Raw genomic sequence first — 69,089 nt, 5'->3', positions numbered from 1 at the left:
TCTTTTTTGGGTGTTAATTCTAAAAGGTCTTGTAGGTCTTCATAGAACTGTTCAACTTCAGCTTCTTCAGCATTACTGGTTGGGGCATAGACTTGGATTACTGTGATATTGAATGGTTTGCCTTGGAAACGAACAGAGATCATTCTGTCGTTTTTGAGATTGCATCCAAGTACTGCATTTCAGACTCTTTTGTTGACCATGATGGCTACTCCATTTCTTCTGAGGGATTCCTGCCTGCAGTAGTAGATATAATGGTCATCTGAGTTAAATGAGTCTATTTTCATCAGCAATATTGGCCTGTAGTTTTCTCTTTTTGTGGCATCTTTGTCTGGTTTTGGCATTAGGATGATGATGGCCTTATAGAATGAGTTTGGAAGTTTACCTTCCTCTGCAATTTTTTGGAAGCGTTTAAGTAGGATAGGTGTTAGCTCTTCTCTCATTTTTTGGTAGAATTCACTCTGAAGCCATCTGGTCCTGGGCTTTTGTTTGCTGGAAGATTTTTGATTACACTTTCAATTTCTGTGCTTGTGAAGGGTCTGTTAAGATTTTCTATTTCTTCCTGGTTCAGTTTTGGAAGGTTATACTTTTCTAAGAATTAATCCATTTCTTCCAAGTTGTCCATTTTATTGGCATATAGTTGCTGATAGTAGTCTCTTATGATCCTTTGTACTTCTGTGTTGTCTGTTGTGATTTCTCCATTTTCATTTCTAATGTTGTTGATTTGATTCTTCTCCCTTTTTTTCTTGGTAAGTCTGGCTAATGGTTTGTCTATTTTATATCCTCTCAAAGAACCAGCTTTTAGTTTTGTTGATTTTTGCTATAGCCTCCTTTGTTTCTTTTTCATTTATTTCTGCCCTAATTTTTAAGATTTCTTTCCTTCTACTAACCCTGGGGTTCTTCATTTCTTCTTTTTCTAGTAAAGTTAGGGTATTTATTTGATTTTTCTCTTGTTTCTTGAGGTAAGCTTGTAATGCTATGAACCTTCACCTTAGCACAGCTTTTATTGAATCCCATAGGTTTTGGGTTACCATGTTTTCATTTGTTCCTATGCATATTTTTATTTCTTTTTTGATTTCTTCCATGATTTGTTGGTTATTCAGAAGTGTGTTATTTAGCCTCCATATGTTTGTATTTTTAATAGTTTTTTTTCCTGTAGTTGACATCTAATCTTACTGCATTGTGATCAGAAAAGATGCTTGAAGTTATTTCGATTTTTTAAAATTTACTAAGGCTAGATTTATGACCCAGGATGTGATCTATTCTGAAGAATGTTCTGTATGCACTTGAGAAAAAGGTGAAATTTATTGTTTTGGAGTGAAATATCCTATAGATATAAATTAGGTCTAAATGGTCCATTGTATCATTTAAAGTTTGTGTTTCCTTGCTAATTTTCTGTTTGGTTGATCTATCCATAGGTGTGAGTGGGATATTAAAGTTTCCCACTATTATTGTGTTACTGTTAATTTCCCCTTTCATACTTGCTGGCATTTGTCTTACATATTGAGGTGCTCCTATGTTTGGTGCATATATATTTATAATTATTTTATCTTCTTCTTGGATTGATCCTTTGATCATTATATAGTGTCCTTCTTCGTCTCTTTTTATGGCCTTTATTTCAAAGTCTATTTTATCTGATATGAGTATTACTACTCCTGCTTTCTTTTGGTCTCCATTTGCATGAAATATCTTTTTCCAGCCCTTTACTTTCAGTCTGTTTGTGTCCCTTGGTTTGAGGTGGGTCTCCTGTAGACAGCATATATAGGGGTATTGTTTTTGTATCCATTCAGCCAGTCTTTGTCTTTTGGTTGGTGCATTCAACTCATTTACATTTAAGGTAATTATTGATAAATATGATCCCATTGCCATTTACTTTGTCATTTTGGGTTCGAGTTTATAAACCTTTTCTGTGTTTCCTGTCTAGAGAATATCCTTTAGCATTTGTTGAGGAGCTGGTTGGTGGTTCTGCATTCTCTAGCTTTTGCTTGCCTGTAAAGCTTTTGATTTCTCTTTCATATTTGGGTGAGATCTTTGCTAGGTATACTTTTCTGGGTTGTAGGTTTTTCTCTTTCATCACTTTAAGTATGTCCTGCCATTCCCTTCTGGCCTGAAGAGTTTCTATTGAAAGATCAGCTGTTATCTTTATGGGAATCCCCTTGTGTGTTATTTGTTGCTTTTCCCTTGCTGCTTTTAACATTTGCTCTTTGTGTTTGATCTTTGTTAGTTTGATTAATATGTGTCTTGGGCTGTTTCGCCTTCGGTTTATCCTGCTTGGGACTAAGCAGGAGTCAGACACGACTGACTTCACTTTCACTTTTCACCTTCATGCATTGGAGAAGGAAATGGCAACCCACTCCAGTGTTCTTGCCTGGAGAATCCCAGGGACAGGGGAGCCTGGTGGGCTGCTGTCTATGGGGTTGCACAGAGTCAGACATGACTGAAGCGACTTAGCAGCAGCAGCAGCCTCAAGACTTCTCCATCCATAAAGCATTGATGATAAAACATGTAAGTTAATGGTGAAACAATTCTCCACAGCAAGGGAGACCCAGAGAGGTTCACAGAGTTACATAGAGAAGAGGGAGGAGGGAGATAGAGGTGACCAGGAGAAGAATAAGGAGAGTCAAAATGGGAGAGAACAATCTAGCCAGTAATCAATTCTGTATGTGCTCCCCACAGTCTGGAACACCCAGAGAGATTCACAGAGTTACACAGAGAAGAGAAGAGGGAGGAGGGACCAGAAGGAGAAGAGGAAGGAGTCAAAAGGGGAGAGACAATCTAGCCAGTAATCAGTTCCCTAAGTATTCTTCACAGCCTGGAACACCCAGAGAAATTCACAGGGTTAAGCAGAGAAGAGAAGAGGGAGGGAGGAAATAGAAGTGACCTGGGAAAGAAGAGGGAGAGTCAAAAGGGGAGAGAGCAATCAAGCCAGTAATGACACCCCTAAGTGAAAATGGATACTGAAGATTGGATTCTTAAAGGTACAAAATTGATAACAAATACCAAAGAGCAAAGATTAAAAATCTAGAGTAAAGGTTAGACTCTCAAAAATACAATATTAAAAATACAAAACAAAATCAATCACAAAAATTATAAAAATATATATATATGAAATTTGCTTTAAAATAGGGTCTTTTTTTGCAAAGCAATAGTAGGTTATAAAAATGAAAATTAAAGGAGTAATAAAGAAATTAAATTTTTTAAAAAATTAAAATGTGATAATAGTAAAAATATATCTAAGAATTTCTCTAGAGCTGTTGTGAGCAGTGTGGGGTCAGTTCAGTTTCATATAGTTCCTTGTTCCAGCTTGTACTTGTTCTCAAGGTCTATAGGCCCCCTCCAATGCTTAATCAGTGTTAACAACAGGGTTTTAATCTGTTGCACCTGTCACTTCTGGAGCAGTTCCCTCTTCTTTGTTTATGTTGGTTTCCTGTTTGCAAGTCTCTTTGGTGTCTAATTTCCACCCCAACACAAGGGGGCCAAGGTGGTCACTTATTTAGGCTGACTTGTTCAGTTGTGGTGTGGGGAGGGAAGAACACCGCAAACAAATATTGCTGGTGTGTGTGGGAAGTGCTCGCAGTGTATGGACCACACTGGATTTGCCCTAGCTCACAGCAGCATGTGCTTTCTGGGTCTACACTGCTCAGGCTGCAGGGTGTTTTGCAGGGCACTGTCCAAAGCAGGCCCTGGGTTTTTTGCACTTCCCAGGTCTAAGCTGCTTGGGTCAGGTTCTCGGGTATGCCGCAAGGGCACAGATTCGGTTGAGCGTGTGTTTTGTGCCCTTCCCTGGTCCAAGCAGCTCAGGTGACCAGGTGCTTGGCAAGCGCACTGTCCAAGGGGGACGTACATCTTAATCACGTCCCTGGTCCTGGGCGCTCAGCTTCCTGGGTGTGCTGTGAGACTGTCTCAGGTGTGCTGTGTGTCTCCTCTGGGGAGCTGATCTCAGGCTGCGACCCTCCTGGCAGATGTCAACCATCCAGGAAGACATGGTTAGCAACTGGAAGCCTGTCCACAGTTTGGTGGAGGATGCTGGTCTTTGGGGCCGAGATTGGAGCAGCCCCTTGCCTTCTGGCTCTGGTTGTTGCACATCTGCCTCTCTGCCTCTGGTGGGGGTGGGGAGGGGTCTGTATGCAGCCAGCTAGCTCTCCTTTGGTATTTGCTCAATCCTTAGTTCTGTGAGTGGGCCAGGCTGCTAGTTGGAGCCTTTTGCAGGAAAGTTCTCTCTCTCTTTTTTTTCCCTCTCTGACAATCCCACAGTTTGAGTTGCTATCTCACTTTAGCTCCTTCAGAGCATTCAGGCCCAGACCTTACCCTAAGGACCGCTGATGGCACCCGTGCCTCCCTGTCCAGCGCCAGCTCACTGGTGGCAGATGCAAATGTCTGGGCTACTTCTCTGCTGGCAGAGTTAGGCGCCTATTCTGTGGGTGTTGTTTTTTTTTTCCTCCCAGTCATGTTGCCCTTTGAGATTGCAAAACTCCCCACAGACTCGCCTGTGAGAGGGTTTCCTACTGTTTGGAAATGTCTCCTCCTTCACTACTCCCTCCCAAGGACAGGTCTCCCTCCCTAACTCTTTTGTCTCTCTTTTTGCCTTTTATATTTTGTCTCACCTCCTTTTGAAGAGAATGCCTTTCTCGGTGCCTGGTGACCTCTGCCAGCATTCAGAAGTTGTTTTGTAGAAGTTGCTCAGCATTCAAATGATCTTTTGATGAATTTGTAGGGGAGAAAGTGGTCTCCCTGCCCTATTCCTCTGCCATCTTGGGACTGCCACCCCGAGTTGTGTTCTTGATGTCTCTTAATTTCTGTTCTCTACTTTCATCTCTTTATCTTGCTATGTTGCATTCTGGGTAATCCTCTTGGATCTATGTTAAGTTCTCTAACTCTTCCTTCAGATGTATTTAACGATCGTTTAAGTCATCCACTAATTTTTCAACTTTATTTCATTTGTTTTTCGTTTGTACTAGTTCCCTTTGATTCTATTGCAAATCTGCTGATTCCTTTTCCTTAATCTCGTATTGCTTTCATTATATTTTTCCCTTTCTTTAAGCACTTTAGTTATTTTTAAAATACTCATTTTATAGTTTCTTTCACATTGTTATACTATTTGCAACTCTTGGGGACGCCAATTCTTCTGTTCAACTAATCTATTTTCCATCATGGTTATTTATTTCTTTGATAGTTTATAATTTATTACATTTTGCAAATTTATTTCAGTGGGGAGACAGGGATATTTGTTATGTGCCCTGGATTGAGAATATTTCCCATCAGAGAAATTCTGCCTTTATTTCTGGCTGAGTTCCAGGGTCTTAATAGTAAAGACCATGTTCTCTTTACAATTATTGTTTTCCATTATGAATTCGATTTCGTAAATAGATACAGGTCTAGTCAGTCTTCTGATTTTTTTCTTATTGTGGTAATGTATGCTTTTCAAGGACATTTTCCATTTTATCTATATTTTCAAATATAGTGGTATAGATTCATTTATAGTATTCCCTTATTTTTTTTTCAACCTCTGTAAGATCTATAAGTGACATGTTCACTTTTACTACTGATATTATTAATTTGTAGTTTTTTCTTTTTAATTATTTTGCTAGAGGTTCTTTAATATTATTTATTATTAATTTCAAAGAAGTATATTTACTTTGCTCATTTTCTCCATTGTTTACTTGTTTTTAAAATGTTATTGAATTCTGCTTTTCAGTACTTTTTTTTCTTTCATTTTAATGTGGGTTTAATTGGTTCTTTCTTGTTAAGGTAGAAACGTAGAAAATTAATTTTAAACCTTTGCTTACTTCATGGGTACTTAAAACTATATGTGTGTGTGCTAAGTCACTTCAGTTGTGTCTGACTCTATGCAATCCTATGGGCCATACCCTGCCAGGCTCCTCTGCCTTCAGGATTCTCCAGGCAAGAACACTGGAGTGGGTTGCCGTGCCCTTCTCCAGGGGATCTTCCCGACCTAGGGATTGAATGTCTCTTACGTCTCCTGCATTGGCAGGCAGGTTCTTGGGGACCTGGGACACCAGCGACACCTGGGAAACACCCTGTTTTTGCTACATTCCACAATGTTATATATATTTTAATTTTTTTATTCAGTTCAAAATATTCATTTCCTTTTCATTTCTTCTTTGCTCCATGAGTCATTTAAAAGTGTAATTGCTCATTTTCCAGAAATTTGGGAAATTTTCTTATTTTATTGTTATGAACTTCTAGTTTAATTCTATTATAATCAGAGGATATGATATCTCATACTCCAATCGTTTGAAATGTACTGAAACTTTTTATATGAACTAGTATATGGTCTATCTTGGTGGCTGGTATATGTGCATAGAAAAAATATATATCATGAAGTTTGGGGATGTAATATTCTATAAATGTCAATTAGGTCTTGTTGATAATGTTGTTTGGGACTTCTCTAATAGATCCCTTTTGTCTAAATTTTTTATTAATAGTTAGAAAAGAGTGTTAAAATTTTTGACTATGGTCATAGATTTGTCTCTTTCTCTTTCATCTTTGTTTCATGAATTTTGATTCTGATAATTTTGATTCATCATATTTAATCCTGATGAAGGACAAATTGCCCTTTTATCATGTGTTAAGTCTCTTATCATGCATTTTGTCTTTAAGTCCACTTTGTCTCATATTCATGTCATCTTTCTGATGCTAACCCTTTCTGTGGTATATATTTTTCTATATCAGTATTCAATTAATCTCTCAGCTTAGAGTTTCTGTATAATATAAGTAGTATGAAACTGGATATTTGTATCTCACACATTCAGGTGCAGGCTTGGAGCTTACAAATCTCATAGGTAAAATCTTCTCCAAATGCTAAAAAACTAGAATTCCTCTTACCATTTCCCTGGACAAGTAGTAGACTTTTTCTAGAATTATTTTATAGAAGTGGGCAGAGCCTTACTTTCTTGCTCCAGCTACCTGTTCTTGTATAGAAACTAGAACCTCAGATCCTACATCCTATTCTCTAGGCACTAAATTTGTGACTGAAAACAGCTTGGGTTTTCTGTGTCAGCTCATAATTACCATCATATCTACTATTTTGATTCATCTGTTTGTTCCTGGAACCAGGAATTTTTTTTTCTTGTTTTCTTTTGAGATTTATTGTTTTTTTTTTTAAAAAAAGATCATTATATCTTTCTCACATTACCAAGTGTTTGCATAGAATTAGGGAAAGACATGTAGTTCACATGCATCTGTCTTTTTTTCTGGATGTCTCTCCTTACACTCTCTGTATTTTCTCCTTCTTTGAAGAAGGGAAAAAATTGAAATAATCTTCTATCTTGGAATGGAAATGAGGGAAAGAGTGGACATTGTTGAATTAAAACTTACAAAGGCTGGCTTAGAACTCCATTTCCCTTTGATTCGGGCCCCGCTGTCTTCCCAGGCCCCATCACCCTGCACCCACCCCTCCTGACTCCTCTTCCAAGCACTTTCCCATGGACTGAGAATGGGCTCTCACAACTGCTCCTTCCACCGCAGATTACTCTCGTGGCTTTGGTGGCCGTTATGGGATAGAGGCGGATAAACGGGACAAGGCAGCTCTCGGATATGACTACAAGGGAGAGACAGAGAAACATGAATCCCAGAGAGGTGAGTTGGGGCTGGAGAGGAGGGAGGCCATAGCGTACGTGGAGCCCTCCTTCTGCTCTTCCTGAAAGTTGACACAGAGGACCCAGAATACGAGTCATGCAGGAAGTGGTAGGGTGAAGAGTATGCATTACCTGTATGGGGGTAGGTGGGGGGAGACCCACAGGGATGGAGAGGAGAGCAGCAAGCTTAGGAGCAGGACACAGGAAGGTGACCAAAGAGAAGGGGTCATTGAGGAATGGGTGAAGACGGGCGGGCTGGCTGATGGCAAGAGTGTGATTTGGCTGTGAGTCTTAGGGGCCCCTCTGCTTCACAGAGAGAGGCCTTCTTCCCTGGGACACAGAGAGGATGGCTGGGGGGCTCACTTTAATTTTTTTTATATTTTTTAAAATTTAAATTAAAAAAATTTTTACAATATTATGTTGGTTTCTGCCATACAACAATGTAAATCAGCCATAATTATCCATACGTCCCCTTCCTCCCCTCCCCTCATCCCATCCCTCCAGGTTATCACAGAGTGCCTGGGCTCCCTATGCTATACAGCAACTTCTCGCTTTAATTTTTCCTGTTTCTTCCTTTTATATTTTGCCCTTTTCTGCCACTTCTCTCTCTTTTGTTTCTCTCTTCCCATGTCTCATATCTCCATTCTCTCCCAGGTATTTTTTTTTCCCATCCTTTTTCATCTTTTCCCACCCATTCCTCTGTCTATTCCTGACTAACATACTTCCTCATCGGTCTCTCTGTTTTCCTCATTCCTGTCTTCTGGTCCTCCTTCCCACTGCTCCTACTCCCTCTTCCCATACATTTCTAGCACTTAACTCCTCTTGTGACTCTCAGATATTTCCATCCTGCAGATTATGCCAAGGGTTTTGGCGGGCAGTATGGCATCCAGAAGGACCGAGTGGATAAGGTAAAGCACCAGAACACCTATGTCTTGGGAAAAGTTCCCTGACATACATGGAGAAGAGTGAGAGGCAAAGTGGGTACAAGGATGAGCACAGCTAGGTGCCCTGCACTGTCCTCCTGCTCTTCCCATTGACTGCCCTCAGCATCTAATGGGTGTGTCTTCTGAGGCCTGAGCTTTATCAAGGAGAGTGAGGAGGTGGAGAGAGACAGGGAGGCAGACAAACTCCAGCGAAAAGTGTTTAAAACTTCATTGATTGCTTGGTATTGATTAACTCAGTCAGTAACCTAGCCCCACTCCATTCAGTCTTTCCCTACACCTCTTCATGTACTGCATGTACTTCATGTACTCCTGCATTCCAGGCAACTGGACTTAAAAGATGTGAGATTCCAGGAACACTGAGCTTTTTTTAAAGGGAGAGCCAGTCCTACAAGCCTAGAACTTCTTTACCCATCTCTCTGAAGCAAAACAACAATATCTGAATACCCTAACTACTACTGAGCATCAAAAGTTTAGGGAGACCTCCTATAGAGGCCCCAATCCCTGCTACTGCCTTCTGGGTCACTATCGCCCCCTTCCCTCTCCCCACCACTGCACATACTATTCCTCTACCTGCAGAGTGCTGTTGGCTTCAATGAAATGGAGGCCCCAACCACAGCTTACAAGAAGACAACACCCATAGAGGCTGGTGAGTTTTAATTCCCTCTCTCTGTTCTCCTCAATCTCCTCTGCCTTCTCATTCTTTTTTTCTTCCTAGACTACCTACTCCAAGCATTTAACTACCTAGGTTAGCTGAGGTAGACTTGACCCCTACCCTCATCTTCCCAGATTCTTTCTCCTAAAAAAAAATTAGGTTAGGTGGATATCTGAGTGACACTGGGGAAAAAACTGTATGTAGAGAACACAGGGATGGGGGGAGCCATCTGGGAAGAACACAAAGGGAAAGGAACTTTGGATGGGGGACAGTGGGTAGATGGTGGCCTGAGGGTATATAGATTTAAGAAATGTGGACAAGGAAGGATGCAGGTTAGGGGACCAAGCTTTAGAAGGAGTAAGAGCCTGAGATCACATGGTCTGGCTATGTGAAAATCTAGGCTCCAGGGCTACCTTATCCTTCTCTAAGCCCCTTGTTCCTTCATTAATACCTCTTTACCTCCATTTCCATGAGTCCTGTCTTGATTTTCTCTTCTTCTGGATGTTTAACTGACTCTTCTTCTTTCCAGTGCTACTCTTCTACTTCTGACCCAAGACAACCCTAATTTTTTTGACTGTGTCTGTAGCTTCTAGTGGTGCCCGTGGGCTGAAGGCAAAATTTGAGTCCATGGCAGAGGAAAAGAGGAAGCGGGAGGAAGAGGAGAAGGCACAACAGATGGCCAGGCAGCAACAAGAGAGAAAGGCCTTGGTAAAGATGAGCCATGAGGCTCAGCAACCAGTGGCCACTAGGGAAGAGCCGGCGGCGCCAGCCCCATTGCCTAAGAAAATCTCCTCAGAGGTAAGTGCTCAGCCCTCCGGGATCCACATCCAGCATTCTTTGCCCAGACAAGAGCCTAAGGGGATCTGTATCCTTAGTAAAAAGTAAGACCCAGAACTCCCCTGTGTTAGCAAAATCTACAATTGTTATCCTTGTCTTCAGAAGATCTCAATCTAATTGTGTAATTAAGCTTCATATATACATATGAGAATGCTCAGTGGAAAAAACCCCAAGATTTACATGGTTCAACAAAAGATAGGTCACCAGGCAGTGTAGTCAGTTACTGCTGCAAGAACAAGAGGAAGGAGCTGTCATTTCAGGTTGGAGCCCATCTTGAGGAATGATAGATGTGAATTGGCAGAGACAGGAAGGGGTGTTCCAGTACAGGAGAGAAGATAAAGTTTCTTGCTCACTGGAGAGATGCTTCATCCTTCACAGGCCTGGCCTCCAGCAGCGAGTTGTCCGTCATCAGAGCCTGGGCCTGTGAGAACCAAGAGGGAACAACCAGTACCTGCCCTGCCCTCAAGGCAGGATCCCCCAGAGGTAAGCAGACCGCCCCCCAAAGGTCCACACCTTTCCCATCTCCTCATGTCCTGCAGGCTGATCAACCACCCTGGTTTGCCTGGGGCTATCCTGACCTTAGCACTGGAAGTCTTATATTCTGGGAAACCACCCAGTCCTGGGCAGACTAGGACAGTTAGTCATCCTAGCTGTCATCTTTTCCCCTTTTAGATTTTGCTTCACTGTTTTCCTGGTCTTCCAAGGAATCTGACTTGTGTTCCATTTCCTTCTCCTCATACCTTTTACATTCCCCTTCGATTAACATCGTCTGTTGGTAGGTGTTTTGAGTGGATGGATGTGGGAAGAGGTTGAAGAAGGAAGAGGGGTGAGAGACTGTTCCCTAGGAGAGGCTGTTAGCAGGAGCCAGGAATGGACATGGAAGTGAAGGCATGTGGATGATAGGGCCCAGCAGTCCTCCACTGGGACGTTTTGGAGAGGCAGCTCCTGGTACACAGAAGTCACCTTGCTTCAAGTATACTCTTTTCTCAGGACAATGAGGAGGCCCCAGCTCTGCCCCCCAGGACTCCAGAAGTCTTCCAGCTGCAGGAAGAGCCAGTGTATGAAGCAGTGCCTGAGCCTGAGCCTGAGCCCGAACCCGAGCCTGAACCCGAGCCTGAGAATGACTATGAGGATGTTGAGGAGATAGACAGACATGAGCAGGATGAGGAAGCAGAGGCAGACTATGAGGATGTGCTCGAGCCTGAGGATCCCTCTTTTTCTTCCACTCTGGCTGGTGAGTGGTGGGGCAGAAGAATTCCCCCATTACATGGAAGGACCTGTCTGTTTTCCTTCTCCATGTTGGTAAGACCATGTTCATATTTCTCACTGTGCAGGATCATCAGGCCACCCAGCTGGGGCTGGAGCTGGGATCTCAGCTGTAGCCCTGTATGATTACCAAGGAGGTAGGTTGGGAGTGGTCTGAGGGGTCTGGTGCCTGGAGCCCCTTGATACATGAGAGGCGGGTGGATTCTGGGGGTCAGAATAGGGCCCCAGACTTGGCATCAAGGACAGGCCTCTTTCCCTTCCTGAGGTTTAAAGGGGGCACGGGGTGGAGGGATTTTTGCCTGACCATCCTAATAGTCTGTCAATTTTCTCCCCAGAGGGAAGTGATGAGATTTCCTTTGACCCAGATGATGTCATCACTGACATTGAGATGGTGGACGAGGGCTGGTGGCGGGGACGTTGCCACGGCCACTTTGGACTCTTCCCTGCAAATTATGTCAAGCTCCTCCAGTAACTGTTTCTGTCTTCTTGCTGCACTGTGACTTTGCATATCCCCAGTGGCTCTGCCTCCAGCTGCTCTCCATTTCTGCTGCAAGTGTCTGACAGGATGTCATGAGTTGCCTGAAGTTCTAGGCAGACTTCCCTCTCCCTCTCCATCAGGGTTTGGACAGAGACGGCATGAAGAAGGGGGGTCTCCTTCCGCTCGGTGTCTTCTCTATCCTGCGTACCCAGGATGATCTCAGGGATGCTTATCTTGTGGCCCCGCCTCCTTCCCTGTGAGTGCCCCCTCTTACCCACACCCCTAACTCTGCTTCCCTTTGTGAGTGCTCTGCTTCCTGGCTGTTTGCATGGCAAGGTATGTCTTCCTAGTTTTCCTACGTGTGTTGTTTTCTCACTTTCCTTCTTTGCAGAGATATCTCTGACTCTTCTCTCTGATGGGTACTAAATTGGAAATAAAGTGGGACCATGGCTCACCTCTATTCTGAGGTAAATAGTACTTTTACGTGGCCCTCAATGACCCTAACTCTCATTACAGGTAGAAGTAATTTTCCTTCCCTCTTTCGCATATTCAGAAAAGTCCTTCCAACCATTGCCCATCACTCTGAACCCTGGTGTCAAGGGCTGTGCCTTTTCCTTAGACTATACTGATATCCAGTCCAAAAACAGATGGGCCTGGAGAATGGCAGTTAGGTTGGGAAACAGGGGCCAGGAAGGGTCTACATTAAGCAGTTCAACTTCTACTGGCTTCAGCAGTTGTGAGAGGCCAGCCACCTTCCACCTGGGAGTAAAGACATTTCTTTAGTGCATGATGTTGCCTGAGGCAGAAGCACAAATTAGGGGAAAAGAAGAGGAAAAGATTTGGCCAACAACAAAAGATTAAAACTGAAAGGGAACAATTGGACTTCCCTGGTAGCTCAGCTGGTAAATAAACTACCTGCAATGCAGGAGATCCCAGTTTGATTCCTGGGTTGGGAAGATCCCCTGGAGAAGGGATATGCTACCCACTCCAATATTCTTGGACTTCCCTGGTGGGTCAGATGGTAAAGAATCTGCCTGCACTGCAGAGGCCTGGGTTCGATCCTTGGGCTGGGAAGATCCCTTGGAGGAGGGCATGGCAACCCATTCCAGTATTCTTGCCTGGAGAATCCCCATAGACAGAAGAGCCTGGCAGGCTACAGTCCATGGGGTTGCAAAGAGTCAGACATGACTGAGCTACTAAGCACAAAAGTGAACAATGAGATGATAAAGGGATTTGGAGTCAAAGATAGTGGCCTCTACTAAAGAAAGTCTAGGCTTCCCTGTAGCTGGATGAATGAAATCAATGGCCATGTAAGAAGGCAGATTGAGTTTCTCTGTGGTACATGAAGTTTCTCTGTGGTATAGGGCTGAGGCTGGTAGAAGAGGTGAGGACCTTTGGACAGCCAGTGATAGGCAAAAAACAAGTCATCAAGCAAAGTATGGGGATGAGATCAGGACGCAGTGAGTTTATCTAACCCAAAGCCATTGGGATTGGCAAGGTCCAGAGTAGGAGACCCTAGGCAAAGCAAAATCAAATCAAAATGAAAGTCAGGATTTGGTATAGGGTTGGTAGAAGATGGGGGCTTTCCTGGTGCCTCAGATGGTAAAAAATCTGAAGTCCGTGCTATAACCAGTATCTAAACTTGGGTTCAGCTTTCAAAGATGGAGAAGACAGTGGGATCAAGGAAGAGCTAGGATTGGTGACTGAGACCCATAGTTGTGGCAAGACTTCATGAAAATCCTTAGAGTTCATTGGTGAGCTGCCCATGTGCTTAGGCACTGCAGCCCTCAGGCTTATTCCTTGGCTTTTCTTTAAGACACACACTCCTTTGTTGCCACAGTGACCTCTGCGCCAGTGAGACACATCTGTCTCTATACCTCACTTGCAAGATTCACCCAGTTAGACTTTGAAAGTACAAAACAGCCTTTATTTTTGCCTGTAGAGATATTGGGGTTTCCAGGGTATAGAGATAAGTCACACTAGATATATACAATCTCATTCTTTGCTTCAGTTTGATTAGACATCACACATAGATCATACTTTGGCAGTGATTTTCTTCTTACATCAAAATTCCACCTTGATTTTCACTTTTTCCTTCATTATAAGACAAAAGCTTCTTTTCCAGGTCCTTAAGGCAATAATCCTTTCTGCCTGGGTTCCACAGACCTTACCCTCCACATACAGCTGATCCCTACTTTGGACTGGATTTCTTGGTGTGATACTCTTCAAGGGCTCTGCCCACAGATATCTCCCCCATCCAGGTTCTTATTCTTGGGTCCATAGTCCCCTTTCACTCTCCTTAGCTGATTCTTAAGCTGAAACCATTTCTAGCTACCTTGCTTTTGTCAGATAATGCTTGCTGTTCCTGCTGCTCACTGTAGCTTCATCCCATTAATCAGATCCCTGTCTCTCCAAAAGGCTTTCCTTTTTCTCCAATTGTCCTGTCACCATAAAATGTGCTTTTTTGTATAGGCTAGTGGATACCTGTAGTACTCTGATTTCCTGCTACATATATAATTTAATGCCTTATAAAATGTGTTTGATGGTGTTGATCCGCTCAGTGTTGCACTTTAGATAGAAACTGGGAAAGTAGAGTGTACCTGGAATGGTGGGGCCCACAGAGAGGTGCAGTCACTCTCCCGCCTGCCCTCCTGAACCCTGGGCTGCCCAGACTGTCAAGGAAGAGCCCTCTGCTCTCTTTCTTTCTCTATACTTCTCATCTGGCTCACAGTAGCCCCAGATTTTCATCTCCCTTAGTCTACAGCTCCCCTTGCTTTCTTTTTCTAATAAAACAAAACCCCAGAATGGATTTTCAGAGCTTGCTTTCTTTGTATAGGAAGGACTAGATTCCAAAAACTTGGACCTGATCCCTGGAGAACTCTTCCTGTTTTCCTCCACTTTACTGTTTAGTTGTTGCAATTACTCATTTTCACTGAATAAAACCTTAGCTCGCACTCTAGTTATATTTTTTAGAAAATGGCACGCCATATACAAATGTGAAGTATAAGCCAAACAATAAGGATTAGGAAAAGTAGAGTTACATTACTGACTAGTATCAAGCGGCACATTAAAATGAAAGATGAGGGTACTTCTACTCTGGCACTTGTTCTCATGCCTTCATATTGACTAGACTCTTTTACTGTTGTTGGTTAAATTCTTTGTTCTCTGCATCTCCACAGTACCCATCCTCCTTTTCCCTCTGTCTTGCTTGCTGACAATTGCTAGGAAAATGGCATCAATTAACATGAGAGGGATATAAACATGGGGTAAGCAGTTCAACCATCCTGGCTTCAGCTATGCCTGGAGACCTGATAGGATATATTTTTTGCACATGACCCAAGGACATGAAGCCACATCAAACAAACTTAGCTTCATTTGGTTCCCAACTTAAAATCATCATGTGTCTAAAATCTATTTGGTAAATAAAGAGCTGCATGAAATCATGACTACTGTAGATGGTTATTGGAGAAGGCAATGGCACCCCACTCCAGTACTCTTGCCTGGAAAATCCCATGGATGGAGGAGCCTGGTAAGCTGCAGTACATGGGGTCGCAAAGAGTTGGACACAACTGAGCGACTTCACTTTCACTTTTCACTTTCATGCATTGGAGAAGGAAATGGCAACCCACTCCAGTGTTCTTACCTGGAGAATCCCAGGGATGGGGGAGCCTGGTGGGCTGCTGTCTATGGGGTCGCACAGAGTCGGACACGACTGAAGCAACTTAGCAGCAGCATAGATGGTTATGTGAGGTAAGAATTTGCTATACTAAAAAGCTTACCTGACTTACTGCCATTGGCGTGTCGTTCGTTAGGGCAGTGGTTCTCAACCAGGAGTGATTTTGCTACTCGAAGATATTTCCAGGGACATTTTCGGTTGTTAAAGCAGTAGGGGAGCTACTGGTATTATTGAATAGAGGCCAAGGATGTCATTAAACATCCTCTAACACACAGGACAGTCCCTTATGACAAAGAATTATCCAGTCTAAAATGTCAGTACTTCCATGAAACCCTGCTTTGGGGGATGCCAGTTTCTCTTGTGTATTTTTATTTTACTTTTGTTCTCATAAGTTTTGACTATTTTTTTACCAAAATCAGAAGTGTCACCCATTTTTCACAGAATGAAGTCATGCCCAGCAAGAGGTAAGAGCAATTACAGGGAATCACTATGTTTGGATGTCTTCCTTCTCAAGATTCCCCATGGTATACTCAAGTGGTGTCTAGGACCTACTGACTGGTAGCACAGGACCTACGGTGGGCCTGACTTTTCCATATGCGTGGTCTCCTTGGGCTACCGTGCGCCTTCTGGCATGACACTGAAGTTGGGGTTAGTGTCTTGTGATCATTTCACATAGCCCAGGGTGGTGCTGGCCCATACCTGGGCTCTCCCTAATCCAGACCGAGAATACAATTTTCAGAGGAAAAGAAGCTTGAATCTTAAGTCACTATTAAAATGTTCAAAAGCAGTCTGTGATTTTTGTCCTAATTTTCTTCATACATATAGCATCTCCTTTGGATTCGTCTCATTTTTCAAGACTGTCCTTCCATATGTTGCCAAGATTCTACACAACCATGTCCTCTGTGACCTCATTTCTGCCTCTTACTGTTCGACCTTCAGTGTCCCTGAGGCTGCTGTGCTTAGCCTAGGCCCCTATTCTGTACTCTGGGTGCCCTGGGAGGCATCTCAGTCCCTCTTCCTGTACTGCCTCTGCCCCATATCATTGAAAGCGCTCATAAACTGAAAAGTTCTCCACAAAAGCACAGGCCTATGCTGGTTATGGAATTTCACTGCTCTCTCAACTCCTAAGGTCGTGGGCTCATCTTCTAAATGGCCTCCAGTTACCTATTTACTCCGCAGATGGATTTATTTTAGAAAAAAAAAGTAGGGGGAGGGAGGCTATTAGTTATCAGTATGGCGATATAGCAATTATACAAGCCATGGCTTAGGAAATTCTTCCACCTTATGCAGCTACTCAGGCTTTGAAGGGCATTGCATGTTCGAAAACACCTAGATGAGAACATTTGCAATTTACAGAAGAAAGTCCTCAAAATCACACTCTGTCCAACTTCAGTAACTCTGAATATGAATCCAAGAACAGTGGCTTCTGAGTCTTTAGTGCAGGATGTGTCTTCCTCGTGGTCTGGCTTTAAAGGTGGTGACTAAGGTCTCTCGGGCCTGTTCATGGGACTGACGCATGCTGGTCAAAAGAATCGGGTCAGTCTTGTGTTCTACAACATTGAAGGGACAGGATTTCAGGTGCTCAGACATGGAGGCAACTTCGTTAAACTCCCAGCTCTTGATTTTGGAGAAGAGGCTGCTGAATTGCCAAATCTGAGGAGAGATAGATGCATGAAAGTAAACCCTGAGTGTGATACCCTCAGATCGGCTTTATTTAAATAGTTTGAAGAAATGCCTTTCTGTTCTTCCTGGTCTCAGATTCCAGAGAGTGTTTAGTGACTGCAGCATACATGTGTTAGTCCCTTCTCCAGCATCCAATTCCTAGACCCCCTTCCAACTGATAACCTTCCCACTCAGCCACATGTTGTGTGAAAATGACTAATACCAACTAATACCAATTGCTTATTGCTATACACCCTCACCCCACCCCACCTCCGAGTAAAATGGTTAGTTCTAGAATAGACATATGATTCAAATCAAGACAACCAGTGCTAGTGAGAGTCTACTCCAGAACTTTCGTCTGAGATATCAGGAAGTACCTTCTTTTTTCCCCTATGTGCTTAAATTTGGAAGCTATTGTCACTCAGAGCTGCCAACAGCCCTCATGGACCATGAAGGGAGAACTGTTGTCTTAGAGTGGAGTCACTAGTGAGGAAGTAGAGATAAGAATTGATAGTAAAAAGGTCATTTGGGGGGCATTTTTGAGTAGTCAGATCAAACCATACCTGAAGCTATTTGGGCCAATAAATTCCCTTTATAGTTTATTATAAACTTTATTATAAACTTATGTGTAAAGTTTCTTATGTATAAAGAATACATTTATACATATAAAGAATACCTGTATAAAGAATATTCTTATTTATAAAGAATACATTCAAGTAGTCTTGCCTGGAAAATCCCATGGATGAAGGAACCTGGCAGGCTATGGTCCATGGGGTCGCAAAAAGTTGGACACGACTAAGTGACTTCACTTTCTTTTCTTTCTATATTTATGTATTTTAATTTGGTTTTATATTGCTTAAAAATTAAAGTATGCTAATTAATAAGAGTCTCACTAGAACAGAATCCTTAGGAGAAATCTAAAAGGCTAGTACTCAAACCCCTGCTGGCCTTTGGCACTTAGGATGGTGTCAAAGTACCGAGTTTTAAAATCTGGCTATGAAGATAGGCATAACCTGATATTCTTCAACTTTATCACTTCATCATCAGTTTCTTGTCATTGTTCTTATGTAAAAAAATGTGCCCTAGGATCTTAGAACTATTTCCCTTTTTACTTTAAAAAGCCATTTTAATATGAGTATCCTGTAGCTCCAACTAAACTGTCTTTCTTCCTTTCTACAAGAAAATCAATTTGTCCTGAATGATATTTAAGAGTTGTCAGCAGTGACTGAATTGGGAAAATTGTTAGTCAAAAAATAACAAAATCCCTAGTATGTAAATTAAATTATTTGCATTTGATTTTACAGAGGAAGATATTAGGTAGTTCCAGACTATACAGTTCCCGAAGGCAGGGTCATAGTCTCATTCATGTTTATTCCTAACACATGGTCAGTTGGCAGTCAGTTATTTAACACATTCCCAGATTCATAAGGGAGAGTGTGATAATTATTTTTTGAAGAAGACTGCTCAGGGAATAAATAATAGAAAATATGCAAGATGTTTTACACATAATCAATAAAAATAGATGTAAACATCTCCTAACTCCCCAATGCCAGTTTGCATACATCCACATACTGAGAAGAAAGTCAACAGTGAGATTTTGGAATTAATGACCTAAATGGACATCATACATTTGTGATTCACATTACTAACACATGTACCATAAGAAAGGGTGCTAAGGGCACCTTGGATATGACAAATTGGGGGTTTCACTTCTATTTGGTACAAGCTAATAGAACTTATAATACAGTTAAGCAAGCCTAGCTTTATCGGGAAAAGGGACTAAAGCTTTTCCAAGGGGAAAGATGCTTTGATTTATACAATATTTTAAAAATTAAATAAGCATTTGAACCAGGGGAAATCAGTGGATTATTTTAGAACTTCAAAATGAATTTAACAACAGCAAAAATTAGTTGACATGCAGCTGAGGAGAATCTGCTGGCATATTGTATCAATTAGAGTCTAGGCAGAAAACAGATGGCACACTCAGACTGGGTAATCTGAAGAGAATTTTTAAAAGGAATGACACATAAATGTGTGAGCAGTGTATAGGAAAACCAGAAGATTTAGGGCAGTACCTAGGCTAGTGACAATCTTGAGTGTTACTACTCTAGGCCTGAATGGGAAGGAGGAGTTTATTAGAATCCAGAAAGGGTAACTGTGTGGAGAAAACCATCGGATACAGCTATCTTCAGCAGAGAGACAAGGCCAGTGCAAAGTGTCGAGAAGGGGAAAATGCATGCAGAGAGGAAGCCAGAAGAACACCTGCGGCAGCCTCTCCCACCTGCCCATCTCCCATAGACACACTCCCATTAGACTAGCCCACCTGGAAGCTGGAGAGCAAGGGAGCAAGTTAAGGTAGTCTGCAGAGATCAGCCTCCTGGGGGACAGATCACGATGGAGAATGGATCATGGAAGCAAACAGCAGATATTCTGAACACATACACAGAGATAACATAGACACTTCCATCTGTACTACTATTCTTATGTTTATGGGTCTGTCTCCTGTACTAGGCTGGCTTCCTTGGGCTCACAGACTGTGTCTCATTCCTAGTAACCTAGTACAATTCCAGTGCCTAGTACACTGCTGGTGCATAGAAGGCTCTTAGTAAATAATTGCTGAATGAATGAAGTGAATAACTAAGTGAATTACTTGCCTTTCTGTGAACTCTCCAGGAGGTCCCTCCATGGGAATACCTCTTCTTCTTCCACTGCAGGAGGACCATCCCTCTCTCTTGTAACAAAGTGGCACAGATACTCCTCATCAGCACGGACACCTGGGAGAGCTGGGACAGGCTGATGCTGTCTAGGAACCCAGCAATGTACTGCAGGACCTCCAGGGGCAGGCTGGTTAGAGAATTCTGGTTTTTTCCTTCACGACCTGAGAAATGGTTGTTCTTCCTTCCCTCACTCAGCTCTGAAGCAACCTCCGGCTTGATGGCAAAGGTCTTGAGCTCCTGACTGTAGATCACTTTTGCCTTTTGCCCTGGGGGACGGAAATGGTTTTGAATAAAGGTACATCCCAAGTAGGCCAGGGGGCATCGGTGTTGGAACCAGCCGTTGAGACATGACTGAATGTCTGTGTGAACATTCTTGAAATGTAGGGGAAATTCATCCCTCCTGAAGAATTTGTTGCAGGTGAAAGTAAAGGCAGAGCTGCTCTTGTTGTGTCTCCTGGTCACACACTCACTGTGGAGCTCCACGTGGAGCCCATTCGCATTGCTGTTCGGGTTGGCAGTGGTTAGGAGGTCGGCCAGCACCGTCCCAGAAGAAAACTGTTCTGGCTCAAAACTGTATGTCTGTGTAGCGAAATCCATGAACAGCCCGTCAATGCTCCTGGACTCGGAGATGACATGACCTTTGAGTTCTCTTTCCAAAGCACACAGGAGGGTGGTCTTGATGAGATCTGACTTGGGCAGGTCCTCCACAGTGATCCCTAAATCTGAAGTATCCACGGCTTTGTGCTCACTTGGCCTACAACTCATGGCATCACCTAGGCGAGCCCGCTTCCCACAGTAGCTCACCGGAACTTTGAAGGTGTAAACAGTCTTCACTTCCTGAGCTTCCAGGTTGCCGTAAACAAAGTCTCTCTCTTTGGGTGTACAAGCAGGCATCTGACCAAAGTGAATAAGCATCCTCCCATTGTGCACCAGGTACATATTATAGTCCTTTGCATCCACAGCTGTTTTCAGTCTTTCCAGAACACCATCCTGCCAAGGGGCAAGTCCTGTCTTTTCTATGGCTGCATGAAAGTCCTGCTGCTTCTGGTCTTCCTGTGGTTCTTTTCCTTTGGCAGCTCCCTCCTCTACCATTCTATTGCTGTTGGAAATCTGTTCTTTCTCTGGGCCATTCCTGCTCTTGCTGTCACTGCTGGCTGATGAGCTTGTTAAAGCTGAGGCCGCATGCTCTTTGCTGAACATATTTTCCCACTTGTCAAACTTGGCCAGGTCCATCCCTTCTTTGGTTTTGGCTAACGCCTCTCGTTCTTCTTGACTTAGCTCTACCACCTCCCCATTCATGGCTGACAGAGAGCAGCCTGTTACCAAACCAGCATCCTCCCCACCCACCGCTCCATCCATTTCCTCCCAGCTGGCTTCACCATTCATAGGAGGTTCCTCTTCCATGGGTTCTCTAGTTTCTGGGAAAAGTTCTACCATTTTCAGAGACCTAAAAAGGACCTTCTGGTCCTGAAGGGCCAGGGCTGTGTCCAAGCATTCCTCATCGGGGGTCTCTTTCATGATGTTCTCATGAAGCGTTGTTTCAGAGTCCACGTTTGGCCAGCGGTTCCACTCCATGGAGCAGCAGACCACGCTGGCAGGACACACTTGCAGATGCTTGGCCAGCTTGTGGCGGGACATGAAGAGGGGGCAGCCGTATTCGGAGTTGAGGCATGGAACCTGCTCTAAAGGGCAGAGTAGCTCGTGCTCAGCCTCTTTGCACATGTGGAAGGTAGCACCGCAGGACAGGTGGCAGTTTATCACCGGGCAAGAGACACTGGGCTCCACAGGCATGTGGCAGTGACGGTTGAAGCATCTCTCACAGTGTCTGTGCTGCCCTGGTGGAGGCCTGCGTGTCCTACCCTAGAGACACCAAAGGCAGGGGAAAGAGAAAACAAGTGACTGCTGGAAGACAAGTGTCTGTGAGTGTTTAAGTTTTAATTGACTTATTTCCTGTTTATACACGCTGATTGTAGGAACCTTGGAAAATACAGAAAGTCATAGAGAAGAAAGCTGGAGAAGAAAACGGCAACCCACTCCAATATTGTTGTCTGGAAAATCCCATGGATAGAGGAGCCTGGTGGGCTACAGTCCAAGGGGTCACTAAGAGTTGGACACGACTGAATGAGCAGGCACAGAGAAGAAAGCAAAAACTTCATAATACCACAACCAGAAATAACAACTATCAATACTCTTGATATGAAAAAAATACAATTATTTTCCAGTAGTTTATTTTATCTATGTACTAGATGTGTTGAAAATAGGGGGGAAAACACATACACACAGGAAAGTGGGCTACAGAATTGACAATTGCTATTTTTGAGTTGTGGATTATTGAGGATTTATGCACATTTAATTGTCTGAATACAATTTTTCTGCTTTAACTTGCTATTACGTTATGTCTAGGCTGTTTTATAAATTTTCCTTTGGAAACTTTTTTCACAGCGGCCATGTAACATTCCAGAGCACGTGTTCTGTCATTCACATGATCAACCACCAGGGGGCAGGGCTGGGAGGACCCAAGGTGGGTCTGGTTTTGTTCACATCTGCGTCCTCAGCACCTGTCACAGGGCCTGGATCATTGTAAGCACTCAATAATATTTGCTGAATAAAGGAAGTGTTAGCCATTTAGATTACAACTGGATTTTTTCTTTTTCATATATAAAGTTTTACTAAAAATCTTTGCTCATCAGTCTTTCTCAGGTCTCTGCTTTCCCCTAACTGTGTCGGTTTATTCTAGGTTCTGCTCTAGTACCTCTGGTTCAGCAAAAAGCCAATATATATCATTAGACCAAAAGGACAAACCTGCCAGCAGCTTGGGCTACAGGCTAAATGAGGCCACATCTGGACCTCTGAAAGGTGAAGTTCCAGTGAGCACGTGGTACTTACCATAGCTTCCAAATTCCTTCTGGCTTTGTATAATAACTCTAGGGGAAAATATAAAAGCACAAACATGAATGATCCATGAAAAAGTTATTTTATATACTTTATCAGGGGCCAAAATGACTTCAAGTACTCTTCCATCACCCTGGAGGTAAGTATCACAGCCCCCCATTTTACAGCAAATATGCTCTTCTTAGGTTCACTTTTACTTTCTCTTCCTTTCAATACACACACATTTTTTTGCCAAGCCACTTGAAGATAAGTTGCTGATATTATTACACTTTATCTTACTGGCATATATACGCTTACTTATCTCTAAGGACTTCAGCATGTATTTCCTAAGAATAAGACATTTTCTTTTGTGACTACAGTAACATTATCTCACCTAAGAAAACTAAAAACAATTTTCTAATATCATGTAGCATGCTGTCTATATTCATATTTTCCCAATTATCCCAAAAATGTCTTCTGTGCTTTAAAAAACAATTTTCAGTTTTTGAGCCAGAATCCCAGTAAGGTCAACTTATTACATTTGTTTAAGTCTTTTTAGCCTCCTTTAATCTGGAAAATCCTCCTTAACTTTTCTTTTTTAGGAAAGACAGCCATGTAAAGTTAAATAAAATAAAATTAAAAAAAAAAAAAGAAAAGACAGCCTTAAATCTCAAGGAAATTGTATGCTAGTTTATTCATGTATTCATTCTTCCATCCATTTATTCAACAAGCATTTTTTGGTTACCTACTATATATGCCAGTAAGTGAGCTTAAGGGTTACCTAGACTGCTTGTTGGAGAAGGAAATGGCAACCAACTCCAGTATTCTTGCCTAGGGAATCCTGTGGACAGAGGAGCCTGGTGGGCTGCTGTCCATAGAGTCGCATAGAGTTGGACACAACTGAAGCAACTTAGCATGCATGCATGCGTTGGAGAAGGAAATGGCAACCCACTCCAGGATTCTTGCCTGGAGAATCCCAGGGACTGGGGAGTCTGATGGGCTGCTGACTATGGGGTCGCACAGAGTTGGACACGACTGAAGCGACTCAGCAGCAGCAGCAGACTGCTCGTTAAAGTGGCTTTAAACACTATTGTTCATTATGATCAGCTGTAATGCTTCTTACATATATAGATTTGCACTGTTTGGCTATTTAAGTTAATCAAAATGAACTAGAATTAATAATTTAGTTCCTCAAGTCATGCTACATTTCAAGTGTTCAGTGGCCCCATATGGTTAATAGCTACTCTACTGGACAACATAGAATAGAATATTTTCATCTTCATAGAAAGTTCTATTGGACAACACTGCTATGGATGCTGGCTGTACCCGTGACCTGAGTGAAGTGAGTGTTCTGAAACTTACATTCTTAACACATTCCCTATCTGACTCGTGTATTGCAAGTGTGAAAGAGAGATCATGCCAGAATGCTCTGTAATAGCCTGAATCAGGAGGCAGGTAAGAAGCTGCTAGCCAGAACATTAATAGGTTCAGGGCCAAGTAGAAGATAAATCAGCCAGAGAGAGAGAGTGCTGAGCAGAGTGGAAGGACTGTGACAGTTGGACTGAGAGGGAGCAGAATAGGTTCAGACAAAGATCTTTTGGATGCAAGAGTCCAGCCACTTCTTTCAACATACAATTTAACATTCAGGTGGGCTCCCGCCATATTCCAGATCACTCCTGGGAGGAAAAAATTCCCATTGTGGACTTGTGGGAATTTATAAGTATTAGGTTCAAGCATCTGGAATTTTGGTATTCAATAAGGAACCATTTGGGAATTCCCTGGCAGTTCAATGGTTAAGACTTTGTACTTCCAGTGTTGGGGGCATGGGTTTGATCCCTGGTTGGGGAACTAAGTTCCCACAGGCTGCATGGTATGGCAAATAATAATAGTAGTAAAATAGTAGTAAAAACAACCCATCTGGGAATTTTTTTAAAAGGATAATTGGGGGTATTAATCAGTAGTAGTGGAAGGATGGGGTGGAAGGACCTGGAGTTAGAAACTACCATATGGAGAACATGCTGGAGGCTGAGATGGTGAGACAAATGACAGCAGAAGTAGACAAGATGAGACAGACAGGAGACATTACAACGTTACAAATAACATTTTTGTTTCTGACTTGAGATGGGGGAAGAAGAAAAGCCAAAGATGATGCCAAGAAAGTGAATCAAGAAGAGAGAATATTGGGTGTAATTCTGAGAAAAATGGAGGTCTAAGGAGGAAACTGTTTGGGGAGGAAAGATGGGCCCAGCGTGTATAACACAAGTTGCTTTAGGTCATGACAGATCATGTGGGTGGGAAGATGAGGGAGTAGAATAGAGAGATGCAGACTTGAGAATTATCCACTTAAAAGTGAGAGAAAGCCATAACTGGAGAAGTGAGCACACAGAATAGAAATCTGAGCCATGAAGTACAAGGCTAAGTGTGACCACTTTGGGGATAAGAAGAGGTAGAGCCAGAGAAGGAACGCCAGAGAGCTAAGAGAGTGGGGACTATGTTGCCAGATCTAACGGAAAGGGTGAGTGACGGCCTCCGATGCTACCGTGAGGTTAGGAGCAGTGATGACAGTGCCGCTGCTCATGGCAGGGCCCTGAAGAGCTCTTGCCAGAGCATGTGCGTTTCAGCTGTGAGGTGGGACTTTTGGCCATTCACAATCTGGTGTTTGTTTGGAGTGGAGGAGAAAGCTATTAAGCACACACTTCAGTGTTGGCAGGGCCTGTGCCCTGCCTGGGAGAATGAGACCATCTGTTTTCTATTCATGACAGACATTCATCAAGAATGGACTCTGGATGACTCATGGTCCCCTGTTGGGTTTTAGGTGGGACAGAAGATTGGAGTAAGGCTATGTGAAAAAAGCTAACAGTACCAGGAATGTCCAACTTCATGTTTGCCAGCCAGATTCTGTGACAAAGTTGAGCCCATTTCCCAGCAAGGGCAAGGAAGCCCTGACTAGTTCTGTGCACTCCCTGTGTGTGGTGAGAACTCTGCCCTTATCAGGCACGTGTCTAGCTGGAGGGACAACAGTAATAAACTCTAAGCTCAATAATTTCTTTTCTTTTAAACTGAGGTATAGTTGATTTATAATGTTGTGTTAGTTTCAGGTGTACAGCAAAGTGATACATACATCTATATCTATTTTTTCATTATTTTGCTTTCTTGGTTATTACAAAATATTAAGTATAATTCCCTGTGCTATACAGTAGGTCTTTGTTGCCAATGATTTCTTATCCTTCAGCATTATAAAAGGTTCTTAGGAACAGTGGTTTTGAGGCTAGGAACATCTGTAGTGGAGCCTTATTGCTCTCAATCTCTGCGAAGTTATTTGAAACTATCCCTTTAAGAGAAAAGAAAAGCAATGCATGGAGGCAACAAAGTTGCTTTTGCTGTTGTTGTTGCTTTATGTTGCTATTTAAAGAGCTTCTGCCAGGCTCTGGAGCTACCCCAGATGAGTGACTTTGAGAGAGGACATGTGCTCAGCAGAAAGACACTGAGTGGAGACCACTCATTGGAGATGTTTGGCAGTGGAGGAAAGAAGAAAGATAAATATAGCCCAAGGGCATAAAATATCACATCTAAACCTTTTGTTGTATAGCTGGGGGAAGTTCAGTTAAGTTAAATTCAGTTCAGTCCCTCAGTCGCGTCCGACTCTTTGGGACCCCATGAATCGAAGCACACCAGGCCTCCCTGTCCATCACCAACTCCTGGAGTTCACTCAAACTCATGTCCATCAAGTCAGTGATGCCATCCAGCCATCTCATCCTCTGTCGTCCCCTTCTCCTCCTGCCCTCAATCCCTCCCAGCATCAGAGTCTTTTCCAATGAGTTAACTCTTCGCATGAGGTGGCCAAAGTACTAGAGTTTCAGCTTCAGCATCATTCCTTCCAAAGAACACCTGGGGCTGATCTCTTCTAGAATGGACTAGTTGGATCTCCTTGCAGTCTAAGGGACTCTCAAGAGTCTTCTCCAACACCACAGTTCAAAAGCATCAATTCTTCAGTGCTCAACTTTCTTTATAGTCCAACTCTCACATCTATACATGACCACTGGAAAAACCATAGCCTTGACTAGACGGACCTTTGTTGACAAAGTAATGTCTCTGCTTTTGAATATGCTATCTAGGTTGGTCATAACTTTTCTTCCAAGGAGTAAGTGTCTTTTAATTTCATGGCTGGGGGAAAACATTTCAAAAATACTCCTACTATGATAAAGGACAATTCAAAATTGTTGATATTCTAATTATTGCTGGAGAAATAGGGTGACCAAACATGCTAGTTTGCCTTAGACACTCTCTGAGTGAGCACTGAAAGTCCCAGGTCCCAGGAAACCTCTTAGTCCCAGGTAAATTTTGACAACTGATTGATCACCTTAGGTTGGAGCCAACTGGTGTTGCCTGAACTTAACCAAGTTAGATTTATCATAGGTTGTCTCATGATATGAGATGCTCTGTTCTCCCAATTTCTATTTCAGTGCAGTGACTGGATCCTTATCCTCCATGGGGTTTGCCTTACTTGCCAGATTGAGTGCTCTCTCTGCATTTTGGATGTCATACAGGAAGAGAAATAAGATATCAATGCTTAACATGTGCATTTATATAACATCTCATTTAGTCCTCACAATAATCTTGTGAGGTGGGTATTACCATCTCGTTTACTGATAAGGACACTGAGGCACAAAGAAGCTTAAGTCTGTCTGTCTTCATACTCTACTCTCCACTACATCAGACTGTATCCATTGGAGATCCATATAGACCTCTGTGGTCCATCTCCATGATCAGGGGAGAATGTGAGCCCACGGCTATACTCTGTTAGGCAATAGCCTCTTTTCCTTCAGATGAGGTGCAGAAAGGTGTCTACATGTATTATCTTTCCAAATTGTAGAGGACCTGGATGCTTCACATTAGGAAACACCTTCATCCCAATGATGATTTTTTTTCGGGGGTCCTCCTCTAGAGCCATCCCATACTGTGCCCTTTTGAACAGAAACAAGATGACCATCCAGGTCCTATGCCTTCACAGTTCAGGGAATACAAATGTGACAGGGACATTTTTTAGGGCTAAAAATGTTCACTTCCATATGGAGTCTGAGATTTAAAATGAAACATCTACCAAATCAAAGCATATAAACTTCTTCACTGTGAAAAACCTGATGAAATTCTGTTTATGAAACAGAGTATGGTTACTTGGGTGACATTTTCCCCTTCAGTTTCCATGTCCCTATAGTCACCTTTAAATTCTTGCTTCCTGTCAGAAAAGGTAATTCCCTCCTCTTAAAAATGAACTTCAATCAAGTTTGGCCAAAACACTCTCCCCAAAAATATGTTTTAAAGTTCCCCTGTCTAGAGGACAAAATGCTATATAATTTATACTTAAATAGTTGAGAGATCTATACAGAACTAGATTTTACTAATTGTACTGGATGGAGTTTAAATAGAGTATGGGTAGATAGGGGCTTCCCACGTAGCTTAGTTGGTAAAGAATCTGCCTATAATGTGGGAGACTTGGGTTTGATTCCTGGGTCAGGAAGATCCCCTGGAGTAGGAAATGGCAACCCACTTCAGTATTCTTGCCTGGAGAATAGTAGATAGAAGGACCAAGTGCAGTACATGAGTTCAAGGGATGAATACTTCTTTAAAGAAATAGAGGAGAATTTAGAACCTGACAAAGGAGCAGGAACTATTTGATGCAAGTTTGGTGCTCTGTGGATCACTCAGAAAGGAGTTAAATTAATAAGCAAAGGCAAGTCAGCTAGAATAATAGTCCTTAAAATATGGTACCTAGACCAACAGAATCAGAATCACCCAGGAACTGGTTAGAAAAGTACTGTATTGAGCCCCACCAGATCAGAACTACTGAATCCGACCTACCAGCTGATTGAACTGTAAGCTCAAGTTTGAGAGCTAGAAGAGCCTGATATTGTGCTCCAATCACAAAGAAACTAGTGCCCAGTTACGTGGGAAGGCCTGGGAGAAAGATCTGAAAAGGCAGTTGGCAAATCTATCCATTTCTTTCCATCTCCACCACAACTGCCCAGGTCCAAGCACCATCAACTCTCATCCAGTCTGGAGCAATAGAATTATAATCACTCTTACTCCTCCCATTTTGTGCCCCATAATCTATATTCATCAGCAAAAAGAGTGATTTTAACAACTTTTAACATTAGATCACTACTTCCCTGCTTAAAATCTTCAGAGGATCCCATCCTATCACAAGGAATAAGGTCCAATGTCCTTATCTTGGCCCACGTGGTCCTCCCTGAGTGTCCCTTGCTTGCCTCTTTTACCTCACCTCTCTCCCCTGAGCACTTGGTTCCAGCACTTTTTGCTCATTCTTCTGTAGGAACTTTGTACTTGTTCTTTCTTCCAAGAGAATTCACCCCCTGCGCCTTAATTGCTTATGGGTTTCTTCTCCCCATTTAGATTTTACCTTACCTACTACTTCCACAGAGGTCTTACCTGATATCCTCAATCTGAAGTAAATTAAAGAGGGGACTCCCTGGTGGTCTGGTGGACTCTGCTTTTTCACTGCCAAGGGCACAGGTTCAATCCCTGGTCAGACTAAGATCACGCAAGCTGTGCTGCACAACCAAAAATTAAAAATAATAAAAATAAATTAATGAACACATGTTCTGCTGGGTAATTTTTTGACAGGTTACTGAATCTCCGTAAAGCTAATTTATTCATCCATAAAATGGGCCTCATCATAACCGATAGGACTGTGTGAGGATCAAACGAGATAGAGTAGTGAATGTATCTAGTATACAGGAGTCACTAAACTGTCCTTTCTCTACCAAGCTCACTCTCATGGTCACCACCCTTGTCCAGACCTTATTTCTGCCCATGGCATCATGCCCACAGCCCTTGGCTGGCCTTTCCATTTTAAGTTCTCTCTCATTCCACTGGATCTTACATACCCCGCCAGTTTAAACATTCTCAAACCCCTATTAAAAAAATAAAATAAAATCTTTCCTCACTCCTTTTTGAATGTGAATCTCCCTGATTTCCCACAATTCTGGCCTCTTCTATTCACCACAAAGGGCTTCCCAGGTGGCGCTAGTGGTAAAGAATATGCCAGCTAGTGCAGGAGATGGAGGTTGTAAGAGATGGCAGTTCGATCCCTGGGTCAGGAAGATCCCCTGGAGGAGGGCATGGCAGCCTACCCCAGTATTCTTGCCTGGAGAATCCCCATGGACAGAGGAGCCTGGTGGGCTACAGTCCATGGGGTCTCAAAGAGACGGACACGACTGGGCGACTAAGCACAGCACCGCACCGCACATATGCTGATTTGTTTTTTTGTTATTGTTCTGTTTTGTTTTAAAGGGAGAAAAAGAAACATTTTCAACTTTATTACGTAAATGATACGTTTCTGAATGGAAAAGACTCAGTGGACTCCAGTTATGCCAGATACTCTGAATGCTGCCAGGATTGTTTGTATGACTTTACAGCACTTGTTCTTCACCCTTGCAGTCACAGAATCAGAAATCTGGATCAGGCAGATAACCAGAAATCCTCTGCTCTGGAGTTTTGCAAACGTCAGTGTGCATAGGAATCACCTGAGCAGTCCTTTTAAACTGCAGTTTCTGATCTTGTAGAACAAAGGGTTATGAAAAGGGTCTAGTTTAACCTCTTCATTTTCTACAAGAGAAACTGAAGCCCAGAGAAGGAGTGTCTCATTGACCATGCCCCACAAAGTCTCTGACTAGAATCACATGCTTTTGTTTTTTTCTACTTCACCTTGATGTTTATTAAGAAATTCTGTGGAAACCACAGTACCACACAGAGCTACCTGTGTGATAACGGCCAAGGGCTTGTGAGCAGCTTAGATGATACCAAGGGCAAAGCAGGACAGAGCCTGGAAGAATGAGGAAGAGGTGGTGACCAAGGGTCACTGGCCAGAAGGTCGTGAGAAGGCATATAGCAGGTATATTTAAATCACTGACTCAAACAAAAGAGAATGGGATTAACAGATAATAGTTTTCACATTCTTTACTATAAAGTTAGTAGACAATCAGGGTTGGTGTCAGGGAGATATTTTTAGGCAAGGGGCCCTCCCAGCACCCCTCACATGATGTCAGCGACTAACTATTTTGCCTCCTCATGTGGCTAGCCCTGGCAATAATTATTTATTCCCGAGCTTTAACTTTAGTGGAAGTGACAAGGTCAAGAGTTTAAGAACAGAGATTAACTGTTAACCTATTAACCAGCCAATTAATTTGTTACCTTAATTATACATTGTTAATCTGTTTCCCTACTGTGGAGATATTTAATTGTAGGGAAAGAAAATGTATAAAGTTAAATATTCAAATAATTCCTTTGCCTCTTGAGATTTTAACACAAGCAGTTGGCCGAGGAAAATTCCCACATGTGGTCCCATAATCCTGGGCTTTCAGGCTATGATTTCAGCCCATTCACTATACCCTAAAAACCATCCTCCCCCAAATCACCATCTACAGTTCTCTACCTACCCTAGAAATCTAGGAATTTAATTAGCTAGTTAATTCTCATAACTGGTGCTTGTATTACATAGTGTCAGTATTTTAAATTACTGTTTTGTATTGTTCAAGAAAATGCAAACTGGCCGTATTATTTAGGAGTAGCTCTGAGTCAACTGGTCTGGTTGGTTACTGCTAAGCTAATACACCATCTTGCTAGGACAGTAATCAGTATACACCTTGAAAACTTTGGTGCTCCAGAAACCTTGACAAAATTAAATGAAGTGAGGCAATTATACACCGTGAATTTGATTGTACCTAGCAAACAGGCATAATTATAACCCAGACACTGATAGCAAAGTTATGGGATGCATCTGGAGGTTACAGAGGCTGGCAGGAAGGAACCAGGAATTAGGGTGTCTGGTGGTAGGTCTCCTTTTCTTGGCATTGGTGGCATTAGCCAGTACACTGCAAAGTTCAGAGTGTACAGAATCATTTTTGCTGCACAGGCCACTTCCCAGGATGTCCTTGGCTGAACTTTAACTCTTATCACACTAAAGCGAGGTCCGGAGGAAAACAGGAAAATAAACACTGCACCCTTCTCCCTGCCAATTTGTTTGTACATGCAACACTATGAAGTTATTCCCAAAGCTGGAAATAACCTGTCTACACTTTAAAGTGTTTGATACTTTAAGTATCATTAATCATTTTACTTTTGTCCCTCAGGATGTGCAAGTTTCAAATCTGTGACAATTTTTTGTTTTACCTGCCTGTATATGTTTTTCAACTTGTGAAATACTTTCACTTCTATTCCACAAATATATTTGGATTCAAGAGAGCTGGGAAGGAATGAGTCATGTTTAGGAAATACTGTTAAATGAAAACAGGTTTTAAACTCTGCAGGCAGAATTTTAAAAATATATGCAGGAAATACAATTGTGCTAAATTAACCAGTTGTGTCACAGGTGATCAAAGTACACGAGAATGTCTTGCAATTAACACTGCGAATGTTGGTTGGGGAAAGATCACACATTTAGACTTCAGAAAACAGAAATTCTGGGTTCTGGGCCTTTCATCTGTTCCTTCCTCCCCCTCCCCTATCTTGAACCCCCATCAATACTGTGTAACCTTAGAGACACCACATAACTACTATGGTTGATTGCAGAAGAAAGAACCTAAGCTGTTAGAAAGCAGGTAATCTCCTGCTCTAAGATTTTAGATTCAAAGCAGGAGCTCACATATGAAAGGAAAGCAGAGTTTCATTCTCTGAGCCAACCTTTTCTCCCTCATATGTAACTAGTTTGTTTTAACAACCCTCTTGCTCAGAGCAAAAAGGTGATGGGCAGCTCAGCCTCTGCGTCCACGTTCACCACTCTAAATTCCCCCTTGATGACCCTGCCTGCATCTAGAAAGCTTACCTTACCGGCACGGGCTGAGTCAGCATGTGCTGCACCTGCGTCTCTGGGCTGTGAGCAGGCAGACTGCCGGAGGTGGCTGGGCGTGCATCGGCTGCTGCAGAGGACCGAATTCTGTCGTGGAGGTAGGGAAAGGAGAAAAAACTTCAACAGAAATAGTTCAAGTGCTTCAAAGTTAAAAATAAAACTATATCACAAGGGCCAATGTGACCAGGCTCAGCTTACGGTTTTTTTTTTCTTTCTCCCGTATTTATCAACGCTCTATCTCTGCTGGAGAGGCAGTCACAGGGGAAGCTGGAAGGCAAATGGGGTTTTATATCAGTGGGTTTTCTTTCCCCTGAGGAAGGAGGAAAATCCTTTTAAGAAGGATAATTTTCAAGGCCAGAGCAGCCTCTCCGAGTCCTGTGCATACGGTTGGCAGATCCAGCTGTGCTCCCTGTGGCTGGTGGAGCGCTCAGGACAGGCTGCTGCTCTAATTATAACCGTGCTTTGCACCTAAACCTGTCACTGGCTGAGGCAGCAGCTTGTGAAAGTGACATGTGGTCCTCTGTTTCTCCTATTTCTCGTCATGACAAGGAAGTGGCTGTCCTCTCTCAGCCCTCTTCCTTCCCCGGTGGTTGGGAAAGGAAGAGTTTGTAATTCAGAAATCAGGCATCGTTTAAGTCCAGTGTGAGAAAACTAGAGGTGGTAGGAGGCTTAGCTATTAGTCCAACTCTCTCTTTTTTACAGTTGAGGAGGCAGAGATTTAGAGACAGTAAATTTTGCCTAGATCTTCTAGCACTATGTTGAACAAAAGGGCTGAGTGGTCATCTCGTAACTTGTTTTTTAGATATGTTCGTTTGTGTTGTATTCTACATATAAGTGATATGGTATGGGATTTGCTGTTCTCTTTCTGACTGATTTCACTTAGTATGATAATCTCTAGGTCCATCCTTGTTGCTGCAAATGGCAGTATTTCATTCTTTTGTGGCTGAGTAATATTCCATTGTGTATAAAGATATAGATAGTGCTGCTATGAATATTGGAGTGCGTGTATCTTTTCTAATTAGTACTTTTGTTTTTTCTAAATGTGGGCCCTAGAGTGGAGTTGGTAGTTCTATTTTTAGTTTTTAAGGGACCTCCATTTTGTTTTCCGTAGTGACTGCACCGATTTACATTCCCACAAACAGTGTGCAAGGGTTCTCTTTTCTCCATATTCTCTCCAACAAGTTATTTGTAAATTTTTTGATGATGGTCATTCTGACACATGTGCAATCTCATTGTGATTTTGATTTGCATTTTTCTAATAGTTAGCTATATTTAACATCTTTTCATGTGCCTGTTAGCTGTATGTCTTCTTTGGAGAAATGTCTACTCAGGTCTTCTGAACATTTTTTTATTGGGTTGTTATTTTGATACTGAGTTGTTTAAGCTGTTGTGTATTTTAGATATTAACACCTTGTTGGTCACATCATTTGCAAATTTTTTCCCATTCCATAGATTGTCATTTTGTTTTGTGGTTTATTTTTCTGTGCAAAATTTTTAGGTCACAGCTGCTAATTTTTGCTTTTTTCCCGCTTTTGCCTTAGGAGATCAAAGATAATATTGCTATGATTTATGTCAAAGGATGTTTTGCCTATGTTTACTTCTAGGAGTCATATGGTTTCAAATCTTTCATTTAGATCTTTAAGGCATTTTGAGTCTATTTGTATATATGGTGTGAGGGAATGTTTTAATCTCATTGTTCACATATAGCTGTGCAGTTTTGGTATCAGGCTAATACTGGCCTCACAGAATGAGTTAGGAAGTGTTCTGTTTTCCGGAAGAATTTATAGAGGATTGTTAATTCTTTAAACATTTAGTAGAACTTAGCAATGATACCACCTGGGCCTGGACTTTTCTTTGTGGAAAGTTTTTGATTACTAACTTAATCTATTTGCTAGTTAAAGCTCTATTCCCAGCATTTTTATTTCTTATTGAGTCAAATTTGGTATTTTGGTCTTCCTAGGAATTTGCCCACTTTATCAAGTTATCTAATTTGTTATACAAATTTTAAAAGTTATATAATTGTTCATCAGTTCAGTTCAGTTCAGTCGCTCAGTCGTGTCTGACTCTTTGCAACCCCATGAATCGCAGCACGCCAGGCCTCCCTGTCCATCACCAACTCCCGGAGTTCACTTAGACTCACGTCCATCGAGTCAGTGATGCCATCCAGCCATCTCATCCTCTGTTGTCCCCTTCTCCTCCTGCCCCGAATCCCTCCCAGCATCAGAGTCTTTTCCAATGAGTGAACTCTTCACATGAGGTGGCCAAAGTACTGGAGTTTCAGCTTTAGCATCATTCCTTCCAAATATTCATTTATAAGGGGCTTCCCAGGTGGTACTAATAGTAAAGAATCTGCCTGCCAGTGAAGGACACATAAAAGACATGGGTTTGATCCCTGAGTCTGAAAGATCCCTAGAGGAGGAAATGGCAACCCACTCCAGTATTCTTGCCTGGAGAATCCCATGGACAGAGGAGCCTGGTGAGCTACAGTTCACAGGGGCACAAAAAGACAAAACTGAAGTGACTTAGCATGCACACACATTCCTTTATAATGTGTTTTATTTCTGGAAGGTTGGTAGTTACCTCCCACCTTTCATTTCAGATTCTAGTAATTTGATTCTTCTTTCTCCCTGGCCCCTTCCCTCTCCTCCACTCCTCTCCCCCTCCTCCTCCCCTTCTTCTCAATCTAGCTAGCTTTGGTTTCATTGATTTGCTCTATTGCTTTTATATTCTCTATTTCATTTATTTCCACTCTAGCCTTTATTTCCTTCCTTATGCTTGCTTTGGATTGACTCTGCTCTTCTTTTGCTAGTTTCTTAAGGTAAAAAGTTATTGATTTGAAAGCAAAACTATGGAGATAAGGTTTAGTAGTTGCCAGAGGTTAGGGGAGAGGGAGTGACAAATAGGTGAAACAGAGGATTTTTAGGGCATTGTAGTATCCTATAAGATACTGTAATGGTGGATGCATAACAATTACATATTTGTCAAAATCCATATAATGTACAACATTGAGAGTGAACCCTAATGTAAACTATGGACTTTAGAGGATAAAGATGTATTGGGGTAGATTCATCAATTATAACAAATGGACCACTCTGGTGTAGGTTGCTGATAGTGGTGGGAGGTTGTGTGTATCTGGGAGCAGGACTATATGGGAAGTCTCTGTACCTTCTCCTCATTTTTGCTGTGAAATTAAAACTGCTCTAAAAAATAAGACCATTAAAAATCAAAAGTAATTAAAAAAATTTTTTTTAAACCTCACAAAATAAGGGCCCATGTCTCTCCCCTAGATCTGCAGTCTTGCTCTGCAAGATCCCTGTGATGGCCCAGAATGTGATGGGTATCAGGACATTCAAACCTTCTACTCTCACTATCTCTATTAGTTTCCCCCAGTATATGCTGATCCAGTTATTGTTATTATATGCTACCAAATTATTCACATTATAATTTCTCCCATGTTTAATTACTTAGAAATTTTCTTTTACTTTCTAAATGGAGGGAGAGGTTAGAATTTCTAAGGAAATTATCTTTTGATCAAAGAATGCTATTTGCATGTTATTAATTCATTTGAGTTTGTTAAGATTTGATTTATGGTCTAATATTAGTCATTATGTGCTTGAAAAGAATGTGTATTCTCTACCAGTTGAATAAAAAATCTACATACTTTCATTAAACCGAGCTTATTAACTGTATAGTTAAAATCTCTACACATACAAAATTTTTATCCACTTATCCTATGGATAAAATCATTTATTATGATTATGCATTTCAGTTTTCCCAAGAATTTTTATTAATTTTTAATAAAATTGATATATTTGAGGAATATGACAAATGTACAAATTCATTTGTGTACAAATGACACATTTGAAAAGACCCTGATGCTGGGAAAGATTGAAGATGGGAAAAGGAGACAACAAAGGATGAGATGGTTGGATGGCATCACTGACTCAATGGACATGAGTTTGAGTCAACTCTGGGAGTTGGTGATGGACAGGGAGGCCTGGCGTGCAGCAGTACATGCGGTCTTAAAGAGTCGGACACGACTAAGCGACTGAACTGACTGATACACATTCAGAATTATTATATTTTTCAGATTAATTGTTCCTTTTATTCTTTTTACTTCCAACAAAATGTTTTGCCTTAAAGTTTAATTTAACATACATAGCTATGCCAGCCTCCCTACTATTAAAAAAGGTTGATTTTGAGATCTTATTCTTTATAGGCTTTTATAGCTGTAGATTTCTTTCTAAGCACCTATTATAAGCATCATCCCATAAGTTTTGGATATTGTGGTTCTGTTTTCATTCATCTTTGCATGTGTCCTAATTTTCCATCTGATTTCTTCTTTATCCATTGGTTATTTGGGAGTGCCTTTTAATATCCATATGTTTGCAAATTTCCTGAATTTCTTCTATTATTGATTTCTAATTTCATCCCATTGTGTTTGGAGAACATGCTTTATATGATTTTAGCCCTGTTAAATTGATTATTTTATGGCTTCAAATGCCTTTTATTCAAAACATCTTCAGTGTCCATTATTCAAGTTATTAAGTTTTCAGTACAAAGTTCTTAATTTTCTTAGTTAATTCCTAGACATTTTATATTTTTCATTGAGAGGTTCTTATTTTGTTATGTGTTTCTTTATTATTGGTTTGAGAATTGCTATAAATTTTTTATGCTAACCATGTAGCTAGAAAACTTGCTTAGCTGTCATTTGAAATGTGAGTATATAAACCTGCTGCCATTAAAAGTGGATGACCCTTAGAGGCTGTTGACCTTTTAAAAACTCAAAGGTAGTTTTGGGAAGAGGGAATTTTGAAGTCTCATTGGCCATCTATGGGTCTGGAAAGGCCTCTCCAGCAAGAGTCACAGGGCTGATTGTATAGTACTGAGCTATATTTGGGGGAAACTCCCTAGTTTTTACAATATTTCTATGGAAATCAGAGTAACACTGGGCCAAATATTTGGGTTAAAAACAGACAAATGAAAGAGCGTGCAAGAAGATCCTTTTTCTATACTGTCTGATATTTATTAGTACTTGGATCAGAGAAACCCAAAGTGCACTGTAATGGAGGGGTTCTGGAATTCCAGGCTGTCCTGTGGACTGTCGACTGCAAAGCTCCAGCTTGTCACACTGAAGGAGGTCTGCCCAGGAAATAAGCCTACAGCTGGATCAGCAAAGACTATAAGAGAAGAACTCTATTCTAACTGGGCCTTGTCGGTGAGAGATACTGATATAGAGAATAGAAGGAAGAGTTGGTGATGTCATCCTCATCAGGAACACTGTATAGTTCCATGATTTGGGTGATGTCAAATGCATCAGAGTACAAAGCAGGAACTGAGGCCACTAGCCTCTCCAGTTGAGGATCTTGCGTTTGGACATCACTTGTAGGAATCTCCATGATCATAGAGTCCCCTGCCCAGGGGAAAGTGTCTAAGGGCTGAGGTGAGAGGGAGTTATAGGAATCTGAAATTGCAAGGAGAAAAGAATGAGGGCTGGTTGATACTGTGGGCACATCCTTGGCTGGAAGGACCTGGCTTGGTGGCTTTAGTGATTGCTGCTCTTGCTCCCGCTGCTGCTTCTTCATTTTGAACCGCCGGTTCCTGAACCAAATCTGGAGTGGGGGAAGAGAGGAAATTATGGAAAATATCAATAACCTCAGATATGCGGATGATACCACCCTTATGGCAGAAAGTGAAGAAGAACTAAAGAGACTCTTGATGAAAGTGAAAGAGGACAGTGAAAAATTTGGCTTAAAGCTCAACATTCAGAAAACTAAGATCATGGCATCTGGTCCCAGCACTTCATGGCAAATAGAGGGGGAAACAGTGGGAACAGTGGCTGAATTTATTTTTGGGGGCTCCAAAATCACTGCAGATGGTGATTGCAGCCATGAAATTAAAAGACGCTTGCTCCTTGCAAGAAAAGTTATGAACAACCTAGACAGCATATTAAAAAGCAGAGACATTACATTGCCAACAAAGGTCCGTCTAGTCAAGGCTATGGTTTTTCCAGTAGTCATGTATGGATGTGAAATTTGGACTATAAAGAATGCTGAGGCCTGAAGAATTGATGCTTTTGAACTGTGGTGTTGGAGAAGACTCTTGAGAGTCCCTTGGACTGCAAGGAGATCCAACCAGTCCACCCTAAAGGAGATCAGTCCTGGATGTTCATTGGAAGGACTGATGCTGAAGCTGAAACTCCAATACTTTGGCCACCTGATGTGAAGAGCTGACTCATTGGAAAAGACCCTGATGCTGGGAAGGATTGAAGGCAGGAGTAGAAGGGGACGACAGAGGATGAGATGGTTGGATGGTATCACCAACTCAGCGGACATGGGTTTGGGTAGACTCCAAGAGTTGGTGATGGACAGGGAGGCCTGGCGTGCTGCAGACCATGGGGTCACAAAGAGTTGGACACGACTGAGTGATTGAACTGAACTGAACAGTGAGCAATATTGTAAAAAAAATTTGGGGGCTCAGCAGACTCAAAGGTTGGAGTTGTTGTCTGTTGGCAGCGTTGTAAATAAGTGATTGCGGGGTTTTGCTAGAGAAGACCCTAAATGAGAGTCTGTCTGGATGATATCATTTCTCTAATGTGAATTCTATCGTGCCTCTGGAGTTCCAATTCCAGTGATACTATGCATTATCTCTGTAACCCAGTCACTTTGCTCCCAAACCTCAGTTTTCCTCATCTTTTAAACTAGATGATAATAAAGCCAACATGTATTAATACAGCTGCCCAGCTCAGTACTAGCACACAGTAGGGACTCAATAAATGAAGTGTTACTGTTTTATGGAGGGAATTTCCAGGCTAAATAGTAGAATGTTATTTGAAAGAGGGTTCAAAGCACATCTCCGATGATCAGACAGACCTTTACTGTTGACTCCGGTAGATTGAGTTTTAAAGCAAGTTCTCTCTGGAGGTTTTTATCTGGAAACATGTTGCAGCTAAACAGAGCCTCCAACTCCTTGTACTGTGTGTGGGTGAATGAGGTGCGTTCATGACTCTTCTTCCATTTTGCTGTGGAGCAAGAGATAGAGAGGAGGTAGTCACATAACGCAATTCCCTTCCCACTCAAATCCCCCAGAACACCACTGCTGTGAACTACCCATGACTTCTCTCCCCTTCAACCAGGCTTGGAATCCAGATTAAGTAAATTCCCAGGTCTTGACTCTAGGAGGCTGAGTCCTGTGAAATTTAGTTTGTTCCTGTTGGGAAATGTTACCTCTTTAATTTTCTCTGTACTCAGTTCTGTCTGTCCTGCCTACCCTCAGGGCAGTGGACAGTGGTCTCCCTCGTCTTCTTTCCCACACTTTGTTTCTTTTAGAAACTGAGAAGGAACCTCATGTTCCCTACGCCTGAATATATAACACATTCTTCAAAATGGTTTCCTCTTTTTATTTGTTTATCAGAAACCTAGTCTATCTAATCTGGAAAATGGGATTTTTCTTCTCCAGGCTTTATGAAGCTCTATTCACTCCTCTGGGAAGAGGTTCATAGAAATGAGATATAACTAAAGATGTGGAGACAATTGAAAAACTATGGAATATTTTTTTAAATGGCAATGGAGAGAAGGAAATTTTCTAAGAACATATGATTAAGAAAATTTGCTGAAAAAGAGCTGCAGACACTGAATAGACTAATAACAACCGCCCCAAAACATAGGTAAGTTATAGAATGCAAGCCAATGCTGTGCTAATTCTCCTGTTATATGCCCATTTCAGTACAAGGAGGAAATCTTCACTTGGGCCTCATTTATGTATTTGAAGTTCCTAACATCAATACTAAAATGAGACAAGAAAAAAACACTATCAATAAAACTATAAGACTAACACCACTTATGACCATACATGGAAATACCTTTTATAAAATGTATTTAATATAATCACATATTTGTTGTTGTTTTGTTGTTTAGTTACCAAGTCATGTCTGACTCTTCTATGACCCCATGGATTGTAGCCCACCAGGCTCCTCTGTCCATGGGATTTCCCAGGCAAGAATACTGGAGGGGGTTGCCATTTCCTTCCCCAAGGGATCTTCAATCTTGCTGGCCCAGAGATGGAAGCTGAGTCTCCTGCATTGGCAGGTGGATTTTCTCCATTGAGCCATCAGGGAAGCACAATCACATATATAAATGTACATATGCCTAAACTTATAGTATCTAATTTAATTTTAAAGTTCATAGACAAGTATTTTAAATCAAATATATAAAATATTGGGCTTCCTAGTTGACACTAGTTGTAAAGACCCCACCTTCCAATGCAGGAGATGCAGGTGACCTGGGTTTGGCCCCTGGGGTGGAAAGATCATCTGGAGTGGGAAATGGCAACCCTCTCCAGTATTCTTGCCTGGAAAATTCCATAGACAGAGGAGCCTGGCAGTCCACAGTCCATGGAACTGCAAATAGTCGAACATGGCTGAGCACAGCACAGCATATAAAATATTAATTTATAAATATTTATTTTTCTACTCACAATTTACAAAACTATTCAAACTGTTTGCATTTACCTTAAATATCCATGTCTTCATTGACACTCTGATCCTATTAATTAAATAGTATAGTTTTACCAGGCACATAATCTTTACTTTGAAGTAAATTTTTTTGTGATGCAGCACTTTTGTAATGTGTTTGTGAAATGCTATTACTAGAAATTTCGTTTTAAGTTACAAGAAACTTATATAATATTAAGAGAACTGTTTTGCCCCAGCATTCATCCTGTTAGGGTATATCTGATCTCTACAACTTACTAGTTACCATATTCTTTAAAACAAGAAAATGTTTTGTTCATGTATTTGGGTAAGTTGTGTATGGAAATAGTACAAGATTGAAGCCATCTTCGTCCCCCAGCCACTTAATTACTCTATAGAGTTGTTCTGTATACTACTGTAGCCACTACTCAACACAGCTATCAAACACATAAACATACCTAGCTCCACCAAGGTACTGAATTTTTAATTTTATTGAATTTTAGTTTAACTTTAAATGCTGATATTTAATCCAGTTATTGGGAAGCTTTTTAGTATGCTTAGAACAGCTTGCATATGTGAATATACTCTTTCAACTGTAAATTTTATGAATTCTAAATGCAGAGTAAGTATTTCTGATGAAAATTTAGCATTTAGCTTGTGATATGCAAGTAAGTACAAATTATTCACTGGATTTCAAAGTTTTGATATGAACAAAAGAATGTAACTATCTCATTGGACTACATTTTGTCTGTTTAGCAAAAAGATGTTATGGGTTAAGATGTGAAATCTTATATATATATATCATATCAGATTTTTAATTATGTATTAAAAATAAAAGTAAAGGCTTTAAATTTATTATCTCTTTGTATATTAAACACAAATATAAAAGTAAATTAAATAAAAACCTCATAGATGATAAAATGGAAAAGATTAACCTTTGTGTATATGTTTAACTTCTTATATACTCTTAAATTATTATCAGCTTGCTCTGTGTTTTTTGTAATGTTATCCGTTTTAGTAAGCTTATAAATTTTTTTTTGCCTCCAAGATTTATACCTATATCTTGGTGTAATAATAAAATTACACCAATAATCATAAAATTCTTCTGAAAACTCATTTCTGATATTTATCACATGGATCTTGGAGCTGTTGATTGTGGCTTCCCAATTATCTGTGCACAAAGATTCAGAAGGAAGATAGCATGTAATTATCAGGGCTCAAGACAAGGAGGAAACCACCACCCCTTCCCCAAACATCAATAAGGATACACTGTAAAGTTCAGAACATTCTGAGAAAAGCCATCTGTGAAGAGATGCTTTTAGACCTACAAAAGTTGAAATAATCCATCACCAGCCAATCTGTTACAGGTCATCCTTCAGACAGAAGGAAAATGTCATCTACCTGAAAGGACTTGTATCTGTAATATAACATCTCAAAATAAGACAACAAATATTCTGATTAAAAATCCTATTATTCTAGTTAATAGATTTGAATAAGCTTTTCAGCAAAGATGTATAAATGGACCTGTGGAAGATTGTAGAGAAACTGGAATGTTCATACAGCAACTGGAAACTGCAGGTTGGACTGTGAAATGATAGAGTCACTTTGAAAAACTGGCAGTTTCTTCCTAGGAATCTACCCAAGAGAATAAGAACATTTATCTATGCAAGGATGTATACCCAACTCTTCATAGTAGTGTTGTTCATAACTGCCGTGTTGGTAACAATCCAAATCTCCTTATTGAATGAATACACTATACAAACTGTGTATTCATCCAATGGAATGCCATTCAGCAATGAAAGTAATGGATCACTGATGCATTTTACAATTTGAATGAACCTCAAAATCACTATGCTAAAGAGATATATATTTGCTGAGACTGAATGATAGACTCATGAAATTATACTATCCTGTTTTTATTTTATTTTTTGGCCACACTGCACAACTTGTAGGTTCTTGGTTCCCCAACCAGGGGTTGAAACCAGGCTGCAGCAGTGAAAGCACCAAAGCCTAACCCCTAGACCACCAGGGAACGCCTCTCTGTTTTTGTTTATAGTCAAAATTTTCTATATAGTAAAATGTTAAATAAACAAGTAAAATGTAATGTTCAGTGATTATTTTTTCCAAAAGGAAATGGATTCATCCTGAGATGAACTGTTATGAGCAAGAACTATGTTTGTTAAGGTAAGTGCTGCAAGTGAAGTGGAGTTTGTTGTTCATTCACTCGGTTGTGTCCAGCTCTTTGTGACCCCATGCACAGCAGTATGCCAGTCCCTGTCTGTCCTTCACTATCTCCTGGAGTTTGCTCAAACTCATGTCGATTGATTTGGTGATGCCATCCAACCATCTCATCCTCTGTCATCCCCTTCTCCTCCTGCCCTCAATCTTTTCCCAGTGTCAGGGTCTTCTCCAATGAGTCGGCTCTTTGCATCAGGTGGCCAAAGTATTGGGGCTTCAGCTTCATCATCAATCCTTCCATGAATATTCAGGGTTGATTTCCTTTAGGAGTGATTGGCTTGATCTCGCAGCTCAAGGGACTTTCAAAAGTCTTCTCCACACCACAGTTCGAAAGCATGGATTCTTTGGTGCTCAGCCTTTTTTATGGTCCAACTCTCACATCCATACATTACCACTGGAAAAACTATAGCTTTGACTATACAGACCTTTGTCAGCAAAGTAATGTCTCTGCTTTTTAATATGCTGTCTAGGTTTGTCATAGCTTTTCTTCCAAGAAGCAAGCATCTTTTAATTTCATGGCTGCAATCACCATCCAAACTGATTTTGGAGCCCAAGAAAATAAAGTCTGACACTGTTTCCACTGTTTCCCCATCTATTTGCCATGAAGTAATGGGACCAAATGCCATGATCTTAGTTTTCTGAATGTTAAGTTTTAAGCCAGCTTTTACACTCTCCTCTCACTTTCATCAAGAGGCTCTTTAGTTCCTCTTCACTTTCTGCCATAAGGGTGGTGTCATCTACATGTCTGAGGTTGTTGATATTTCTGGCAATCTTGATTCCAGCTTGTGCTTCACCCAGCCCTGAATTTCACATGATGTACTCTGTATAGAAGTTAAATAAGCAGGGTGACAATATACAACTTTGACGTACTCCTTTCCCAATTTGGAACCAATCCATTGTTCCATGTCTGGTTCTAACTGTTGCTTCTTGACCTTCATACAGGTTTCTCAGGAGGCAGGGAAGGTGGTCTGGTCTTCCCATCTCTTGAAGAATTTTCCAGTTTGTTGTGATCTACATAATCAAAGGCTTTAGCATAGTCAATAAAGCAGAAGTAGATGTTTTTCTGGAACTCTCTTGCTTTTTCTATGATCCAACAGGTATTGGAAATTTTATCTCTGGTTCTTCTGCCTTTTCTAAATCCAGCTTTTACATCTGTAAGTTCTTGGTTCAGATACTGTTGAAGCCTAGCTTGAAGGATTTTGAGCATTACCTTGGTGGCATGTGAAAGGCGAGCAACTGTGTGGCAATTTGAATATTCTTTGGCATTGCCCTTCTTTGGGATTGGAATGAAAACGGACCTTTTCCAGTTTGTGGCCACTGCTGTTTTCCAAATTTGCTGTTATATTGAGTGTAGTACTTTAATAGTAGAAATTTTATTATAAAATGTAGTTTTCTAGGAATGTGATCACAGATTAGTTCAACTCTTCACCTTAGTTTCATCAAGCAAAGGGAATGCTCTCAATGTCTGTTTACTTTATAATAAGAATTGTAATGTATTACATGAATGTATTAAGTCATTACTACACATGAAACAATAATACATACCACATAACATGTACTGCATTAATGTTTTATTAATTTTGTTATTGTAGGATATTTGTCAGTAAAACGGAAATCTTTGCTTGAAGTTACAAACTACATTTAACATGGACTATGTAACTTCATCACATTTCTGATAATTAGTTCATTGCCCATGACTCTACTGATCTTTTATAAGAGTTAACCTACTCAGCATATCAAGTGTAAATTAGGAAAGTGTTGTCAGTTAATTAGCTAAGTGGTTTTATAGAAAATAATTCTTCTTTAAGACTTATTGCATGTGGGATGAGCACACACACACACACACACACACTGCTATATATAAGACAGATGACTGATGGAGACCTGCTGTGCAGCCCAGGGAACCCTATCCTATATTCTGTGATAACCTATATGAGAAAAGACTCTGAAAAAGAATGAATATATGTATAAATGAATCATTTTGCTGTACACCTGAAACTAATACAGTATTGTAAATCAACTATACTCTAATAAAATTAAAATATTTTAAAAAATCTAATATGTTGAGGGAAAGGGGTTGCATATCAAAAGTTTCTTTCTTCAAACAAATATTTGATGGATTCCCACATATTTACTGAAATAAAAACTAAGTAATACTAAAAACAAAATCAAAAAACCATATTGCTCACTCCTATTTCCCAATATAATATGAACAGGAAGTATACTTTCTTTAAAACTAACAAATTTATACCTTTCACTGTCGAAGGCCCGGGTTTGATCTCTGGTTGGGGAGTTAAGATTCCACACGTCGTAGGTCGTGATGAAAAAAGTCCTATGTACAATAATATCAACATACATATTATAAAATGCCTAAGAATTCATTTTAATGAAATGTATAAGGACTAGATGAAATAAGCTATAAAATTGTTTTAAAGAGCATAAGTGATTGGAATAGAGAAATATATTCTTAAATGACTAAACATTAAAAATGTCAACTTCCCCTTCCAAATAACCATATAATTTCATTTTAATCTTAATCAACATCTAAGTAGAAATCTTTACTGAGCTGGACAAGCTGATCCTGAAATTGAGAAGAGAGGGCAAAACTTGCCCAGAGTCAGGCTTCTAAACAAACCAGCCCTGGCAGCTGCAGCAACAGGACAGACTTGGTGACAGAAGCATCGACACAGAGGGAGCTCAAGGCTCTTGGCTGCAGGGCCCCGGGGACGGTGTGAGAGGTACTGGCTCTTACAAGTTTGCACTATGTGTGAGTATAAGCTAGCAGTTCTTGGTTCAGGGGACATTGGAAAATTGACTCTCACTGTACACTTTATTCAAGGAATTTTTGTTGAAAATATAATCCTACCATAGAAGATTATTATAGAAAGCAAGTTAAAGTAGATGCAAAACAGTATACGCTTGAAATCTTGGATAATATAGAAATAGGCCATTTACGGTGATGATAGATTTGTACATGAAACATGGACAAGGCTTTGCTTTATTTTATTCCTACACAGCACAGTTCACATTTAATGATAGATAAGATCAGAGAGAACAGATTCTTTAAGTTAAAGACACTGATGGTGTTCCAAAATTCTGGTTGGTAATAAGTGTGACGTGGAAGATGACAGAGTTGTAAGAAAGGAACAAGTTGAAGTCTAGCAAGAAAATGGAACAACTGCACGTTCTTAGACTCCTCTGCAAAATAGAAAATAACTGTTAATGAAATATTTTATAACCTAATGTGGCAAATTATCAGGAAAACTCCACTGTCTGGGGAGGCCTGCAAAAAGTCTCCATGTTGTCAGCTTTAATATGCTAAATGCATTGTAACTCTGAGCCAAGTCTGAAGAAACGTTGCCCAATACCACAGTGCTACCAGTTATAGACTACTTTGAGTAGTATTGACATCTTTAACAATATTGTCTTCCAATCAAGCACACAGAATGTCTGTCTGTGTATTTCTGTACTCTTGTCTCTAACCCGGGAAAATATCAGATTCAAAACTGAAGTATGGTTTCTACTGAATGCATATTGGTTTTCACCATCATAAAACATAAAAGTTGAAAAATCATCAGTAGAACCATCATAAGTCAGGGACTGTCTGAACATATTTCAGAATTCATCAAGATACAAATTTGACTAGGAAAACTTTAAAATTGTTTACTTTGCCGCCTGAATAAAATGAGAGTTCTGTTACTAACATACAATTTATAAAAATAAATCTGTGTATGTATTAATACACAACTACTCTCTCTATATAAAATGATATTTTTCCTGTTTACCCACAATATTGGACCACAATATTCTTGTGTGATATTTTGATGTATAACACATATATATTTTAGTCTTTGTCCATGGCTCCTGGCTCACAACTCCCCAAATTCTTAGAATTTCCTAAGCCGTTAGAGCAATGGGAGCATCTTTTGTTATAATACTTCTGTCTTTTTTCCTCAGTTTTTGAAATTTCTCCAGAGCCATCAAGGTGAAATGAGTGTCTTGATATTCACATTAGGCTCCTTTCAACCGCAACTGACTTCATGTTAATGAAGTGACCTTAACTGACTTTGTTAATGAGGTGACTTTTAGAAATCTTCTAAAGATGGGGGACTAGTTGCCCAGGGAACCAACCCTGATTACAGGACTGGAACTTTCAACCCTACATCATGATTTTTAGGGAGGGAAGAGGGGCTGGAGTTTGAATCAGTCACCAATGGGCAGTGATTCAATCAATTAAGACTATGTGATGAAGCTTCCATTAAAAAACCAAAAAGGATGGGAGGGTTCAGACAGCCTCTACGTTGATGAAGCAGATCACATCCACAGGCTGCCTAGCCAGATCTAAACTCATAAGCACAGAAGCTCCTTTGTTTGAGCCCTATGTATGTCTTCATCCAGCTGTTGATTCTCATTCTTTAATATCTTTTGTAATAAAATGGTACTCAGGTTAAGTAAATAGATTTCCTGAGATCTCTGAGCCACTTGCAAATTAATGAAACCCAAGGAGGGTGTCATGGGAACCTCTGATTTATAGCCAGTTGATTAGAAGCACAGACAACCTGGTCTTGTGACTGAAGTAAGGGCAGTCTTTGGGACTAAGCTCTTAACCTATGGAATCTAATGCTTTCTCTGGGTAGATAGTGTCAGAGTTGAGTTGAATTGTAGGATACCTAGCTGGTGTCAGGAGAAACGTGAGGGAAAAAAACCTGCATAACACATTATCAGAAGTGTCAGGATTGTATTCTGCCTTGGAAAAGAAGCTTTCTGTATTTTTCTTTCTCTTTGCTTCAGTCTTTCTCTTCTAGAAAAACATTCTCACTTGCTGTATATCTTGTGTTCTCAGTTTATCATAATTTGATTAGACATGGGCCAAAGGCACTTGATCTTGATATGAAATTTATAACTTCCCTCTTTATGATGGGAATAGTTTTTGAATATATTTTTGAAAAGATATATAAGAGATATAACAGGGAATTCCCTGGCTTCCTAGTGGTTAGGACTCTGCACTTCCACTGCAGGGTTCCTGGCTGGGGCCAAAGAAACAAATGAACAAAACCCCAAAACCAAGAGCACCAAAATCACAACTAGTTGTTGAACATCCATAGACAGAAAGACACTGGAACCCACCAAGAAAAGATACCCCATGTCCAAGGACAACGGAGAAACCCCAACAAGATTGTAAAAGGGGCACAATCACGATAAAATCAAATCCTATACCTGTTGGGTGCCCACTCCAGTATTCTTGCCTGGAGAATCCCAGGGATGGAGGAGCCTGGTGGGGCGGACACAACTGAAGCAACTTAGTAGGAGCAGCAGCAGCATACCTGTCGGGTGACCGACAAACTGGAGAACAATAATACCAAAGAAGTTCTCGCACTGTTGTGAAGGTTCTAAGCCCCACATCAGGCTCCCCAGCTTGGGGATCAGCAAAAGTGCTGAGAATTCCTAGGGAATCTGACATTGAAGGCCAGTGGAATTTGGTTACAGGACCTCCATAGGACTGGGGGAAACAGAGACTCCACTCTTGGAGGGCACAAACAAACCTTATGTGCACCAGGACCCAGGGGAAAGGAACACTAACCCCATAGAACAGTGAGTCAGACCTACATGTGAGTGTCTGAGGATCTCCTGCAGAGCTGTGGATCAGCAATTGCCCACCATGGGGACGGGGCACTGGCAGCAGCAGTCAGGTGTAAATCCTCTTGGAGGTTGCCAATAGCCATACCATAGAGCCTGCAGACTCCAGGACTGGGTTACCTCAGGCAAAACAACTAACAGGGAGGGAGTGCAACCCCACCCATCAGCAGACAATTGGATTAAAGTTTTACTGAGCATGCCCACCAGAGCAAGACCCAGTTATCCCCGAAACCAGTCCCTCCCATCAGGAAGCTTGCACAAGCCTCTTATCCTCATCCACCAGAGGGCACAAGAACTACAATCCCATAGCTTCCAGACCTAGTACCACAATCACAGAAAGCTAACCAAAATAAGAAATAGGATTATGTCCCAGATGAAGGAACAAGATAAATCCTAGATAAGTGGAATGGATAAATGACCTGGAAGGCGAAATGGTGGAAATCATTGATGTAAAACAGAATATAGAAGAATGAAAAGAAATAAAGACAGCCTAAGAGGACTCTGGAACAACATTAAATGCACCAATATTCACATTATAGGTGTCTCAGAAGAAGAGAGAGAGAACAACCCTGAGAAAATATTTGAAGAGATAATAGCTGAAAACTTCCCCAACATGGGAAAGGAAATAGTCAGCCAGGTCCAGGAAGCTCAGAGGGACCCAGGCAGGATAAACCCAAGGAGGAACACACCAAGACACATACTAATCAAACTGACAAAAATTAAAGACAAAGATAAGATATTGAAAGCAACAAGGGAAAAAAGACAACATACAAGGGAAATCCCATAATATTATCAACTGATTTCTCAACAGAAACTCTACAAACCAGAAGGGAATGGCACAATATATTCCAAGTGATGAATGGGAAGACCCTACAACCAAGAGTACTCTACCCAGCAAGACTGTCCTTCAAATCCAATGGCAAAACCAAAAGCTTTTCAGACAAAGTTAAGAGAATTCAGCACCACTAAACCAGTTTTACAACAAATGCTAAAGGAACTTCTCCAGGCAGGAAACACAAGAGGAGGGAAAGATCTACAAAAAATAAACCCCAAACAATGAACAAAATGATAATAGGATCACACATATAGATAATTACCTTAAATGTGAATTGATTAAAGGGCTTCCCTGGTGGCTCAGCTGGTAAAGAATCTGCCTGCAGTGCAGGAAAGCTGGGATTGATCCCTAGGTTGAGAAGATCCCCTGGAGAAGGGAACGGCTACCCACTCCAGTATTCTGCCCTAGAGAATTCCATGGACTATAGAGTCTATGGGGTCGCAAAGGGCTGGACATGACTGAATGACTTTCACTTTCTTTCAAATGGATTAAATGCACTAATTAAAAGACATAGAATGGCTGGGAGGATACAAAAACAAGATCCATATATATGTTGTCTACAAGAGACCCACCTCAGACCTACAGACACTTACAGACTGAAAGTAAGGGGATGGGGGAAGGTATTTCATGCAAATGGAAATCATAAGAAAGCTGGCATAGCAATACTCATATGAGACAAAATAGACTTTAAAATGAAGACTGTTATAAGAAACAAAGATACTACATAATCATGAAGGGTTAAATCCAAGAAGAAGATATGACAATTATATACATATCCAACATACGGGCACCTTAATATGTAAGGCAAATATTAACAAACATAAAGGGAGAAATTGACAGTAACACAATAATAGCAGGGGACTTTAATATCCCATTTTCATCAATGGACAGATCAGACAGAAAATCAATAAGGAAACATAGACCTTAAGGAGAAATATCATATGAAATTTTTTATATTTGGAATCTAAAAAAAAAAATGATACAAATGAACTGACAAAACAGAAAGAGACTCACAGACTTAGAAAACAAACTTATGGTTGCCAGGGAGGGGAAGGAATAGTTAGGGCCCTACTTTTATTTCACTTGGGAAGATCACGTGAAAAAAAAGAAGTGAAAATTGCTAAGTTGTGTCCTACTCTCTGCGACCCCATGGACTATACAGTCCATGGAATTTTCCAGGCCAGAATACTGGAGTGGGTAGCTGTTCCCTTCCCCAGGGGATCTTCCCAACCCAGGGATCAAACCCAGATCTCCTGCACTGCAGATTTTTTTTTTACCAGCTGAGCCACAAGGGAAGCCCAAGAATACTGGAGTGTCTAGCCTATCCCTTTTCCAGCGGATCTTCCTGACCCAGGAATTGACCTGGGATCTCTTGGCATTGTGGGCGGATTCTTTACCAACTGAGCTATCAGAGAAGTCCTATTGGGAAGATCAGGTACACAGTGTTATAGATTCATGTATGTATATGTATGGCTGAGTCCCTTTGCTGTTCACCTGAAACTATCATAACATTGTTAATTGGCTATACCTCAATGCAAAACAGAGTTGAAATAAAAAACAAAAACAAGTAAAGATATAATAAATAACTATTTTAAAACAAATCCAAAATACAATTAGAGGGTCCCATGTAAAGAGGGCAACAGGGTAGGAGAGTTACACTCACTGGCACCAGCTGGTATCTTTGAATCATCCTGGAAGTTCGTGCTGGAATCATCCATGTAGACAAAAGGGTCTGGCAGCGGATTCTCTTGGACTCTTTTGTTCATCAGGGGTGCTGATGTCTGGCAAGGAAAATCTTGATGAGAAAGAAGACACTGATGAAATCATTCATTCACTAGAAAGCAACGTTTTCAAGAGGACTAGGTCTACTGTAGCAATCTCTGACAAATAAGGTTAACCCCTGGAGTCTCCGCCTCTGATAGAAATGATTCTATCAATGATTCACATTTTATACCATAGAAAAATACTCCAGATGTATTAATCAAAAATGAAACTTTGGAAGTATTAAAAGAAAATGTGTGCCAAACCCTCAGAATGGGAGAAAATAATAGTAAATGAAACAACTGACAAAGGATTAATCTCCAAAATAAACAAGTAGCTCATTCAACTCAATACCAGAAAAATGAACAACCCAATCAAAAAGTGGGCAGAATACCTAAACAGACATTTCTCTAAAGACATACAGATAGCTAATCAACACATGGAAAGACTCTCAACATCACTCATTATTAGAGAAATTCAAATCAAAACTATAATGAGGTACCACCTCACACCAGTCAGAAGGTCCATCATCAAACAATAAATACTGGAGAGGGTGTGCAGAAAAGGAAACTTTCTTGCGCTGTTGGTGGAATGCAAACTGATACAACCACTACAGAAAACAGAATGGAGAGTCCTTAAAAAAAATAGGAATAAAACTACGTACCATATGACCCAACAGTCCCACTACTGGGCATATACCCTGAGGAAACCATAACTGAGAAAGACAGATGCACCCCAACGTTCATTGCAGCACTATTTATAGTAGCTAGGACATGGAAGCAACCTAGATGCCCATCGACAGATGAATAGATAGAGAAGTTATGGTGCATATACACACTGGAATATTACTCAGCCGTAAAAGGGAATTGCATTTGAGTCAGTTCAATGAGGTGGATGAACCAAGAGCCTATTTATACAGAGTGAAGTAAGTCAGAAAAAGACAAATAGCATGTATTAATGCATATATATGAAATCTCGAAAGATGATACTGATGAACCTATCTGCAGGGCAGCAGTGGAGATGCAGACACAGAGAACAGACTTGTGGGCTCATGGTGGGGGAAGGAGAGGGGGTGACGAATGCTGAAACATATAGATTACCATGAGTAAAATTAGACAGCCAGTGGAAATGTATTGTATGAGGCAGGAAGCTCAAATCCAGGGCTCTGTGATATCCTGGAGGGGTAGGATGGAGTGGGAGGTGGGACGGAGATTTAAGAAGGAGGGGGCATATATATACCAATGGCTGAGTCATGTTGATATATGGCAGAAACCAACACAGTATTATAAAACAATTATCCTCCAATTAAAAATAAACTTAAAAAAATATATGTCAACATCTTTGTGACAGAGTAAGGGGATATTTTCTTTAGTAAGATTGTTGAAACAGTCCATACATGAAAGATGGACAAATTAGACAATTAGACTAGGTCAAATGACCTTAGATTTCTCATCAGAAACTGAGAAAGGCAGTAGAACAAAATCTCTAAAGTACTGAGGTAAAAGAATTGCCAACTCATAATTGTATATCTGGAACAATATCTTTCAGTGAAGGACTTTCCTGGTAGTCTAGTGGTTAAGACTTAGCCTTCCAATGCACAGGGTGCGGGTTTGATCCCTGGTTGGGTTGCTAAGATTCCACATGCCTCATGGCCAAAGAACCAAAGTGTAAAACATAAACAATATTGTAACAAATTCAATAAGGACTTTATAAATAGCCCACATTAAAAAAAATGTTAAAAAACAAATGAAGGTGCAATGATGACATTATCAGATTAAGTGAAACTATCAGGTCTGTGGCCATTAGTCCCGTTCTTTAGAAATATTAAAGCAAGTTCTTCAGGCTAAAGGGAAACTTGGAACTTTAGGAGTGAAGAGCCACAGGAATAGTAAATATCTGATGAATATAATAATATTTGGAGATGTTTTCCATGTCAGACATCTAAATGCTTCATATACGTGATTCATTTAAACCTCAACAAACACATGGGGAGAAGTACAGTTGTTAGTATCCTCTTATAAATGAAGGAAAATTAAGACCTTAAAGTCTATACAGCTAGACAAACTGCAAAAGAAGGTTTTATTAGCTCCTGTGTGCAGAATATAAATCCCCACACACTTCCCCAGGAAGAGCATACTGAGAGTCTACACCTTGTACGTTCTAAGTTGCCTCAGTCATGTCTGACTCTTTTTGACCCCATGGACTATAGCCTGACAGGCTCCTCTGTCCATGGGATTCTCCAGGAAAAAATACTAGGGTGGGTTGCCCTTTCCTTCTCCAAGGGATCGTCCCGATTCAGGGATCGAACCCACATCTCTTGAGTCTCCTGCATTGGCAAGCGGGTTCTTTACTACTAGTGCCACGTGGGAAGCCTGGGTCTACAGCTTAAGCTGGCATATTAAACAAAGAAGCATAGCTTTCATCAGTGCTTCCCCTGGTGGCTCAGTAATAAAGAACCTGCCTGCCAATGAGGGAGATACGGGTTCGATTCTTGGTTGGGAAGATCCCCTGGAGAAGAAAATGTCAACACACTCCAGTATTCTTGCCTGAAAAATGCCATGGACGGTACTTATTCAGCAAGTATTTATTGCCTGCCTTATACAGCCTGTTCTTATCAGCCTGGTGATTCTGCAGTGAACAAAACATACAAAAACTGCTTCTATGATGGAGCTTCTGATGATGAACAGTCTAAAGAGGACTTTTCAAAGTCCAAGCTAGCACAAACTGGGGAAGTATGAGAGCCCTGTGAAGCAGACACCAACCTTCATAACAAGGAGTCTCACATTTACTCCCTGAGCTTCAGAAAGCAATCAGATCACCTGATCTTCCCTCTGTCCACAATTTACAATGCTGTATCAGTCCCCTCCAGTGGGGATGGAGCTGAGTGATTTGCCTCTTTTTTTTTTAATAATTTTGTTTTTGTTTTTGGCTGCACTGGTCTTCATTGCTGCCCACAGGCTTTCTCTAGTTGCGGCGAGTGGGAGCTACTGTCTAGCTCCAATGCTTGGGCTTCTCATTGCTGTGGCTTTAGGCACAGGCTTTAGGCACGTGGGCTTCAGTAGTGATGGTTCCCTGGGCTCTAGAGCGAGGGTTCAGCAGTTGTGGTGCTTGGGTTTTGCTGCTCCACTGTATGTGAGGCTGAACCCGCATTCCTTGTACTGGAAGGCCAATTCCCATCCACTGTGCCACCAGGGAAGTTCCCGATTTGCATCCTTAATCTTGCTCCTTTGGTCTTTTAAATCCTTTTTGACCACTTAAACCCCACATTTTGGAGCCCTCCCCTCCACCACTTCCCATGCTCACCTGTCATGAATTCCCTTGGAGTGCCCATTTTCAAGCCAATTTATGTGCCTCTTTATGCAGTTCCTCAAGTGTGTCCTTATGGTGAAATACCCTGTATTTAAATATAACTTGATACCATCGGACCCTTGCACCACCCAGACACATCCCTACTGTCCCACCCTTCATTCATTCAATCATTTATTTATTCAATAAAAGTCTGCTTAGAGACTAACTAACTGTTGTTGGAAATAGTCATTATTCTCTTTACACTCAGACTCCCTACCTTTGACCAACCCTTTAAGCTGGCTCCTGTGTTCTTTGATACCACCATTTCCTTGCTTTTACACTTGCGTTATTTAAAGTTATAGGTCTGTCTCTTTAAAACAGCAGTTCAACTGAAGACTTTTAACTTGGATTAGGTCCCTTAATGTTTGATAGGATAATGATTAGTAATGTATGTGGACAGATTTCTACTTCCTTATCTCCTTATCTTTGTTGTTTTTTGTTTTCTTTTCTTTTTTTTTTTCACTTGTCCTGCCTTCTATTGGATTGGTTACATGTATTCCCTAAGTTATATACAGGACTTAAAATTCATTCATTTTTTCACATAAATACTTAAAATATGTTGACTTAAAAATTCAAACATTAATCTGTTTCTATATATTTCTTCCAAACAATAAAATGGTCTTTGAATTTTTAACAGACAATTCCCTATCTTCAGTCTTTTATATTATTTTTGTATACTATTTTACCTCCTTTTAAAAAATTTTGTCGAAATATAGTTGATTTACATTGTTGCATTAATTTCTTCTGTACAGCAAAGTGACCCAGTTACCAAACTTGCTTTTATACCCTTAAAAGTCATCATTACTATTTTCATCATAAATATTTATTTAGATTTAACCATAGATTTATCAGGTTCTTTGGTCATTATTGCCTTTTTCATCCTCCTTTTTCCTCTTGGGCACAGTTTTATTCTTTCTGGAGTAGCATCATTAGTAGCTTTTTTTGTGATGGTCTACTAATTGTAAACATTTTAAAACTTCCTTTGCCTGAAAATATATTGACTACATTGCCAATCTTGCATAATAAGTTAGATAATTTATAGAACTCATTTGAGATGTCTGCTGGAAGGCAAACTTTTATTCTTTTATAGGTAATTTTTCTCTACTCTTTAGTTGCTTTTAAAAGAATTATGCTTTGTCCATAGTTCATATTTTTTACCTCACAGTATCTAGGTCGGATTTACATTTATCCTGTCCATATCTCACTATATGTCTTTAATCTAAACAGTCTTGAGTTTCTTCAATTATGGAAATTTCTGAGTGATTAATTCTTTGAATATTGGCTTTTTTCTGTTACCTCTACTAGCTTCTTTTGGGATTGCCATTAGATTTATACTAGACCTTATCTTTCTTTTCTTAACATTTTTTAACTGCTGAGCTCTAGTTTAGCCATAATGCTCTATATTTTATCACTCTGGCTGATGCTTGCTTTAATTTTGATTTCTCTGTGGTGCTTTGCTCACCCACCCCTGCCACCATTTTCCTCAAAATGATTGAAGGTGTACTTATTCTTTCATTAGTTTTTTTCATTCATCCACTCATCACTTATTTTTCTCTCAAATTTATTAAGATTTAATTGACGTAATAACATATTAGTTTCAGGTATAGACATAATGATTCAGTATTTGTAAATATTTTGAAATGATCACCACTAATCTAGTTAACATCCTTCACCACATATAGTTTAAAAACTTTTTTTCTTGGGATGAGATTTTTTAGATTTACTCCCTTGGAAAGTGAAAGTGAAAGTTAGTCACTCAGTCATGTCTGACTCTTTGTGACCCCATGGACTGTAGCCCACCAGGCTCTTCTGTCCATGGAATTCTCCAGGTAAGAATACTGGAGTGGGTTGCTATTTCCTTCTCCAGGGGATCTTCCCAACCCAGGGGTTGAACCCAGTTCTCCCACGTTGCAGGCAGACTCTTTACCAACTGAGCCACCAATAGCTTAGCAAGGTTCAAATATGCAATACAGTATTACTAACTATAATAATGAATAATGTATATTCTGTACATTATTCATCACTTCTTTATAGAATGCCTACTGGGTGACAAGCATGATTCTGGCATTGGGTGGGGGAAGTTAATTAGGACTTTAATAGACTTGACTTCTACTTCAAATCACAGTAGCAATCACTGGTTTGTTAGTCTATGCTTCTTTAGACTGCAGGAATTCTGACCATGGCCCTTCCCACTCCTCCCATCAACTAGCCCAGAGGGCTTAGGTTTTAGATTAAGCCACTGATCTAGAAACAAAAGACTAGATTCATATCTTGCATTGTGCCAGAAATAGAAGACAAGAAATGCACCATGTGACAAAAGAAATGTACCCAAAGTAAAGCAAGACAAAATAGGAAAGAGAAGATTTAGATATTAAAGAGATAACCCAGGAAATGGGATAAAAGTTGACAAGTGCTCCACAAAGTGAACACAGTACAGAGAAATCTCACAATTTATGCCAGCATCTTCCTCAAAATCTCTTATTCCCACTCAATACCTCATTCTTACTTCAGTATCTCTCAGTTATCTATATTTACCAATTTCTGTTTTTCTTCTCATTCTCTTGTACTCTGTACCATATATCCATTCAGTACCTAAGAACTGAGCTCAACTACAATTTGCTTAACATTTATTTCTGTACATTATTTATCATGCTCCGTGTTGTGTGCAGTGTGCTGAGTGACAAGCAAGAATTAAAATGTTTCTGCCCAGAAAGAATTTGTTATCTAGTGATTTGATTGGCTAATAAGAATATAAAAAAATAATTAAAAGGAACAGGAATTAAACTGTTTTTCCTTTTCCTCCCCCCCCCCATTCTGTTAAAATATGAATAAAACTCAGGAGTCACAGTGCAAGGCTAAGCACTAGCACTTTCAGTCACTTGGGGAGAATGTAAATTTCCTTAATCTTTTGGAAACTATTATAGGTTACTGTCATTAAAATTATAACTATTTTAAAATATTTATATGACATTCAAAATGTCATATAAGCTTTTAGCCCATTTTTTATATTTAAGAGAGTTTATAAAAATATGTAAAAGATGTTGTGAAAAAGAGAATATACAATAATACTTACTATGTATTATTGTCAAAATTTTAGAGTGAACCAGAATGTCTATTAGTAGAATAGATACATTGTGATACATTTACTATATGTATCACGGCAATAAAAAATGAATTTGGAAAACCTACCTTAAAGTATAAGAAATTAACATACCTAAGTTTCTTTACCTCCTTCAAGTGAATGCAACCTTTTTTTCCTTTCTTTCATGCTTGTGGGACCTTAGGTCTCTGACCAGGAATTGAACTCATACCCCCTGCATTGGAAGTACACCACTGGTCAGCCAGGGAGGGCTCTGCAAGCCTCTTATATGTAGTATTTTGTTTACTGCTATATCCCCAGAGACAAGCCCTTGATTTGGAACAAAGTTAAAAAAAACAGTTGTCTAATGAATGAATACATGGATGGATGATGGATGAGTTAATAGGTACTGATTGGGAAGATTCTATCAGAGCTTTTATTTTTAATGATATATTATACTTAAGAAAATTGTTAATAGGGATTATTTTAAAAGAATGGGATTCTGATGAACTTTTACTTTCTGCATTATATTTTCATTATTTACAATAATGAGAAAAAATGAAAGTTAAAAAAAAATCTCATTTGCTGAACCCTTTCCCATCTCTCTCCCACTTTCCAGCCTTCCAGGTTCTACTCTGGGTTTTACCTCAAGTGGATCCAGAGCAGAGCCTATCCCAGCCATCCCTCAGGCAGCTCCTCCCTCCTTTTCTCCACCCCTCTTCTTGGCTGGATGAGAAATACAGATGCCTCCTTTGCAGACAGAGGCCTGTCTGTGAAGAGGCAGGGCTGCAAAGTTGCCCTGGAGCACTGAAAGGAAAAGAATGTGCTGGGTGATGATGCCATCCAGGACATTAACAAGGATTTCTAGCCTCAGAAGTGAGCAAGGAGAAAATTGTTGGCAGGGATGGAAACACATGGCACGTACTGAAAGGGTGGAAAATTGTCTGAAAGGAGCAGTGTTGCTTGTTCTCCACTCTCATCCTGGAAAGAACCTGTGCAAGTTCGGTGGCATTGTTGTTTTCAGTCACTAAGTTGCCTCCAACTCTTTGCAACCCCATGGACTGCAGTGTGCCAGGCTCCCCTATCTTCCACTATCTCCCAGAGTTTACTCAATTTCATGTCCATTGAGTCTGTCATGCTATCTAACCATCTCATCTTCTGCTGCCCCCTTCTCCTTTTGCCTTCAATCTTTCCCAGCTTCAGGGTTTTTTCCAAAGAGTAGGCTCTTTGCATCAGGTGGCCAAAGTATTGGAGCTTCAGCTTCAGCATCAGTCCTTCCAATGAATATTCAGGGTTGATTTTGTTGAGGATTGACTGGTTTGATCTCCTTGCAGTCCAAGGGACTCTCAAGAGTCTTTTCCAGCACCAGAATTCAAAAGCATCAATTCTTAGGCCCTTAGCCTTCTACATGGTCCAAGCCTCACATCCATAAGTGACTTCTGGAAAAACCATAGCTTTAACTACATGGACCTTTGTTGACAATGGTCTCTGCTTTGTGTGGCATGGTTGTTGAGGACATTATGCCTTCATTCCACTTAATCCATTTATTTATTCTAGGTGGCTGGTTCTCTAGGGGCACACCCTTATCCTCTGGGCAGGTCCTGTTTTTGAAGGTCTGTTTGGCTCATTCTTCCTCCTTAATCCCAGGGTGGCTCTCTTCCATCTTTCTTCTTAGCTGGACAGGAGTCTAAGACTCCTCCTAAATGTTGCCTGTTATTGCTGTTGCTGCTGCTACTGCTGCTGCTGCTAAGTCGCTTCAGTCGTGTCCGACTCTGTGCAACCCCATAGACGGCAGCCCACCAGGCTCCTCTATCCCTGGGATTCTCCAAGCAAGAGTACTGGAGTGGGTTGCCATTGCCTTCTCCGGTTGCTGTTGCTAAGTCAAGTCAAATCTTTTGGGAACCCACTGACTGTATGCAGCCCTCCAGGCTCCTCTCTGACAAGGTCCTTTTTCAAATGTGAAAAAAGAGAAGGCAAAGATATAAAACAGGAATTTGGCACTTCTCCCAGGAATCAAACTTGTCCATAAAGTACTGCGGGAGGGTGGGTGGAGAAGAGGGGAGCAGAAAAAGAAGGAAAAAGAGAGTGAGAAAATGTAGAAAAAAGGAGAATGGATTCTGGAACCAGACTGTGAGCATCTAGGCTGCTCTATAAATGTGTGTGTGTGTGTGTGTGTGTGTGTGTTAGTTGCTCAGTCCCGTCTGACTTTTTACAACCCCATGGAGCCCGCCAGACTCCTCTGTCCATTGGATTTCCCAGGCAAGAATACTGGACTGGGTTGCCATACCCTTCTCCAGGGAATTTTCCTGACCCAGGGATCAAACCCAGGTCTCCTGCATTGCAGACAGATTCTTTACCATCTGAGCCACCAGGGAAGCCCATAGATGTGTGACTTTGGGCAACTCCTGGTGGTTATAATGTTAAAGCAATTCATATCACTAAAACAACTAAATGATTGTTTTTATTGTTTATTTATTGCTGCATTCTGCCTTGGTGAATGAAATCCTCTTTATCTTTAAAGTTTTTATTGCTATTCCCGCTCTCATCCCAGGAGGAAGAAAAAAGACAAATCAGTCTGAGGAGATCAGGGCCCAAATATGAAACTCTAGGAGATTTAAAGTTCAGGAACCCTTCTCAAATGCTCACAGTTGATGTTCCTGGTGTAAGGAGTTAATATTTGCATCTCAGAGAACACAATACACTCAATAAAGACTTCCTTAGACTACTTTCCAGATCAAATAGCAAAACTGAAAAATTTCAGAAAAGGAGGACGATTGGGTTGAAATTCAGATACACAGGAGAGGATAGGTGTTTCTTTCCTTCATCATTGTGTTCCAGGCCCCAACAAAATGCCTGATGCATAGTTATTTTACCCATCTCACAAATATTTGAGTGTCTGCTATGTGTCACACATTGTGCCAAGTTCTGAAGATAAAACAAGAAAATATTCCTGCCCTCATGGATTTACATTCTGATGAGGAAGTCAGTCTATAAACATATGAATAAATAATACATTTCAGAGAGTTATAGGTATTATGAAGGAAATAGAGCCAAGGAAGGGAAAAGACAGTGCTAAGCTGGCAGATGATATTTAGAAAGAAACGTTTCTCCAAGAAGGTCACTGTTAAAGCAGATTTGTTCAATAATTGCATGGATTGATACAATCTTTTTATTCCCTCTCATTTAATGAAAGAGATGGGTGGGCCTCCATCAACCAAATTTGGGGGATGACAAAATATTTTAGGAAAACCCTAAATCAGTGTTTAAAGATGATCTTACATATCTGAATGAGTCAAAAAAAAATTCCAAATTCAAACAGTTCCCTGAAAATCTGTCTTAAAAGAAACAAGTTAGTTTACAGGAAGAGGAAATTTCAAAATCTTTTGGTGCCATCTCAGCTGCTGGGCATACCCTTTTTCCAGTGAGGGATGGAGGGAAGGACTAAGAGACAGGGATAATAGAATGGGAAAGTCTAACATACTTCTAACCAAAGATCTGGAAGAAAGAGACAGTCAGAATATGATTGAGCAGTATTTTAAATATATATATGAATTTTCCAGAGTGGATTAATCTAATACTTAGATTCTAGAGCCTGTTAAATCTCAAAAGATTAATAAAAATTCCTCATCTAGACACACTATGAACACTAAAATTCTCACATTATTTGAATTCAAGGAAGGAAAAGAAATATAAGCTGTATGGTAGATTAAAAATGGCTTTTTTTTTTTTGCTACTTTTTCAATTGAGAGGAGGAGACAATGAGATAAGAGCAGTTTCTCATTTGTAGTTATGGACTCCTGATTTGTCTTGGCAGGTTCCAGTTTGTTCTGATGCTTCCCTTTTTCACATCCAGGCTTTCTTCCCAAGTCTTGCCCTGCTGACTTGTAGGGACTGCTGACCTCCACCTCCAGAAGCAGAAGTAGAGCAGTTTTCACCATATCTCAGTTTTTAAAGGTCTAATCTCTGCAATAAATCTGTTATTCTATATCACTCATGCAATTAAGCCTTCCTGATCAAACCCTCATTGATACTCCATGTTTTGGATGATCATCCACCCAGGTAAAATTTTGGCTTTCTGTTATGCTAGAAGATGTGAACAGCTGCTACTAGGGGTCAACTATTGGTGGGTCTTGCCACCATACAATGCCCAAGGAAGAAAACAAGTTTTTCACAGTCCCCATTCATTTCACTTTACTCATTTATGTTACTTTTTTTTGGCCTTTGTGGGCATGGAAATGTTTAAATGTAAAGAAATTAATGTAAAATGTTAACAGCTATGGAGACATGGTAAGATTGAAATGCTATGGTCAGCTGAATTATGCCAAAGAGGCTTTTTTTGGTAGTCCCTGATCTCTCTTTCCTTTGCACCCTACATTGACTCCATAAACAATCTACTTTCAGTATAAATGCACAATCTGATCATTTTCACCATTTCCACTGTTACTAAAAAGGCACCAATATTTATTTAATGGAGAAGCGCAACAGTCTTATAATTCATTTCCTTCATTCTGCTTTTGCTCCTGTACATTTTTCTTCTTTTCTCTTTTTATCTTTTTCATGTAAGACCTATGTCATCTTTTAACATAAATTGTTGTTGTTCAATCTTTAAGTCCTGTCTGACTGTGCAGACTCCATTGACTGTACTACACCAGGCTCCCCTGTCCTCCACAATCTCCCAGAGTTTGCTCACATTCAGGGCTATTGAGTTGGTGATGCCATCTAACCATCTCATTCTCTGCTGCCCGCTTCTCCTTTTGCCTTCAATCTTTCCCAGCATCAAGGTCTTTTTTCTTGTGAGTCCGCTCTTTGCATTAGGTGGCCAAAGTATTGGAGCTTCAGCTTCAGTATCAATCCTTCCAATGAATATTAAGGGTTGATTTCCTTTAGGATTGACTGGTTTGATTTCTTTGCAGTCCAAGGGATTCTCAAGAGTCTTCTTCAGCACCACAATTTGAAAGCAGCAATTATTCAGCGCTTAGCCTTCTTTGTGGTCCAGCTCTCACATATATGATTACTGGAAAAAATCATAGTTTTGACTATACAGACCTTTATTGGCCAAGTGATGTCTCTGCTTTTTAATATGCTGTCTAGGTTTGTCATAACTTTTCCTTCAAGGAGCAAGTGTCTTTTAATTTCATGGCTGCAGTCACCATCTGCAGTGATTTTGGAGCCCCCCCCCCCCCACCAAATAAAGTCTGTCACTGTTTCCATTTTCTCTCCATCTATTTGCCATGAAGTGATGGGACTGCATGCCATGATTTTAGTTTTCTGAATGCTGAATTTTAAGCCAGCTTTTTCACTCTCCTCTTTCACACTCATCAAAAGATTCTTTAGTTCCTCTTTGCTTTCTGCCATAAGGGTGGTGTCATCTGCATATCTGAGGTTATTGATATTTCTCCCAACAGTCTTGATTCCAGCTTGGCCTCATCCTGCCTGGCATTTTACAAGATGTACTCTGCATGTAAGTTAAATAAGCAGGGTGACAATATACAGCCTTGACATACTCCTTTCTCAATTTTGAACCAGTCATTGTCCCATGTCCGGTTCTAACTGTTGCTTCTTGACCTGCATACAGGTTTCTCAGGAGTCAGGGAAGGTGGTCTGGCATTCCCAACTCTTGAAGAATTTTCCAGTTTGTCGTGATCTACACAATCAAAGGCTTTAGCATATTCAATGAAGCAGAAGTAGATGCTTTTTTGGAATACTCTTGCTTTTTCTATGGTCCAATAAATTGATGCATGTTTTTTCCTAGTTCTTCAGTTGTATGTGTGTGTGTGTTTCACAGCTGAGTGGCTTGTGGGATCTTAGTTCCCTAACCAGGGAATGAACCCCTGACTCCTGCAGTGGAAACACTGAGTCCTAACCACTGGACCACCAGGGAATTCCCTTTTAAAATTTTTATTTCTTTGAATTAAATAAAAATGAAAATATATGAATTTTTTGGAAGGGAAATTTTTTTTTTTTAATTTCTCCATTTCTTGCATTGCAGCCAGAGAATGAGATCAGTATATATTTACTTTGGTATTTGTTGACCTTCCTCTTTGGCTTAATTTATAGTTAATTTTTATAAATATTACATTGCTACATGCATGTTTGAAATGAAGAGTGTTTTGTTATTTGGGTACAGAATTATATATAAAAGCTACATACATACAGCTCATTCACTCACTGTATTGCTCAAAATTTTATATCATAATTATTTTGCCTGCTTGCTCTATCAGTTTCTTAGTTGTATTAAACTCTATTATGTTGGTAGATGTTTTTCTTTCTCCTTTTAATCCTATTTTTGTTTTATATATTTTGAGCCTTTGTTTAAAGCTTATACTTTTCTAGAAATTAATAAAAATAGCTCTCAGCCTCCCTCTCTCTCTCTCCAAGTCTCCCAGGCTGCCTGTGTGTCAAGATATTCCACAAGAGAGACTTTCATTATTTCACTGCATGCGCTGCTCAACCCTCTCTCCAATTTCTAATTCACACCTGGTCTGAGAGTGTGCTCTTGCCTAAGAAGATCTGAGCATTTTTCCATAGGAGACCAGGACAGAGGCAGAGACTCTGATGCAAAGGAGTCGCAAGAAAGGTGGCCAAGAAGGGTGAGGGGGAGACACAAAGATGGTAGTAGAAAGTAGTGAGATGCACTCTGAACTGAGACAGACCAAGAGTAGGGGAGTGAGACAAGATGAAGGGGCTTGAGGGACCAATGGAGGGTTGGCAATGCTTGGCTGTGCTAGGAATAGTATTTGGACAGAGAAAGTAATGTATAATTTTAAAAACCTAAAATATAAAATAGAGGTGGAGGATAGGTAACACACAAGATCCTGGGACAACTGAATTATAGATAAAAAAACCCTGCTCCTATTGACTGCTTCTCATTAGGTTTTAAACCCTGTGCCAGTGTGTATAAGTGCATATTTTTATGAAACCCCTCCACTAATATGTGAGATTACCCCCACTTTGCCGATTATATCACTGAATCTCAGAGAACTGAAGTGAGTTGAGACTAGCTCTCTTTTCTTTGACATTACAGAAACAAATTTAGAGAAATGGAAGGGTAAGATGGAAAGCAGGGAATTGAGTCTTAAGTCCCATTCCAGTGTTCTTGCCTGGAGAATCCCAGGGATGGCAGAGCCTGGTGGGCTGCCGTCTATGGGATCGCACAGAGTCGGACATGACTGAAGAGACTTAGCAGCAGCAGCAGCATAAGTTCCAATTCCTTGGCCATCTGATGAGAAAAGCCAATTCACTGGAAAAGATCCTGATACTGGGAAAGATTGAGGACAGGAGGAGAAGGGGAAGACAGAGGATAAGATAGTTGTGTCACGCGAGTGTATGTTCCTCTGTTCTTTATACCCTTGTGCTCTGTTATTCTTTTCAAAGTTTGTGCTCTGCCCCCTTCCCTCCTGTTTCATGCTCTTTTCCTGAGCCCCATCCAGACCCACAAGGCTGCCTCTACAATCTTCTGGAGAGACAACCAGAAAATAGCTGGCCTTGGGAGGGAAATACTCTATAATATCCACCCTCTTAATTCTACCCAGCACTGGTCACACTGGAGATCTTGGGGACACCCAAACTCCAGTCCAGGGGGTCCCTCCTTGACCTGCCTAGGGATCGGTCTTCAAAAGGTTGTCACACTTCAACCTGTTTGGAGATCCTCTAGTCCCAGGGGTCCCAGGAGGTCGTCACGCCTCGACCTGCCCAGGGACCCAATCCTCGGGAGGTCGTCACGCCTGGACCTGCCTGGGGATTCGATCTCTAGGAGGCTGTCACACCTCAGCCTGCCTGCGGATCTGCACCCTGACCTGGGGATGCCTGGCTCTCAGGTTGCAACAGTTCTGGGTAGGATAAGCTTCAGAAAGACTCACCCCTAAGGAAGTCTACCTATGGAAACAGAAAGAAGCCTATTACTTGTGGGACTGTGCCCAGTCTCAGCAATAACTCAGGAGCCCAATGAGAACCCCATTGCCTTTCTGGAGAGGCTAAAAGAGGCACTCCAAAAGTTTACCAACCTGGACTTAGACTCTTACGAGGGACGGGTGATTTTAAAGGACAAATTCCTGTCCCAATGTGCATCAGATATCAGAATTAAGTTACAGCAGCTACAACAGCAGGACCCTGCTGCCTCTTTAGATGAGATGGTCCAGACAGCCACCAATACCTTTTATAACAGAGAACGGGAGAAGGAGGCCAAGGCCCAGGAGAAGGAGAGAAAGAAAGAGACAAGGCATTCCCAGATGCTGGCTGCCCTCCAGAGAAGCCCTATGGCAAACCCCAAGTCCTTGAAGGGCAAGGCACAAGACAAATGCCTAATCTGTAGACAGGCGGGGCATTGGGCCAAAGAGTGTCCAAACCATGACAAGTCTCCTAGAACGGCTTGCCACAAATGCCATCAACTGGGACATTGGGCGACACTCTGCCCTCGGGACCCAAGAGCCTCAAGGTCAAGCGCCAAGCCTACCCTCACCATGGTTCAAGAGGACTGAAGCAGCCCGCTTCAGCCAGCCCACCTGTCACAGATAACCACCACGGGGCTGGAGCCGAGGGTGCAACTGGATGTGGCAGGTAGGTCCGAGAATTTCTTGGTTGACACAGGGGCTACCTACTCTGTCTTGATCTCCTACTCCAGAGCCTTCTCCTCCAAAACCTGTACCATTTTGGGTGCTACAGGAAAAGCAACTACTAAAAGATTCACCCGAGCACGTCTTTGTTGCTGGGATGTACAAATATTTTCCCACCAGTTTCTGGTGGTCCCTGAGTGTCCTATCCCCTTATTGGGAAGAGATATACTCACTAAACTGGGGACCACCCTTGTGATGGGAAGTTTTTCAGCCCCTAGAGCTCTACAGCTCCTGGTTACTACAGAAGAACCCATTACACCTTCAATAGAGAGGGATCAAAGACTATGGGAAGACAAAATTAACCCCCAGGTGTGGGACCAGGGGATTCCTGGACGAGCCCACCAAGCTGAACCAGTCATCATTGTCCTCCGAGATCCCACTCGGTTTCCTAACTGGAAACAATATCCTCTCAAAAGAGAGGCTCGGGAGGGACTACAGCCTTTAATAAATAAATTCCTTGCTTGTGGGCTATTGGTCCCCACCAGTTCGCCATGTAACACCCCAATCCTCTCAGTAAAGAAAAAAGATGGAACCTGGCGAATGGTTCAAGATCTCCCGATCATAAATGAAGCTGTAGTCCCCCTCCATCCCACAGTACCCAATCCCTATGTAATCTTGGGAGAAATCCCACCCAGTGCCAAGTGGTTTACAGTCGTGGATCTCAAAGATGCATTTTTTGCATACCACTGGCTAAAGAATCCCAATATCTTTTTGCCTTTGAGTGGGAAGCCCCAGGAGAAAAACACCAACAGATGACTTGGACAGTATTACCTCAGGGGTTCAGAGATAGCCCCCACCTGTTTGGACAGGCCCTTAGCCAGGACCTCCTAGATCTGGACCTGGGACCTAATGGGAAAATATTACAATACGTAGATGACCTACTAATCTGCTCTCCAGATGAGAAAAGTGCCCAACAACATGCAATTCAGGTTCTAAACTTCTTGGCAGAAAGGGGATATAAAGTCTCCCATGCTAAGGCACAGATGGTCGAGACAAAGGTCACTTACCTGGGAGTTCAGATTACACACGGGTCCAGGAGGCTGTCCTCTGATCGGGTACAAGGAATCCTCCAGTTGCCCTCCCCCACGACTCAAAAACAATTGCGAGCTTTCCTGGGGCTAACTGGTTATTGTAGAATCTGGATACCCAATTATGGTCTAATTGCCCAGCCTTTATATGAAAGCTTAAAGGGACAAGATGATTCAATCCCACTGATGTGGGGAACTCCTCAAAAGGAGGCAGAGGCTACACTAAAACAGGCCTTAACTCAGACACCTGCCTTGAGGTTGCCAGACCCAGAAAAAGCATTCCAACTTTATGTCCATGAAAGAGAGGGAATAGCCTTGGGAGTGTTAACTCAAAGGTTGGGATCTGAGCCCCAGCCTGTAGGTTACGTATCCAAGAGGCTCAATCCAACTACCTGAGGCTGGTCCCGCTGCCTTTGAAATCTTGCAGCTATTGCAATCATGATAGAAGATGCTTTAAAACTCTCCTTTGGGGGCAAACTATTTTTACCAGCCACCAAGTAAAACAACTCCTAAATGGGAGAGGCCATTTATGGATGTCTGATCAAAGAATCCTCAGATATCAAGTAATGCTGATGGAAAATCCAGGCCTCACTATATCCCCTTGTGAGGTTCTTAACCCAGCCACCCTCCTACCTACCCCCGAGGGCTCTCTCGCCTTTCACTCTTGTCTAGAAACCTTGGACCACTGGACAAAACCCCGAGAGGGATTGTCAGAAGATCCTCTGACCAATCCTGAGGAAATCTGGTACACTGATGGAAGCAGCTTTGTCTTGGATGGAAAAAGAAGAGCTGGGTATGCAGTAGTCTCCAATTTTGAGTCCATAGAGGCTAAGCCTCTGCCACCAGGTACTTCAGCCCAATTAGTTGTGCTCATAGCCCTGACTCGAGCTTTAGAGCTGGGAAAAGGAAAAAGAATAGCCATTTACACTGACTCCAAGTTTGCCTTTCTGGTGCTACATGCACATGCGTCTGTTTGGAAAGAAAGGGGCCACTTGACCACCCGAGGGTCCCCAATCAAATATGGTTCTCAGATTCTTCGACTCTTGGAGGCAGTCCATCTGCCCACTGAGGTTTCAGTTTCCTACTGTAAAGGACACCAAAAAGGGAACACGGAAGTGGCACGAGAGAACCAAGCAGCTGATCAGGCAGCTAGGAGATCAGCATTACAGAACCATGACCTAATAGGGATTGCCGCCTTAGTTCCACAGACTAATTTGCCAGAAACTCCTTCATATACTGAAGGTGAGACTCTTAAAGCTAAGAGCGAGGGCTTTCAAGATCATATGGGGTGGTTCCAAAAGGAGGGACTCCTTTTTCTGCCTGGAAACCTCCAATGGAAGTTGGTTAACTCCTTACATGCCACTACTCATTTAGGAGAAAAGGCCCTCCAAAGATTACTAGAAAGGTCCTTCAGAGGAACAGGCTTCCAAACAACTATAAGACAGGTGGTCTCCTCTTGTCCCACTTGCCAATTAAACAACCCCCAAGGAGCTCGAAGACCCCAGCTGGCCCAGCCCA

The 69,089-nt window shown here is 41.1% G+C and overlaps 3 protein-coding genes and 1 long non-coding RNA gene across 5 annotated transcripts in view; 2 read left to right on the top strand and 2 right to left on the bottom strand.

Annotated features, from left to right (window-relative positions):
• The window catches only part of HCLS1 (hematopoietic cell-specific Lyn substrate 1), a 33,174-nt gene extending 20,942 nt beyond the window's left edge, over nt 1-12,232 (top strand). Inside the window, exons 7-14 of the mRNA XM_010845423.1 lie at nt 7,486-7,596; nt 8,448-8,503; nt 9,116-9,185; nt 9,778-9,989; nt 10,407-10,511; nt 11,019-11,262; nt 11,363-11,431; nt 11,630-12,232. Coding sequence (XP_010843725.1) covers nt 7,486-7,596; nt 8,448-8,503; nt 9,116-9,185; nt 9,778-9,989; nt 10,407-10,511; nt 11,019-11,262; nt 11,363-11,431; nt 11,630-11,766 — 1,004 coding nt within the window. The 3' untranslated portion in view covers nt 11,767-12,232. The remainder of the gene's footprint in view (nt 1-7,485; nt 7,597-8,447; nt 8,504-9,115; nt 9,186-9,777; nt 9,990-10,406; nt 10,512-11,018; nt 11,263-11,362; nt 11,432-11,629) is intronic.
• Nucleotides 12,233-13,677: 1,445 nt separating this feature from the next.
• On the bottom strand, nt 13,678-33,293 carry FBXO40 (F-box protein 40). Of its 2 annotated transcripts, none has more exons than XM_010845400.1 (6): nt 32,762-33,293; nt 32,540-32,650; nt 29,146-29,267; nt 22,714-22,751; nt 19,765-21,687; nt 13,678-17,101 (listed from the first exon to the last, which is right to left on the bottom strand). In XM_010845400.1, exons 4-6 carry the CDS (start codon nt 22,714-22,716, stop codon nt 16,883-16,885), a joined length of 2,145 nt encoding a protein of 714 aa, XP_010843702.1. In that variant the 5' UTR covers nt 22,717-22,751; nt 29,146-29,267; nt 32,540-32,650; nt 32,762-33,293; the 3' UTR covers nt 13,678-16,882. The 2 variants fall into 2 exon arrangements, with proteins under 2 accessions (XP_010843702.1, XP_010843704.1); XM_010845402.1 differs by having other exon boundaries at nt 32,545-32,650.
• A 3,924-nt stretch (nt 33,294-37,217) lies between these two features.
• Nucleotides 37,218-51,509, bottom strand: ARGFX (arginine-fifty homeobox). The gene is given in 6 exon segments (XM_010845422.1): nt 37,218-37,761; nt 37,764-38,175; nt 39,436-39,688; nt 45,523-45,603; nt 48,596-48,614; nt 51,407-51,509. Coding segments are annotated over 6 exon segments (1,026 nt in total). The 3' UTR covers nt 37,218-37,603.
• Nucleotides 51,510-68,372: 16,863 nt separating this feature from the next.
• Nucleotides 68,373-69,089, top strand: part of LOC104992493 — a 7,004-nt gene continuing 6,287 nt past the window's right edge. The window contains exon 1 of the long non-coding RNA XR_825710.1: nt 68,373-68,417. This is a non-coding gene — a long non-coding RNA (uncharacterized LOC104992493). The remainder of the gene's footprint in view (nt 68,418-69,089) is intronic.

This window comes from Bison bison, unplaced genomic scaffold (assembly GCF_000754665.1).
Source record: "Bison bison bison isolate TAMUID 2011002044 unplaced genomic scaffold, Bison_UMD1.0 scf7180017864215, whole genome shotgun sequence".
NCBI classification, from domain to species: Eukaryota; Metazoa; Chordata; class Mammalia; order Artiodactyla; family Bovidae; genus Bison; species Bison bison.
Note: the sequence above shows the minus strand (reverse complement) of the source record. Positions and strands in the feature narration are given on the sequence as shown.

What these genes read in the sequence shown, in the direction of transcription:
- FBXO40 (XM_010845400.1), bottom strand. An exon ending in CCTGGAGAGTTCACAGAAAG is followed by an intron (nt 17,102 to 19,764) that starts GCAAGTAATTCA and finishes ATCTCTCCTCAG; the next exon opens with ATTTGGCAATTCAGCAGCCT.